Source organism: Helianthus annuus, chromosome 7, assembly GCF_002127325.2.
Source record: "Helianthus annuus cultivar XRQ/B chromosome 7, HanXRQr2.0-SUNRISE, whole genome shotgun sequence".
Taxonomy (NCBI): domain Eukaryota; kingdom Viridiplantae; phylum Streptophyta; class Magnoliopsida; order Asterales; family Asteraceae; genus Helianthus; species Helianthus annuus.
The window spans coordinates 26,787,635-26,859,723 of record NC_035439.2 but is presented as its reverse complement, the minus strand read 5'-3'; positions in this window follow the sequence as shown (position 1 = coordinate 26,859,723).

Here is a 72,089-nt window from a genome sequence, read left to right as displayed (position 1 = left end):
TAACTTGAGCTTGACATGACCTTGACATGTGTACCATTTCCTTTTGATCAGTTTTAAGAATAGTAATTTCACACAAAAATAAGGAAATTACATCCTGACCAGAGATGAACTTTTTACTATCAAAAATGAGTAAAAGTACAAAATATATTATTTATAAAAAATAATATATATGGTTTTATTCTGAGAAAAACTTTTGTAAAAATTTTGAAAATAACATCAAAGGATCTGGTAACTTTCCAAATAAGCTCATGATCATATCATTCTCAAGTTATTTTGACCATTGTTTAGGATCATTCTCTTGTCAATTGATTGTAAATTCTTCTTTTAAGGTCAATCACTGGAGATACCATTGTTACCTGAACAATTCCTGTATTTGATGAATGCACACAGTTGCATGATGACCATTGTTTACCTAACTTTGACCTCATAAGTGTTTGATGCTTATACTCTTTTTCTTTTGGCTTCAAAAGTTTTGAGATAAGCACTCTTTTGAGTTTTGTTCATTTTCTTCTTCCCTTTTTACCCTTCCTATTCGTAAGAAGAATCCTCAATCCAAAAACATTTTTAGCAATGTTTTGAGAGATCTGGTCACATTTGTACATGTTTTATTCCCAATTCTCACATTACGTATGATTTGGACTGTTTAGACTCCAGTTTTTCTTAATGTGTTTTGACAAGGTTGATTTGGTGCTTTTGAGGATTCTCAACCTGTTTTTTTTTTAAGTTTTATTTCCCTCTTTCTATGTTAACAAAACACTAATGTTTATATGAACATAGGTTTCGTTAATCTGAGGTTCATACTTTAGTATGAAATATGATGAAATCATCACAAATTTCATAACAACAGTTGAAATCAATTTTGAATGAAGATAGTCATACATAGTTGCCAGACATGTTGTCAGATCTGAAAACTATGAGTGATTTAAGCATGAAAACACTTGTTATTTGAAATTTGTGAATCTTATAACATCTTGGTTGTTTTACAGAGTATCAGATTCATCATTTTGAACATGATTTCTCGTTGCTCTGTTTTTCAACTAAATACAACCAGCCTTAGTATCAATGAATTTTGAGCTGAACTGTTACGTCAAATTGATTGTTAGATCAAATTTGACTGTCCTAGCTCTGATACCAATTGTTAGGATCGGAGGCTATCATGATTGTGCTTGTTTGTATAAATTTGACAAATCAATGAATATAAAATAAGATTAAGTGCAGCGGAAATGGAGAACAAACTTTGTAAACACAATCAAAGAAGAGAATAGTTTGATAAACACATGCTTCAATTTGAGTCGAATAATTATAATACAAATCAAAGGATTACAAGCATGCTTACAATACTAAACTCCCCCTCAGCCTGATACCCCAAGGTTGGTTGCACAAGATGAAAGGATTGAATTGAGGAGAAGAACTCACCCAAAACGATCAAATGTAACAATACACAGTACTGCTCCATTTATAGGCAAACCAAACCACTGAGGCATCAAGGCTGACGTAACCAAGAAAGTGACATCTAACAGACTAACAAACTTTATCTACTGATCTAAAGAACTACTGCCTTGCTAACTACTGATGTTGCACTACAATACACAAGATAAGTAAAACTGCTGTTGCATCCTTCCACTGCTGTGAACCCAGCAATACTTGTCATGATCAGCAGTGCTTGACTCAAGGCAGTAGATTGGGCAACAGGGCTTTAGTCTTCATCAGTCTTTATCTTGATCAGCAGTTGTAGGTCAGCAGTTGTTGGTAAAGGCAGTACTTTGGAGTATGTCAGATGTTAGAGCCACAATCAAGGGGTAAGTTTATAGTAAACAGCTGCTTATTGTGAATCCATTGTTGTGATCCGGTTTTTTGGCTTTCATTATCTGTTCCTCTGGTAGGGTTCAATCCCAACATCATTTCATCGAGAGACTCCCTCAAAGCATTCACGTATCTCACAAGAGTAGCCTCGAGAGAGAGTCTCCTCCCTCTTCGTTGATTCCTAGAGCTAGTTGATGAAGTCCCGCTTTCCTGGCTCGAAATTCTAGAAAAAATGACCAACTGTTAACAAGTTATGGGAGATCAAACTATTCAGCACGGCCCCGTGCCATTGTGACACGGCCCCATGCTGCTCCAACTAATCCGGATGCTTAGTGTTGGTGCATATTTGTGACAACAACTTTGATTTGGTCTTTGGATATCTTGTAATTAGTTAAACGATAAACAGTTAGCGGGTTTAGCTTTGTAATAGTTAGTTGTAATGTTTGGGCTAACCAAACCCATCGAATTGGGTTAATGGGGAATGAATTGGGCTTAGACCAATTCGCAGTCCATGAAGTTTTAACCTAGCCCAAGTTGCAAACCTTGTGTTATATAAACAAGGTTAGGCATTAGGGTTTAGGTTGATCAGCCAAAACAGAGTTTGTGAGGAATTTCGTGAGAGATATAAGTCTTGGACGAAATTGTGTGGGTTAGGGATCTTGATTGATTGTAACCAGTTTGATAGATAATCAATAAAGATATGGTTTGAATTGGAATTCTGTTTTTCTACTTGTTTATGTGATATTCTGATCAAGAGGATTCCGCACTCTTGATTGGATTAACAATTCTGTGAAGATCCATACGACAAGGGGACCTACACTTAGCTCAAGAAATTTTATTTTAAGTTAAATTTGTTTGATTTTTAATTTTCTGAACGTAAATAACTTAAAGTAATGTTTTGTTATAGTAGAATTGCAAAACTTTGAGCTAAGAATCAAGCTTTTGAACCTCCTATTGAAGCTTTTTAAGCTTGAAGCTTCAAGCTTCAATGGAGTTCATGGTGGAAGGAAGAAGGGGAAAGAACCAAAAGAAGTAAGGACAAGAAGGTCAAATGAGACCTTTTCAAGAACATACCTTTTAGGGTATGTGTGAGAAATCTAGAGGATCTTGCCTTTTTGGAATGGTTCCAAACATTATCCTCAAAGGCTGACTTTATAGACAGCGACAACACGCTGGCATGGCCCCGTGCCTGGGCAACACGGCCCCGTGTCATCTACATGTGTTAGAGAATGTTGTCCGTAAGTGAAACACGAGCCATGTCATCACTGACACGGCCCCGTGCCGGAAAAATACAAGGGGCACGGCCCCATGTTAGTCCAACAGGCCCCATGTTGAGGTTGAAGATTGGGCAAGGCCCCGTGTTCAAGGAACACGACCCCGTATTCAAGGAACACAGCCCCGTGTTCAGGGAATTTATGAAGTTTGTCTAGGGTTTTTAAGGAATTGTCCGTTATCGGGTGGTTCCTTACTGGTTGGAACAACACCGTATTGCAGGATATACCTTAGGCTTCGGCCGAGGTACGAAAATGCAAGAGGTTGTCGGAAAGGTAGAAGCCTACGTTAAAAATGGGAAAACGGAACCATCCCTTATTTACCTTATCCGGGCTCTTGTTAAAGAAGGTATGTGTCGACTAGCTCCTGTCCAACCGTTGGTGTGAAATTCACACACTGTAAAAGGGGACCGTCATCGCGAAATCGAAACAGGGACGTCTATCGCCTTCATCTTCGCAAGCATCTAGGGTAGGTTTGTTGGTCTTGGTGTTGTTTGTACCTGATTTTTCTTCCACCGATTCTTCTTCGATTGAAATCCTTGATGAATATCGTGCCTCCATCAAGGATTCTATTTCTTTGATTTTTTGTAGAAACCTATTTTCTATTTGACTTATATCTTCTAAGTATTCTAGGTGAGAGGGTTGATGGAGTTCAGGTGGATGGACTTCATTATCATTTTTACTCCCGCCCATCTTAAGGTGTTCATCGCAGGAAAACGATAGGGCTAAATAGTGGGGAGTAAAGTTTAGAACGCCACATCCCGATTCTCCATGCTCCTCCCCACAATAATCGCACCATGCACCGTAAGAGTGGCGGGGGTAAAAATAATCATAAAAATCCAAGTTTTCCAGAAAGTTTTTAACTGTCGAGATCAGGCGGTTACTATTCTCCTACAAACTATTAGTTTGACACGGCCCCGTGTTAGGGTAACACGGCCCGAGCTGCAGTCTATATATGGCAGAAAATAGATTTAAGGATACTGGAGCGTTGACACGGCCCCGTGTTGATCTCACACGATCCCGTGTCAATTCCGTAGAGAGTAAAAAATTGAAAGAAAAAGAAGAAAAACCTAAAAAGAAAGATAAAAATGATTAGCCTGTTAATTTTAAGCTTTCTTAAAATTCTTATGTACCCGGCAACGGTGCTAAAAACTTGACGTGCGTCGGAGTGTATATATTTTTTTTGTATATTTTAGCTCTTTTTACTCGCCGATTCAAGTTTAGATTTATAAAACACGATATTCAACTATCACTACACACACGTTAGGGCAAGTGCACGCACCGCGGATGTAGTATAGTGATGGCAAGATACCGAGGTCGTCCAAGGACACAAGTGCTTTTAATACCGGCTTATCGTTAACGTCTAATCTAACCAAACTTTGATAATAAGGTTTTTAAAGCTATAAAGAAAAACAAATAGACAAGAATCACTTGGTTCCAACTCCTCTTTTATGTATCCTTTTGATGATTTCCGCACTTTGGCATTTTAAGAGATTATCTTTAAGTTATTGTAGTAGGCCCCCTTCCAGGCAACGTTACCCTCAACCTATTGGTCTGATTCAGCAAGGATACAGTCCCGCAAGGTCGGATTATTGAAAGATAATTAAGTAAGTTATTAATGCGAAAAGTGGTAGGCCCCCTTCCAGGCAGCTTATACCCTCAACCCTTTGGTCTGAGTCAGCAGGGATACATTCCTCGTAGGGTTGGTTTAAAGTTTTAGTACTAGTTTATAGATAAGAGATTCAAGCGGTTTGCACTTCTCCCGCGGGGTTTAAGACCGTCCGCTCGTGAAGTGTTACTAAGCTTGAACCAGGTTCTTGCAGAATCTATACACTTAACGAGAAATAGAATTTACCCAACCACCCTTCTATCCGTCTTCCAGGCAATTAACACGCTTTATATAGACCGTAATGACACGAATATGTGAATCAACGACATATGAAGAATGATTAGATAAATTCGCCTTTAATATAAAAAAACTAGTTATTATTGTCATTAATACATACCCAATTTAAAAGTTGCCAAAGGTTGGAAATCAAAAAGTAATAAATAAAAGATTTGTCTTCACCAAGTGATGTAAGAGTTTAGCCAAGCATGGCCTTTGTTTGACAAAGACTCTTATGATCGATCTTGGATCCCGAGACTACTACACGCTCTAAATGATGGAAGATGGATGATGGTGGTGGATGATGGTGTTGTAGTGGTAGTGGAGTGGTGGCAAGTGAGAGAGAAGTTGTTTGCCAAGGGATGGTTTGGAATGGAACCAAGCACATCTATTTATAGTTGAAAGCAGGACGTTCACCATGGCCCGTGCCCGCCTGGCACAGCCCCGTGGCTATCTCTCTCTCCCTCTCTTCCTCATTAACTACAGTGTCAGGTCGTGTACTAACACGACCCCCTGTGTTAACGGCACGACCAGTGGTCAATGTACTTGTTGTACTATTGAAGATTCTGCAAATCTTAGAGTTGACACGCCCCGTGTCTGATGGACACGTCCCGTGTTGGTTGTCTGTTTTGTCCTTTGCTGTTGTCTTTTCTTCTGCAGAGATTCCAGTCATGGGCATGGCCCGTGTCTGATGGACACGGCCCCGTGTCAGGTCTTTTGATATTGCTATTCTCTTGGTTTGGACGTCGATTGGGGCTTGGCAAGTTGCGTCAATCCTTCTTTGTATTTATGTTGGTTTTTGCTGTTATTTTGCTCCTTTTGCACATTTAAGCTCTTTTGACCCTGTAAACCAAAAAGGAACAAAGAAACGAGCCTTTCCAACATTAGTACCGAAAAAGGGTTGATTTTACGCCGTATTTGACACAATTTATATGTTGTATTTTATGCACATCATATACACATCAAGATTCATCTAGACCAAAAAGATAGAAGAAGTTTAGTTATTAAGGGCCATTAAAAAGCTACCAACACTTAGTAGATTAACCATGGTGTGTTTCTAATAAACCAACCAAAGCCGATTATGGTTTATTACTCTTCTTAAATATCAAATCAACACCTCGTGATGATAGAATGCAGTAAAGAAGGGTAAGAACCTTGAAAGTCCTTCCCTAGATTTATGTATGATGGTTGGTCAATTGGAAGAATGCTCAAATGGGAAGGATGATACCTCTATTCATAGGGAAAAAACTTCCCAATGCACAATTAATCGTACCCTCCCGTACTTGTAATTTTATGAAACTTGGTCAACAAGGCCATGTGTTCTTCTTGGTACGGGCATGTCCATATTTTTTTTGGTTGGCACAAGGGTGTGTTAGTTGAAGTTGTGTTTTTGAGACTGACTTTGGGGTTACACGTTCGTGTAAGTCTTTGCACAAGGACGTGTTCCAACTAATCTTTGTCTTTTTTATCCAGTTTTCGCTTGTTTTCCAGAAATTAGTAGAAGACACGTCAAAGTTCACAAAAGAAAGATATAAGAACCAAATCATGTGAAAGCTTATCCAAAGTCCTTAGGGAAAATACACACATAAATTTAAACCTTTTTTTTTTGTAAAACACAAAGGCTGAAGATCTGAAAACTAAAAGAGTAGAAATTAGCGAAGGGCCGGTAATCTCCCGATTGCTCATTTTTCTACTCGTCAATATACCCCAAGTTCTAATGAATTCTCTTTGAAAAGTTTATAGCATTGGAGTTTTGAAGAAACACCATTAGACCTAACAAGAACAGAATCACGCTCTGTAGGATTTGAACCTACGACATCAGGTTTTGGAGAAATCTAGCCGGGAAGGTTAGACAAATGCTCAACTGGGTATGATGGGATCTTCACAAGCTCTATAACCATGACAAATCTGCAAAACTAACAACATCATGAGACTCGCTACAAGAGGGAGAGGTGGGGGGGCTTCTCCTCGTAAGCACCCTCCGACGTGAGAATAAGTATTGTTCTTAGAGAGAAAAACAAATGTAGGCAACAATGAGAGTCGAGAGTATGGAATGATTTCACCTTAATGGAGTGCGATATTTATAGCCGGAAGGATGCAAGAAGATTGAATGAGACGTCGTTATTAGGAATATCCATTTGGTTCCCTATTTACTGACAGTTAGTGTCCGTAGAGGTGGGAGTACAACCGTGGGATCTCATTGGCCACACATCGCATTTTGGATGTCCTTGTTGTCTCATTTGTGTCAACCGTAATTGGAGGTTTAGGAGGATGTGAATTCGCGGCGTGTGATTGGTTAGATGTCGCTTTCACTTATACCTCCTGTCTCCTCTGCAATAACTGCTAGTGAAGATGACCTAGTACAATGATTTAGTAGACTGGTTCGTGGGTTGGATACGGGTTTCGCCCGGGCTTTCTTCAAGCTTTTCTTTCAACAAAGGCATAGAAGTATATAATGTTTCCGAACACTTAAAATATTCTCATTAATGATAGTTTCAAGAGTAATAACATATTATGCTTACTCTGGTTGGGTTGAAAAGTGGATGTCTTAGGAACCACGTGTTTTCTTCTTCAAGTATCCATATCGAGCAAGTGAAGGCTCAAGTGATGTTAGCCTCACAACCTAATAGTCAAAATGAAGACGTAGTGAACGAGAAACTCATTTCTACCTTCCACTAACATACTTGCAAGTAAAATGATAAAGGAACAACTACACACCTTGACAGCCTTTTCAACTTTCAAGGCTTTTGAGAGGTATTCTCTCTTTATATCTATCATTGTAAACCGAGAGCAAATCCTCCAATAAAGTTATGTCTTTTTTCCAAGCTATGTTTGACTATACGCAGCTAAAGAAAGAAGAAAAAAGTATATTTACAATTTTAAGTAATTTGTAAGAACCTTGTGGAACACGTCATATCCCTTGTCAAAAGTTATCCACCACAAACTGTGTCATAAATTACATTGTTTTTAACTTAAGGTTGATATCAAATTGATATGCATGTATGAATTAGTTGTTACATTATCTTTATGAAAAAAAATCGGTTGAAATGTAATTGTTTTACAATTATGAATATTGTAGATGGCATGACATAAAATAGTGTAAAAACAAGATATGCGTGTATATACATAAGTGTTAGCACCTAGATTTTTCTCGTTATGGATCTGATATCCTGACGCATATTCTGAATAAAGTATCCTTGATGGGTATTGTGGGACCTTAGAGGATCAAGGATCCTTAATGTTTGTTATAGTTTCTAATAATTGTTCTCGGTATTTTATTAGGTAAACTGAGCGGTGGACTAAGTCTAAGCTGAAATCTCGCTAGAAATGGTTGAGAGGTTGCACGTGCTAATTCCACAGCGATAATGGAACAAAGACGTGGGTTTAGCATGATTATCGCACATTTTGTTATCTTTCTTTTAAAAGGGGTCGATCAAGTTATAACACATAAGACACACAACATACACAGCACACATCACTTCCCGTGGAACTCGGCTAACACATTGTATCAAGCTTGATCGATTTCCGAAGTTGTACTACACATTGTTGCTTAACAGAAATCGGTGGTAGATAGTTTTCACCACCCGAGGTTTTTATGCTGGCTATCTACTAGTGATCAATGGCTTTTCCTCGTATAAATCTCTGTGTTCAACATACATTTCTAACCTTGCAATTATTTTGTTCATACAAGCACTCTACCTCACAATACAAATTTGTTTACATTATCCTTAAACCAATTTTTGACCAAAACAATAAGGGTAGAATAACATACAAATGATATTAGTGTACGAAGTGAAGAAAAAAAGACGTGGTGAAAATATTGTAAATATATCAAATATGTTATAAGTAGCGTAATTGCTAGTATAACTAGAGTAAAAGTAAATATTATTTTAGTGTAATTACTTTAATTATAAGATGAGTATTTTTTTAAATGATACACTTCATTATATAAATGAAGAAACAAGCTAGCAAGACGCTAGAAACCGAAATACACCAAGTTACATCCACATTACACCATACTTACAACTTAGTAACAAAATTAAATTTACACCATGTATCTGAATTTAACAAAAACAAATTGGCTCTATTTTTAACTCAAAGAAGCGAGAGACTTTTGATTTATCCAAAAACGTCCCCTATGCTTAGGTATCTTTGGTGAAATACCAGATTATTCCTCGCGCCCCAAATACACCATGTAGTCCTGAATCAAATAGCCATTACCAGCCTAACTTGAGACTTCTTCTTGAAGATGATACCTTGAATCTCCATAATATTCTCAACATCACCATCAAGCCTTGCCGAAATTTTGCACCACATAGAAATCAAGCGCCACATTAATTAAGAAATTGGCAGTTCACAAAAGAGAAGTTGTTTCCTCATACAACCCCAAAGAGGACACAAAGAAGAAGGGGTAGCAACACCTTTTTTTAGCCAGATTGGTGAAGGTGGGGAGCCAGTTGTTTCAATTATAGCAGTTATGTAGGTGGTTGAACATTGAGTTTTCTATTAGAATATTAAGGAATGATGTTGGATCTGAGTTTGTTATACTTGTAATTTTAAACAATGAAGAACATACAATTTGTAAATTGTAATGCAAATAGGATAAACAAACAAGCACGTAGTTAAATTAAAACTATTTTCAGTTGAATTCTAAATGATTTAAGCTACAGTATAATGGTTTTACAAACTCCCCCTCAGACTGATCGCTAACTTTGTTGTTCGTACAAAAGGAATGTGTGTAATGAAATAGATCTCTAACACATGAGATCCATTTATACAAGTACAAAAGCTCTGTTTGTAATCAGCTGACGTCACCTTGATAGTGACATCTAACGTTCCTAACAGAAGAGATTCCATAGATCTTAGCAAATATTTGCAGGAATCTAACATCTAATCTATTACATTAAACATCTGTTCTATGCTAAGTACTGTTACATTGAGTAAACCGTTGTTCTACAAACTGCTGTTGGCTCGTATCAAACATTTGTTTGGCCACAACAGATGTTTGGTCTTCATGATCAGTATTTTGCTTCAATGTAGCATTATTTCCATGACAATATTTAAATAAATCCGAATTTCATTTCACTGATAAATTGTCAAATACAACATTGGAAATGAAAGTACAACAAGTTCATAAAACAAATACAACATAATACTTGAAACAAATACAACAACAAAACTAGGTTTCTAACATGTGTATCTAGTCAACCCTGCTAGATTTCATCATCCTTGTCCTCAATTTCCTGCAACCCATTGCAAAGTATAGTTCAATACAAAAATGTATTGGCGAGCATACAAGTTTGAATAATAGCATAAGTATAAAAGTGTTTAAGCAATCAACATAGCAAAACTTGTTATCTAAAATTAACATATGGCTGGCATGCAACTATAATTGTCAACCCAAAGATTAGCGCTAGTGTAATCTTATCGTAGCAATGATAGGACCGTTCAGTTTTAACTTTCATGACCTCAAGAATACGAGCGGTGCGTCACTCCTATAGCACTATACATGTTAAGGGGGCTTGTACGAAGTTAATGGCAAGTATACCACATAAGAATTTTCTAGCACGTATGAATTAAAGCATAATGTATTAAGCATGTATGAATGATTGTTTGTTTGTGTTTGAGCATAAAGTATGTGTGATTGTGTGAGTTTTATAGCATGAATGTGTTGCACCCAGAAAGTGTAAAAAGTAAAACGGGGTCGAGTATACTCACAGTTTTGCAAAGCTTCATTTGTTAATCTGCGAGTTGGCAATGTGGAGAGTTGAAACACCGAGGTTACCCTACATGGGGTAAACGAAGGTGTGAGTTACTTGGAGTTGAGTGACGGAGTCGAATTTGGAATTAAAGTATAAAAGTATATATATAAAAATATGAAAGTATATCTCGTCTAAGCACTCGTTGTGACACAAAGTTTATTGTGATTTCATGGGTCCTGATTTGCCCATTAGAATCGACAGACGAGGAACTTAGAACTAAGATAAATAATAACCGAACTAAATAACATTGTTCATGTGAACAGGGTCCTTTCATACGAAGGAGTTCCGTCCGTGCGAACAGAAGTTCTGTTGAACTTTTAACCATCGTCCGGTTAACGTTATGAATTCAGTTGGTGTATTTTATATTTATATTATGTTATATAGTTATAACAGTCCAGTAATGTCGGATAGTTCATAGAAGTCAAGCATGGAGGTACTAACGCCTCATTGTATGATTCACCAAAGCTCAAAGTTTATTAACATGGTTAACAAACCCGGTAAGTCATGAATAATGATTATAACAGAAATAAATAAATACACATATCCAAATAGCCGAATAAGGACAACCCGGGCATGTCATTCCCAACGTGGCAAGTGTTGGAGGCGAGGTGGGGTTAACTTAATCTAATTCTAGGAGACTATTTGGGTGTTCATTTGCAAAGTACAAGCGAGGCAGTGGAACTAGTTTGGAAAGCCAAGGCTCCCACGGTTCACGCTTTACCAGAACACAGGTTCATCCATATTGAGAATGGGGAATCCTGGATGGTGTCAACACTTGAAAGTTTGCATGAACAGAAATGTAACAGAAAGTCCATTGGCGCGAAGGGGTTCTTTCGTGCGAGCAGACTCCTTCGTGCGAGTGGGTTTTGTTGTACGAGTGGGTTCTGTTTTGTTTGAATAGACTCGTTTCTTGGCTGAAATTTACCTCAATACTAACCCATAGCTATAGGCTTAGTTGTGAGCTCGGTGGGTTCAATATTTCGCCAAGTTCCAGAACAGAAAGTATTTTATAAAAGTTTGAATAAAACTGAAATGTAAAGTCTTCATTTTTTGCCTTAAAGTGGTGAGTTTCATCATTAGACTGCCAAGGCAAGTCTGTGGAAACACCCAAGAGGTTATCCAAGTAATGAAGATTTGAAGAAATGTAGATGAAAATAGAAGAAATGTAGAAGAAATGATTAAGTTAGTGAGTTTAGACTCACTTAGCAGCTACTGATGTGTCTTGACTGAAGCATGTGCGTTTACGGAGTTTGAGAGAGTTTAGAGTGGCTAGAAGGTGTGAAATGAGGGTGAGGTCTCGTATTTATAGGGCGAAGGGGTGTTGGTGCGACTGAGGTTTGAGCCTCTTCACACGAATGGGAAGCCCATTCGCACGAAGGGAGCCCAGTCGCTTGAAGGGCCTGTGTTTGGTCGGTTTCACGTATTTTAGCCGGTTTTAAGTATTTTATGCATACAAGTGTAGTGTATATGTATATTGCATGTAAAATGGGTATTTCAAGTATTCCTAGTATGAGTTTGCGTGTATGAGCACGTATCAATGTTTGCAACGTATAACAAGTGTGTATAAAAATAATGCATAACACAATCGAGTTTTATTATGATCAAAGCCTCGGATTACAATGTTTGGAAAGGAAAGGCGAATATGATACAAGTACATGTTTCCAAGAATAGGAATACAAACATAATTTCTAAATAGTGAAAGTACAGAAATGCGAAGCATTATAGTTTCCCCTACTTTAGGAAATTTCGTCCTCGAAATTTATTCAAGAGGAAGACTCAATGAACAGATGCGGATACTTAGTCTTCATTTCACTTTCGAGTTCTCAAGTAAACTTAGTGCCACGTTTTCCTTCCCATCGTACCTTAACTATGGTAATTCGACTACGCCTTAGTTGCTTGACTCCTCGGTCCATGATTTCAACCGGTTTCTCCACGAAGTGTAAGGTCTAGATGATTTGGAAATCTTCGAGTGGAATTTGAAGTCCTTCTTCAGCTAAGCATTTCTTCAAGTTTGAGACATGAAACGTTGGGTGGGCATTGTTAAGTTCTTGAGGGAGGTCCAATCGATACGCTACCTTGCCAATCCTTTTGAGAATCTTGAAATGACCTAAATAGCGAGGAGCGAGTTGTCCTTTCTTACCAAAATGAACTACTCCTTTCCAACGGGATACCTTGAGAAGTACGGAGTCACAAACATTGAATTCCAAAGGCTTGTGTCGTTTGTCGGCATCTGGCTTTAGTAGATTGTTACGAATCTGCAGGATCTTGTCCGTTGTCTCTTGTATGAGCTCGGGACCGGTGATTTGAGCTTCTCCGATCTCGTGCCAACAAATAGACGAACGACACTTACGACCATACAATGCTTCGAATGGTGCCATTTGAATACTCGCGTGATAAATGTTGTTGTACGAGAATTCAATCAAAGGTAAGTACATATCCCAGTTGCCACCAAAATTGATTACGCAAGAACGAAGCATATCCTCAAGAGTTTGGATAGTGCGCTTGGTTTGACTGTCGAACTGAGGATGGAAAGCGGTGTTGAGATTAAGATGTGTATCAAGAGCGGTTTGAAAGGTTTGCCAAAAACGCGAGGTAAAACGACAATCACGGTTCGAGATGATGTCAATGGGGATACCATGACGATAAACGACTTCATTTGTGTAGATACGAGCCAATTTCTCGACTTTGTAGTCTTCACGAATGGGGAGAAAATGAGAAGATTTGGTCAACCTATCGATGATTACCCAAATGCTATCATAAACAGACGAAGTACAAGGGAGTTTGGTGATAAAGTCCATGGCAATACTCTCCCATTCCTTCTTCATGCCAGGCCACCAATAAGATGTACGAAGGTCGTGGTACATCTTGTCGGCTCCAGGATGAATAGAGTATCGAGACTTGTATGCTTCCTTCATTAACATATCTCGAAGGTCATCACGACTTGGTACCCAAATGCGATTGAGATGGTAAAGAATACCATCGGATTTGGTCATGAGTTGATCTTCAGCACCACACTTCATCTCGTTATATACGTTACCCTCGTTAACAGATGAGTATTGTACTTCACGAATGCAGTTTCGAAGATCGTCCATGAGTTGGAAACAACGGATACCCTTGACATGAGTTTTGCGACTAAGAGCGTCGGCCACGACATTCGCCTTACCTGGATAGTAATGAATCTCGCAATCGTACTCGTTGAGCAAATCCACCCATCGGCGTCGACGCATGTTGAGTTCCTTTTGGTTGAAGATGTACTGAAGGCTCTTATGGTCGGTGAAGACCACACACTTAGTACCATAAAGGTAGTGTCACCATATCTTCAACGAAAAAACAAATGCACCAAGTTCAAGGTCGTGGGTAGTTTAGTTCTTCTCGTGTATCTTGAATTGTCTCGACGTGTACGCTGTGACAACCCAAGATTCCAAGGTCTTCCCCATACACGTCATTGATTTGGTTTAGTGGTGTCGTACAGTTTTATCCAAATAATGAATGTCTTGTGTGGATTGTTTATTGTTATTTGGTGATTGAATGTTTGTGCATAATTGCTCATTGTAATTGATGAGTGTTAATCGTGGGGCATTAACTATAAGTAAGTGTAGTTTAGTCAGGATTTAATAATGATTTCTTCACCCACTAACCTCGACGAAACTCAAGTGTTTCGCCAACCCCATCACGACGAAACTCAGGTGTTTCGCCACCTGGGAGTTTCGTCAAAGAGAGGCCTTCGGCCTAGTGGTGCGAGGCCCAGTACGAGATAGGTTATAAACTTTCATAAACACAATTACCCTAGAACTCTTTCCTCATTCCTGGTGTGACGGCAGAAGGAAACTCCAAGGCATTCATTCCATCTCCATTGATCTAAACCACTTTGCATTATGGTTAGTGTTGGGATTGAACCCTGCCAAAGGAACAGATAATAAAAGCCAAAACTGGATCAGAGCAATGGATCCAGAATAAGCAGATGTTTGGTTGCAAGTCTCTCCCCTTGAAAGTGGTTTCAACATCTGCTGATCTCCTATCTGCTGATCATGCAAACTGCTGACTTACAACTGCTGATCAAGTCAAAGTCCGTTGAAGAACTAAAGCTCTGCTGTTCAATCTACTGCCTTGGTTCAAGCACTGCTGATCATGTCAAGTACTGCTGGGTTCACAGCAGTGGAAGGATGCAGCAGCAGTTTATGCTTACTTTATGTATTGAATTGTAATATCAGTAGTTAGCATAACAGTGTTTGTATAGATCAGAGGTTAGAGTTTGTTAGGAGGTTAGATGTCACTTTCATGGTGACGTCAGCTTAGATGCTCAGTGGTTTGCAAGTGCCTATAAATAGAACAGTACTCTGTACTGTTCTGTTTAGCTCTTTCACCATCTTCTTCCTGCACGAACAAATACTGAGCTCGGGCTGAGGGGGAGTTTGCATATCATACATGCATTGTAATCAGAGTTTAAAAATAAATTTAATCATTTGATTCTGTGTTGAAAATGTATGATTGAAAGCATTTCTTCTGTTTGATTGTGAAAAGTTTGCTTCCATTTAAATTCCGCTGCACTACTCTTTCATTTGTTCATCTAAATTCAAACGCAAATCACAATCAATCCAAACTCAGATCCTAACAATTGGTATCAGAGCTCGGACAGTCAAATTTGATTTAACAATCATTTTGACGTAAATAGTTCAGCTCGAAATTGATACTGATAGTTTGTTCGTTGTGTTGAAAAACAGAGCAAGGTTTAATCACCATCAAAAGTTGATTAATCAGTGCCTGTAAAACAACCGAGAAGATGTCTCAGTCACAAGATGATAAAAATAACATTGGCTCTTTATTTAAACCACCTATGCTTAAAAGAAATGAATACAACATCTGGGAGCGAAGGATGTGTCATATCCTTGCTCAACAAAACACTGGATGTTGGAGGTCTGTTGTTTTCGGTCCTCATGTTCCTATGGTGCAAGTGCTGAGAACACCAAAAAGTTCGTTCCTAAACCAACTGAAAATTACACTGAATCAGATTTTCAGAAGTTCGAACTTGATGCCAAAGCATTTAGCATCATAGCCTCTGCATTACCCAACGAAATCTATGCTGGGCTGTTACATTGTAACAGTGCCAAAGAATTGTGGGATGCATTGAAGGAACAATTCGGGGGAACGGAAGAGGTTATTGAAAACAACAGGGAAATTCTGAATCAGCCGTATGAAACATTTTGTCACATCAAAGGGGAATCACTAACCCAACAATTTGAATGTTTCAGTTGTCTCATCAGTGAACTAAGGCTTGTTAAGGTTACATTTCCAAATGCAACCCAAAATAGCAGGTTCCTTAGATCACTGCCAGAAAAATGGGACACAATTGCTTTTGTCACCAGAAATTCAGCTGAGTTCAAAGATCTGACCCTGACCCAACTCCATGGTAGACTCTTGACCTATTAAAGGGAGTTAAACCAGAAAAGGAAGTTTTAAGAGTCTGGGAAAGTTGCTGATGACTATTCATTTGGCAGCACAGCTCTGTTTGGTCAGGAAGAATCTGGTAGCAGCAGTAAGGATCAGAGTTATGATCACTTTATTGACATAACTGCTGGGGGTAATTTTAACAACTCTGATTCTCACTCTACAAATTATGCTTTCACTGCAAATACTGAAAACCAGATGTCAGACAATTTGTGCTTTGAGCTGAATGATTTGCAACATTTTGATCCCACTGACTTAGAAGAGATGGACATCTTGCATCAATTGGCTTTGCTTAGTGTTAGAACAAGCAAATTCTACAAAAGAACAGGGAGAGAATTCCCAGGACTTCATGGGAATTTAAGGGTGGGGTTAGATAAATCAAAAATCAAGTGCTTCAAGTGTAATAGGCTAGGTCATTTTGCTAGGGAATGTAGGAGTCAAACCACTGGTCCCATAATCACTCACCCTGGCTCAAACCCTAGACCACAACAACAAAACACTATGCACTATACCCAATATGCCCCTGCAACACATGTTAACACTGCTCATTATGCTGCTACCCCTGTGCCTGTGCATTATGTTCAAACCACTGTGCCACATATGTTCAAGCCCCAGTGCTAACCACTGTCCATGCATCTGCCTCCATCCCAGACACTGTTGAGACCCCATCCAAAGCCCTGTTGGCTTTGGAGACCTTTATGAACTAATCCTTTTACTTCATGTGCAGGGAGCTTCTGCATGCTTAGATAGTATTTGGTATGTAGATAGTGGAGGCTCCAGGCACATGACAGGATGTAAAGCCCTTCTTCAAGATTTCAAAATTCATGGAGGGGGTTATATATCCTTTGGTAATAATAGTAAAGAAAAAGTTCTGGGGTCTGGTACAGTAAAGTCTGGAAATGTAAAATTTGAAAATGTCAATCTTATTGACAATCTGAAATTCAACCTCCTGAGTGTATCTCAAATGAGTGATAAAGGGTTTGGCTCATTCTTCACAAAGGATTGTTGTAGGATTGTTGGACTAGAAATGGTTAGTAAGATTGAAGCAATAATCAAGAAAGGCTCAACAAAACTTGTTGCTCAAAGAAGTGGCAATGTTTATGTTGTTGACATGTCAAGAGAGTGTCCCAGAGCTGATGCCTGTCTGTTCTCAGCTGCCTCTAACAAAGAGACAGAGCTATGGCACAAAAGACTGGGACACACAAATCTCAAAACAATCAATGAAATTTCAAAAATGGCTTTGTGAGAGGCTTACCACAAAAAATGTTTTCATGTCCTGAATACTGTGTTTCCTGTTTAAAAGGAAAACATCATAAAAGCTCTTTTAAGCCCATTGAAGAGTCCAAAACAACCAAGTGTTTGCAAATGCGGCACATGGATTTGTTTGGCCCAGTGCAAATCATGAGTCTCAAAAAGAAGAAATATTGCTTGGTTATTGTTGATGACTTCTCTAGGTTTACATGGACCTTCTTTTTACACTCAAAAGATGAGACTGCTGGCATTTTGCAAGACTTTGTGACACAGGTTGAAAAGCAATTTGACCTTCCAGTAAAAGTCTTCAGAAGTGATAATGGCACATAATTCAAAAATAAGGAGTTGGATGCCATCTGTGTGAAGAAAGGGATTGTAAGGCAGCATAGCATCCCTAGAACACCAGAGCAAAATGGGGTTGTTGAAAGAAAGAACAGAACATTGATTGAGGCTGCCAGAACCATGCTTGCAGATTCAGGTTTGCCATTAACTTTTTGGGCAAAGGCAGTAAACACTGCTTGCTATGTCCAAAACAGAGTTTTGATCAACCCTAGGCACAAAAAGACTGCTTATGAAATTCTGTATAAAATAAAGCCATTAATCTCATATTTCAAAGTTTTTGGTTGCCCATGTTTCATTCTAAACTTAAAAGATTCTATCTCAAAGTTTGCAGCCAAAATTGATATGGGATATCACCTGAGATACTCAACCACTGCTAAGGCCTACAAAGTGTTTAATACACGGACCAAGGCAGTGGAGGAGACTTTGAATGTAAAGTTCAATGAACTTTCATCAATAAAAATCCCAGCAAACCCTGCAGAATTGTTTGATCTTGAAAAATTCACTTTTGAAAATACTGCTGTCAAGACTAACAATGCAGGTCCATCAGAAAATTCATCACCAGACTATGGGTATGAGATCATCATTCCCCAACAAAAGTCTGCCATAATGGGAAGAGCAACAGATGTTCAAAACAGCTGTCAAAGCTCAACCACTGCTACCTCAACAGTTGTTGACCAAAGTAGCCCACTAACCATTGTTTCCTCCTCATCAAACACTGCTGACAAAAGTCCTCAAACAGTGGATCAAAGTCAGCAGGTGTCCACACCTTTACCCCCTATGCCACCACCCTTCGAAGCCACTGTTGGGTCATCAAAGTCACCAGCAGTGGTTAGCTCAGATGATACATATCTGCAGCCTTCACCACTCAATGCCATTATTCCATACCAAGGAGAGCTAATCTTCTTGAAATCTCATCCACTAGATCAAATCATTGGCAACATCAATGAAGGGGTGCTCACAAGAAAGCAGTCCCAAAACATTTGTCTTTTTGCAGGCTTTCTATCACTCCATCAGCCAGTCAAGTACCAAGAGGCACTGAAAGACAACAACTGGGTAGAAGCGATGCAAGAGGAGCTCCAACAGTTTAGAAGACAACAAGTATGGGAGCTTGCTCCATTGCCAGAGGGTGTGAGTCCTATTGGCACAAAATGGGTCTTCAAAAATAAAACTGATGAAAGGGGTATTGTTGTCAAGAATAAAGCCAGGCTTGTGGTTCAAGGTTTCAGACAAGAAGAGGGCATTGATTATGATGAAACATTTGCCCCTGTAGCAAGACTTGAAGCTACCAGACTTTTTCTGGCCTTTGCTGTCAACCACAACATCAAGGTGTATCAAATGGATATCAAATGTGCATTCCTCTATGGTAAGATTCAAGAGGAGGTTTATGTTTGTCAACCTCCAGGTTTTGAGGATCCATTTAATCTAGATCATGTCTACAAGCTAAATAAAGCTTTGTATGGCTTGAAACAAGCACCAAGGGCCTGGTATGAAACTCTGTCCACCTTTTTACTTTCCATTGGTTTCACCAGAGGCAGGATTGATAAAACACTGTTTTTAAAATGGAGAGGGGAGGATTTGATGATTGTCCAAATTTATGTGGATGACATCATTTTTGGAAGCACATGTAATAAAATGTGTGAAGAGTTCAGGCAACTCATGATAGCTGAGTTTGAAATGAGTGCAATGGGTGAACTCCAGTGCTTTCTTGGTCTCCAAGTAAGGCAGCTGCAAAATGGTACTTTCATCCATCAAGGCAAATATGCCAAAGAACTTTTAAAGAAATTTGATATGGATGATTGTAAGCCATGTAGTACACCTATTGCAACAAATAAATTGGTCATGTCTGAAGAAAAGGATGATTTGGTTGATCAGACCTTATATAGAAGCATGATTGGGTCTTTATTGTACCTAACTGCATCTAGACCAGATATCATGTTTGCAACATGTGTCTGTGCAAGATCCCAATCAGCCCCTAGAAAGTCAAACCTTATTGCTGTAAAAAGGATATTCAGATACCTCAAAGGTGCTCCCACACTTGGTATCTGGTATCCAGCTGATGGTAAAATTGAGCTTTCAGGTTTTTCAGATAGTGACTTTGCTGGATGTGATAAAACAAGGAAGTCCACTTCAGGAGGGTGCCAATTTTTAGGCAATTGCTTAGTATCTTGGCAAAGCAAAAAGCAAGCAGTTGTTTCCACATCCACTGCTGAGGCAGAATATATAGCTGCTGCAAGCTGTACAGCCCAACTGCTCTGGCTTCAAAATCAGTTACTGGATTTTGGTATCATTGCCTTGAAGACACCACTCATGTTGGACAGCCAGGCAGCAGAAAATATCATCAAACATCCAGTTTCCCACTCAACCACCAAACACATCGACATCAGACATCACTTTGTGAGGGATTGCAATGAAAAAGGTTTGATTTCTCTGCATCCTGTTCCAACTAAAGATCAGCTGGCAGATGAGCTAACCAAAGCATTAGACACATCCACCTTTGAAAGCTTGATCTCTAGGATTGGAATGCTAAACATGGAATAGCAGGCAAAATCATGTTTTTCTATGACTAAAAGCATTAAAATATTTTCAGAAAATCAAAAATCCATCCTTAAAAATAGCTAAAAATGAATTTTTCATTGAAAATCCTAAAAGTCTGCCATAACCACTGATGGGTTCAAAAGACTGTTCTACCTCAAAAGTTTGTCCACTGCTGAAAGTCATCCCCTGCTCTCATTTTCCTTTGATAAACACTGATGTTCAAAATCAGTGTTGTATCCACTGCTGAGCTATCTACTGATTGTGAAAAGTATCCACTGTTCTCCATTACCATTACAACTACTGTCTTCACCAGTTGTTTTCACAAAATGTACTGTTCAAAAGTACTGTCCTTCATTTCACCAAGGGATGGCATGCGGACAGTACATAGTGGTCAGACCTTTTGTAACCGCTGCCACGTCAGCATTCACTTTTCCTCTATAAAACCCCCTTTTCAAAGCCCAAACAGGGTTTTACTGTCGAATTGAATTCTTAAAAATTCTCTTCTCAAAGCAGTTTCCAATCCATTCCATCAACTTTCTTCACAAACTCATTTTCGATCCTCATCTTCAAAATGACAAAATCGAAATCATCTGCAAAATCTTCCAAAGGGGCTTCTCAAAAGGCTACCTCCACCGAAATCCCACACAAACTGTCTCATAATCTTCTGGGTCTTCTCACAAAACCCGGCAACATCGACACATTTGATTCCATCCTCGATATGCTCAATGCATCAAAGTACAAAACATTGTTAACCGTTGATGCACCCATTTACCTGCAAACTCAGAGAGAGTTTTGGAAAAATTGTACCCTTGAAACACAAGGAGAAGATTTCATAGCCATTAACTCTACTCTGCAAAAGAAAGCAGTCCGAATCACACCACAATCCATATCAGAAGTCTTTCAGCTCGATGATCAGGAAGGTAAACTTTCTTTCCCTAAAAAAGAGTTAAAAATTGACTTCATCGAGCGAGGGTATGCAGACACATTGATGAAGAGGGATACCTTACAAAAAGGTTTCTTTCCTTCTACAACACGATTTTTATTCCATACCCTCATGTGTGTTTCAAATAAAACCACTTCTTTTAATGAAATACCAATGAAGATTCAAAACCTGGGATATGCTATTCTTCAAGAGGAAAACTTTAATTATTCCCAGGCAATCTTCAATGATTTGGTTAAAAATGTTGAAACAAAATCATTTTTACTGTTTCCAAGATTTTTGAGTTATTATTTTGAGAAAAAATTCAGTAAAGATGATCTTGCGGTAATAAACCAAGGTGACTCTTTTCAAATAAACAGCTTAACTGCTGAAACATTTACAAGAATGTCAACACCTTGCAAAACACAAGCAGAGGTGCCTGAGCAGATTTTAGCAGCACACACTGCTCCTCAGGTATCTGCTGTTGAGCCCACTGCTCAAGGTGATCAAGGTAGCCAAACAACTGCCTTGAAACCCACACCTAAAATCACCAAAAAGCCACAGAAAAAGAAAAATCAAAAACTCCCCAAACCCATCAAAAAGGCAACTCTGGAGGATGAGATACCAGAGCAACTGCCTGTGACAGCACAAAAGTCACAACAAACCATTGCTGCTACTTCCTCACAGCAGTTGGTAAAACTATCTCAAACCCTAGCCGAAACTCCTCCTGTCTCTTCGCAAAAAGAACAGGTTGTACAACAAGGGTCACCACATCATGATGCTCTGGAAGCACTCGTTTCCATCATCCACAGCCCAATACCCGGGGCAATTTCGCTTTCTAAACCTATCTTCACATCCCCAATTCCCCCAAACACCAAACTACTGTTGGATGCAATTGATTTGAACCTAGCACAAACCAGTCCTTCTGACTCACCTGTTCATGAGAAAATACCTCAACATGAGACTGGGCTTGATGTATCAATCTTTGCTAACCCACCAACACAACCTGAGGAGGTTACACCCCTTGAGTTACATGTAACTCTTGGTGTTATTCCAAGTGAAGCAGCCACTACAAGTGTTGAACCTACAGGTTTACACTTGGACAGTGGTTACATCCATAAGACTTCCTTGGAGGCAATTCCTTCCATAACACCTCTGTTATCTGCTAGTGAGTTTGTATTAACCACTGGTTCCATCAAAAGATTATCAACTGTTGAAGGAAGAAGACCCCAGTACCAAGAACAAGGGGCATCAGTGGTTGATGTTAGGAGTACACTCCCTATCTCAACCTCTGATACAACCACTGCTAGTGGGAAATCAGATGATCCCATTAAATTGGGTGATGATTTAAAGTACCAGGAATTGACGGAACGAGTTGAAAAACTGGATACATCTGTTGTAGAAATCAAAGAAATGCTGCAACAGTTGTTAACAGTTCAAATGGTACCATCCACTGCTGTTCCACCTCAAGCACCTGCTCCACCACCAGCAGATGTTACAAATGAGCTCTGGAATCTTTTTCAACTATTTCTCCACCAACACCACCAGATGGCTGAGCAGCAGCATGAAAAACATGTTCAAGAGCTCAAAAATACAATAGAGACTCGGTTCAAGGATACAAAAGATGACACCAAGGCTATCAAGGCCCATTTGTTGACAACCACTGGCACTGCTCCTCCGACTGTTCTTTTCATTGATGAAATCCCCTCAGATAATGCCAAAAAGGGGGAGAAAATTAAGGAGTGGATAAAGAAAGGGATTGATAATGGGCTATATCTTGATACAGAAAAAGATGCAATGCTCAGAGAAATTCCCTTGCCAGATGGAAGCAAGAAGGTTGATGTTACCCGGAATGCACTCAATGATAGTTTCATAAGTGTAAAAAGGGACAGAGCGGCAATGGATTTGTCAAGGTGGAATGAGGAGAAAAGTGCTTTCATGAAGCTGAATGAGTAGGGTTGTTCTGGTGAAAAAGGATGATCAAAATCCTGTTCTAAAAGGAAATCTTACTAGAAAAGTAAGGAAACCCAAGTCCACACCATCCAGTCTTCCAAAGCATACTCCAAAACCACCATCCAAAAGCCTCCATCATCAAACCTCCATCCAAACAGTTGCTGAAACTCCTGTTGTATCAACTTCTGCTGGTACCTCGGTTGTTACAACAACTGCTCTCACTTCAACACACACCACTTCAACACCCACCACTACCACTGCCTTACCACCACCAAAAACAATATCTCCACCATCAGTTCCTGCCTTAAAGCAGAAGACAGCAGATGTTAAAACATATGTTGTAATGACAACAATGGTTGAAACACCAGTTGTTTCAACATCTGTTAGTCAGTCACAAAACACCTCCACTGTTCCACCCAAAACATCATCTGCCTCTCCTAAAATAAAAGGGAGAAGGGTTATCATACCAGATGATGACTCTCCATCACCACCACCAACAGCTTAAAAATCCCAAGCACTTATCACAATTCCAAAGCCCATTCCTCTCTCTTCAGCTCAAATTTACAAGCCCTTACCTCCTGCAGGTGTCTAATTTCCTCTTGAACTCATAACAGTCAGAGAAGAAATTAAGTCCTTTTACTATGAGGATGACCCTGCTAAAAGGAGTTTGCCATCAGTTGAAGGATATCCAAGACCAAACAATATTGAAGAGTATTTGAAAGTCAAAGCTAAACAAGCAGAGAATATCTCAAAAAGAAATGCTCAAGGAAAATCTGATAGAGAAATTCAGTTGAATTACCAATTCTTGCTTACACAAGTCAGATCCTTAGAACAATTTGCAAAATATGTATGTCAACAAATTTCAGAAAGAGCAGATGAAACTCTTAGAAAAGACTACATTGAAAGCATCATGGCAACCAAGAAATACAAGGGGGAGAAACACATGTACAAAAACTGGACCATTCTTGAGCTTGAAAGTGAAGCAACCAGGATTCAAGAAATGATCAAAAATAAGGTCAAGCAGACTCCTCCTGTAAAATTCAAACAGTTTGAAGCTGACAAAGCCTTAGAGTTGAAGAGAATGAAAGAGGAGCTGATAGTTGCTGAATATGGGTCAAGGAATTCTGTGTCAAAGTGGGGAGAAGCTAGGGTCAGGCCACCTATAAAAGGTTGGAGGAACTAAGGAAGAAAGATCCAACAGCTCCACAAAAACCTGACTACTCCAAAGCAGAGGTCTCAAGACGACCACCAAAGCTGCAAGTCAAAAGAACCATTGCTCCTACTAGGGCTGCCATCTACAAAAGAAGGAGTCAAAATCTGTTGGGTGCTGAAACAGTTTAAGATCTAATTGCTGGAAATGCCATTGTAAAAAGGGGCATTATGTTAATGATGAAAGAAGAATCTGAACTGGAACAATCTGCAAGTACTGCTCAGCCAGTCATGAATAGGCCAGCATCACCAAACACCTCATCAAATAAAAATCTCCCAAGAAACCCATCAGGCTCAAAAGTACTAAAGTGGAAAACTGATAAACAGACCCACGTATTGACTATGTTCAGGTCAGATGGCGAAGTGAAGAAACTAACAAGGGAACAAGCTCTTGGCCTGAGTCTTGAAGATTTGCAGGATCTCCTTGATCTTCCACTTAGCAGGGATGATGATGATACAGATGCCTTAACCATTGAATTACAACTCAAAGGGCAAATAAGGGAACTGCTGATGAGACAATAAAGATCTACAATAATGAAGAGTTTTGCCATTATCTGTTCCAGGGGGAGATTGTTGGGATTGAACCATGCCAAAGGAACAGATAATAAAAGCCAAAACTGGATCAGAGCAATGGATCCAGAATAAGCAGATGTTTGGTTGCAAGTCTCTCCCCTTGAAAGTGGTTTCAACATCTGCTGATCTCTTCTGCTGATCATGCAAACTGCTGACTTACAACTGCTGATCAAGTCAAAGTCTGTTGAAGAACTAAAGCTCTGCTGTTCAATCTATTGCCTTGGTTCAAGCACTGCTGATCATGTCAAGTATTGCTGGGTTCACAGCAGTGGAAGGATGCAGCAGCAGTTTATGCTTACTTTATGTATTGAATTGTAATATCAGTAGTTAGCATAACAGTGTTTGTATAGATCAGAGGTTAGAGTTTGTTAGGAGGTTAGATGTCACTTTCATGGTGACGTCAGCTTAGATGCTCAGTGGTTTGCAAGTGCCTATAAATAGAATAGTACTCTGTACTGTTCTGTTTAGCTCTTTCACCATCGTCTTCCTGCACGAACAAATACTGAGCTCGGGCTGAGGGGGAGTTTGCATACCATACATGCATTGTAATCAAAGTTTAAAAATAAATTTAATTATTTGATTCTGTGTTGAAAATGTATGATTGAAAGCATTTCTTCTGTTTGATTGTGAAAAGTTTGCTTCCATTTAAATTCCGCTGCACTACTCTTTCATTTGTTCATCTAAATTCAAACACAAATCACAATCAATCCAAACTCAGATCCTAACAGTTAGTGTCTAAACGTCGTATTTGATGAGATGCTGATACTGTGATGTTGCTTTGATCTTGTGTGAAATCTGTGATTCAGTGATAGCATTGTGGCTAGGGTTTTGTGAAAACAGGATTACATGACTAATATGAAATCTAGGGTCTCGATCATAGGATGGAGTACTTAAAATATGTGATTGATTACAACATGAAATTATGATCAAACGGATGATGTTGTTGATGACTTAGGGTTAACGAAGAAACCTGCGATCTTGAATTGATAATGGACCTTGGTCAATGTTGTGACAACCCTCACAAATCCAGGTATCCGTACAAACTAATTAATATTTAATTAGTGCTTAATTGCTGTGCTTGATTACAATTTTGAATGAACTGCTTTCTGTTTTCTGATACATACATACTCATGCATCATACTTTATTACTGTCACTCCATTTATTACACACAAACAATAGTGACAAACTTGATGCATAAAAGCACAGTTAGCACAGTGAGCGGATAACCCAGTAAACATGCTGATATTGCCAACACTAGACAGACATTGTTTCTGAGGCCAGTATGAGCCGAGAATAGATTACTACACTAGTAGGGAGTGTAGGGAGGTGAGGATCATAAAACTGCGTCACTAGGTGATAGTTATAGTGACCGGAAGTGCCTAAAACATACTTTAAATGCATAATTCTGCACTAAACACCAAAATTCAGCTTTTAACAAAGCTAGTAAAGTGCAAAAACTTGGTAAAATAATTCTAGACACTTTCCTAAGTGTTGGTAATTTATTGTATCACTAAAAACAATATAAAGGACACTTAAAAGCTTTATTTAGCACTTTAACGGATCAATATCCAACCGAACAACCGGACTTTACCCGGAACATAAAATTTTTGCCAAACACATAGTTTTTACTTTTCTGAGCTAGTTAGGGTCCTCGAACATCCCAACACCCTTTATATTAATGAACACACTTAACATACTAACTAAAACCATTAGAATCCAACTAAGTAGTAACTTAACCATCACCACCCAACCCATAACCCCCCCCCATGTTGACGGTCACAAGGGGTGACCCACCCCTTGTCCTCCTTTGATTATTTTATTTCTAAATGTTGGGAGTTATGGAACACTTTGTATGTTGGATATTCATAAGATTGGTTTATAAATAAGTTCATAAGGTAACAACCTTCATTTCATCAACTCACCACAACAGCAAAGTTCTCTCTCTCCCTCCATAACCACCTCACGGCCGCCACCCTTCCAGCACACCACCACCACTTTCAAAACTTGTTCAACCATTTCTCATACATACATAGAAGCAAGGAGTCCTACAAACAAGCCTGGTGCTCTCGAAAGTTCAAGAACCGCTCTAGATTTCTTTTATCCACCACATTTACACCTTGCTTCTTCCATAGCCTTGTGCTAGTAGTAAGTGTTTCTAATCATCATCTTGATCTTGTTTATGGTGGTTGATAGTTGATTTAATGGTTAAAAATTTAGAAACACTAAAGAACATAACTGAAAGTCTTGAACATAAGATGAATAGGGTGGATAAAGAGAAGTTATGTGTGTAAATCATGTGAATCTTGTATAGTTGTGATTATTTGATGTTGTATGTTACTAAAAGTAGGATGGATCATCATCTAAACATACTAGATCATGTTCAAGAACATGAACTAGTAGTATGTTAGTGTTAGAAATATGAAAGATGATGAAACCATCCACCATGAACTTGAAACTCGAATAAACATAATTTTTCTTGTAAAATGAAGTTGTAAACTTGTGGATCTAAAGATCGACAAGTGGTTTTTCGGAAAAACCAAGCCGAAGATACTAGTTTCGTTAAAACCCGGATATTTTATGAACTAGAAGCATTTTTGGTAAATAAACAAGTGTGTAAACACTTGTGTAACAAGAAAGTTAACAAGAAAGTATTTTTGTAAATTATGACAAGAAGTTGTGAAACTTCAAGTTCTTTAAAAATAAAGATTACAAGAAACTAAACATGTTTTTAAAGTTAACAAGACCCACTAAATATGATGGTAATTTACTACATATTTTTACAAAACTCCCAAGTTCATGAGTTATGGTTTAGTCTTATTTTTGTCAAGTTTGATGAATAAATATTGTATGTCGTTGATTGGTAAATTGTTTGGTTGATTTTAACAAAAAGAAAATGATATGCTAAAAGCATGGACGCCTCCATTTACAGAGGAAACTCTCGCGAAATTTTTCTAAAAATATAACACTTGGAAATATTTTTCTAACAAATATTTACAAATGTATTTTTAAGTTGTTTTTCAAAAATAAACTTCGCCATGATTTTTATTACAAAATACCAAGAACCGGAGGTGGATTTTCGTAAATAAAACTTGGTAAATGTATATTTAGAATATATATATATATATATATATTTTATATTAAAACGCTTATGTGACTATGTGATTATTTTGTGAACTAGATATATTATTTTTAGGGTAAAAATAATATAACTTGGAAATACCGTGAAAATACTACTCCAAAATAATACCAACGCGCTCACAAAATAATTATTTAAGTTATAGAAGTATCGTAATACAACACGAACTCTAAAAATGTAACTTATGTATTTTTCAGAAAAATACTCTTATTAGTACATTTTTTTTTGTGAAAATATTATTTTGGAAAAATTTATGAAATAAAATATAATATTTTTGGAAAAAATATATATATTTTGCGATTTAAACATTTTAGACAAAGTGATTAAATATATTTTCAAGTGAGACTTAAAATATATTTTCGGAATTATAAAATACACATGTATTATTACCCCCATCCTTGGGAAGGAAAATACGAATATAAAATAATTTAGAAGTGTGAATACGAAATAGTTGTCTAACTATTTATCAAAAACGTTAAAACTTAAGCCAAGGCACGGCCATCCGTCTAATAGGCATTAGTACTGTAGGTCGTCACGCTGCAGATTGAGTTGGAGTTTAACGTTTCCCGAGACGCACTTCTGTGAGTTCATGTCCCCCTTTTCTCTTAACTGTTTTCGGTTTTATACTTCGGGGGTGAAATACATGCAAAATTTATTACAAATATTTATTACGTGGTATGGTTAGTGTAGGGAGGATTTATACTACTAGATCATGTGAGGGGTGGGCAATAACACTTGAGGCCATTAATCCTCTTTGTTAGGACCGAGGGACACATGAGTGATAGATCTATTTGGGTGTAGCGAGCCCACACCCGTGAGGCCAAGGAGGCCCATAGAGGTGACTGTGTCTTACAGCCGAAGCCCGGTACAAATTTGCTAGGTTTGAGTTTCCCTGCACTTTCTCACACATACCAGTGGCTTTGCAACCCATTGGTGATCTCTTTTTCCTTACTGCTACATACCAGGGACTTTTTATACATACTTCAAAGGTTTATTCATGCTCACTTTTACATGAACTCGCTCAACTTTTTGTTGATTTTTCAAATTACATGTATTTCAGGAAATTAGAGATTTGGTAAGGTATGCTATGTTGTCAAGCTGCGTAGGAGAAATGATGTCATCCGAGTTTAGGGATTGTAATTTTTGCCTGGACGAGTCACAAGTCTTAAACTGTGTTTATTTCATGTCTTATGGTTGTGTAGTATGAACAATATTTTATTATGTCATGTTGTAATCTGTTGCATGTGTCGACTTTTGAAAAAAATGTTGTCGTGTTTTATTTTTAAAACTTGAATTAATGGATGAACAACATGGTTTTACTTTCATATAGCTTTGTTGTGATTAAGCTATGGTATTAAGAAGTCACACCAAATAAACCCACGCTTCCGCAAAGCCAGGGTGTGACAGCTTGGTATCAGAGCATTGATCATAGCGAACTAGGATTCTTTCTCGAGTCTAGACTATGATCACTAGGGTTCTCACGAAAACATTTTTACATTGCATACATTACGTCCAGATCCAAGACATAAAACATTTTTACAAACAAAAAGTATGAGCACTTTTTCAAACCTATGATTCGGTCTTGGTGACTGAGGGAGTTCAGCCCTAAAGGCTGGGGAGGTTCAGTCATGTAGACTGAGGGGCCAATCTTTGAGATTGGGGAGGTTTTGGTCTGTGAGGCCAGGGAGTTAGTCTGAGAGACTAGGAGGTTCAGTCTGAGAGGCTGGGAGGGTAGTCTAGTAAGACTAGGAGAATTACTTGTTTGCTTTATGATGACTAACATGTTAATTTGATTATATGTTGATTATTTGTGCATGTGTGTAGTTATGTTACAGACATCATGCCATCATCCTCAGACACAGGAGTTTCGGACACCTTAGATCCTATGGCGATAGTATCAGATGACAGAGTTTCGTCAGAGCGAGAGGTCTACACTTCCGATACCACCAGTACCGATGACGACGATTTCCAGCCCTTTGCACTGCCTGACGTCGGAGCTGAGCCTGCTGATGGCCTTCCCATCGGGGACTTACCACTTGCGGTGATCCCTGCTCCTAATACCGCTTGCTTCTTATCCAGTCATAGATATGCCACTCGATGTTGTTTCTGACGACGACATCGATCTGTTTGAGGAGGACCCACCTGAGGCTGACCATGAGGGTGGGGCCCCTATTGCTGCTGATGTTATCTTACCCATTGCTGATGCTCCTGCAGAGGAGGCTCCTGTTGATTCACCTGTCCCAGATTCCTTTGAGTCTGTGGCGTCTGCATCTTTGCACACTCAGGGAGTGCAGCATCACTCTCACGACGCCGACCCTGACATGGCGTCATCAGCTGCACCTGCTCCCGCACATGATCTTGAGTTTGATCACGAGGTTGACGATGATTTTGATCATGTCTTTCCCCCTGGTTTTGATCCTGACTAGGATATCGAGTTCATTCACTTAGACCAGCCCCTAGAGGAGCCTGTAGCCCCTGTCGATCCTTTGTTTGATGATCCCGCTGATTGTGATATGGATTTTGTTGACCCGGAGCCTATCGTGGCCCCCCTGAGCCAGTCGTTGCTCCTGATCCCACATTAGAGAATGACCCTATTCATGATGATGCACCAGCCATTGCACCCTTTGTTGATGATATACCCATAGCTGATCATCCTGTAGTTGCCCCACCATTGGTGGATGACCATGTTGTTGACACTCCTGTTGACGCTCCACTCTTGATAGAGGATCCTGTTGTTCCACCATTTCCTGATCCTATGCCGGTGCTATTCGACCGTGCACCTTTTGCTACCTATATAGATCCACGTTACGCCGACACCCGTAATGGGTGGATCGATGACGATGACGATTACCCACCATTCATGTTACCTGTTACACCCCCAGCAGCCCCCGTTTTAGCACCCGTTTCAGCACCCATTTCAGCACCCACTGATATCCCACTATTTCCCCCACACATCACAGATGCTCATCGCACAGATCTTCCCGTTACGTTCCTTCAGGACATACCGCCACCGCGTCCTGGAGAGGGGTCATCTAGGCAGCCGCCTGTTCCTATTCCTCCCATGCTGTCATCACCTTTTCCATTCACATCACAGTTTCCCCATGTTGCATCATCTACTGCACCATCCTTCACCCCATCGAGCGAGCCATTTCTATGGGCTACGCCCCCTACCATGCTACTGTCTGATCCGTATCATCCATACCATGTTGGGTATTCTACGGAGGACATACTCACATCTTTGTGATACAGCAGGAGGCACTGACCCGTCGTATACAGGAGTTGGAGAGAGCTCAGCGACCACCTTGTCATTGTCAGACCCAATTTTCAACACCACACACACCACGTCCACTTTCACCCGACTCAGACGTTCGCTTCATGACCTCTGAGCAGCAGATAGCATATTTGCTGCGCGTCTGTCGCGCTTTAGAGCAGGATTGGTTACATATGCGTCGCCTGTATTACTCTCATTTTCCTCCTCCTCCTCCGCCACCAGCATAGGCGTTTTGATTCGATGCAGGTAGACTTTTGGTGAGTGGACCGCGATTGTGCAGACTATACAGCTTTTTGAAGACCGCATTTTGATGACATTACTTTTGATGTTTAGTTGTTGATGGTTGTTGTAGTTGACTAGACAGATCAGACAAGGGCGATGTGGCCCTTAGTCACTTTTGATGTACGATACAGTTACAAAGCTTGTAAACAATATTGTGGTCTTGATTTATGATAGCGCAATCGCAGTATTCTCATTATATGTGATGTTGGATTTATCATTTTAATTTTTATAACATGAAATGTTACGTGCTTGATTTATTTGTAACATGAGATGTTATGTGCTTGATATTGTTGTTGCGTACCTATACCGTTTACTCATTATGACCTGACCAACGTGAAAAATCTTTTAGAAGATGCCACCAAGACGTGATCCGCGCATGCCCACTAATGAGGCAGAACTTCAAGGAATCATTGCTGACGGTATCGCGCAGTATGCTGCTTCTCATGCAGAAACAAGTGGAAATATCTCTCAAAACCACGGCAATAACAATCCACCTAATGGTAATGTTAAGTCGTTTGAGATATATTATGATACATTTGGATATTTTTAGCACGTTCGCTAATACCATTTGTAAATTCAAACGTATGTGCAGGGTGCACTTACAAGCAATTTCTTGATTGCAAGCCTGTAAATTTCGACGGCACAGGAGGTGTTGTTGCGTTTGTAAGATGGGCTGAGAAGACAGAGTCTGTTCTTAGAATGAGCAAGTGTGCTCCCGAGCAACAAGTGACCTACATCTCAGGGCTATTTCTAGATGGAGCCCTATCTTGGTGGAATTTGCAAGTGCAAACTCTTGGTGAAGCTGATGCTTATGCGATGTCATGGAATGAGCTGAAGGAGCTCATGAGAAGAAAGTACTGCTCACGTGCTGAGATTCAGAAGCTGAAGACTGAATTCTGGCACTTAAAAATGGAAGGTCCCAAGATTGCGGAGTATGTTCAGAGATTCCACGATTTGTCCCATGTAGTGCCATACATGGTCACACCGGAGTTCAAATGAATTGAGCGCTTTATCTGGGGATTGGCACCTCAGATCATGAGTATGGTTACCACATCCAAGCCCGCAACAATCACAGAAGCCATCGATCTCAGTGTGGCTCTTACTGGGGAAGCTATTCGGTTGAACAAGTTCTCGAATTCTGAGCAGAAGAAGAAAGAGACTCACGTGGAGTCATCTGGGGATAACAAAAGGAAATTCTCGAACTTCAAGCAGGGTACAAGCAATGTGAACAAGAAAGGTGAAGCAAGCACACCGGCCAGAGCTGCAACTGGTGCTGAAAATAAAGGGAAGGGTTATATGGGTACTCTGCCCAAGTGTAATACGTGCCAGCGCCATCATTCTGGACCGTGCAGATTGAGGAAGTGTGAATCATGTGGAAGGAACGGCCACATGAAGGATACGTGTTGGGCCGGAACTGGTGCTGGGCGTACTGAGAATCGAGGTTATGGGAATGGTAACGGAAACCGCCAGTAAGGAGGAAACGGCGGAAATAGAAACCGTGGGAACAATGCAAATCAAGTTGGGAATGTAAATCGCAACCAAAACAACGCTCAAGCTGGGAACGGAGGTGGTAATGGTCACAGACCAGGCTGTTTTAATTGTGGAGAAGTTGGGCACTTTAAGAAGGAATGCCCAAAGCTGAACCAAGCCTGTGGAAGAGTGTTTAACATCAGAGTGAGGGAAGCATGCAAGGATCCCAACGTTGTCAGTGGTACGTTCCCTATAAATCAACGCTTTGCATCTGTTCTGTTTGATACTGGTGCCGACTATAGCTTTGTGTCGTTAGAATTTAAGAGTATGCTTGGGTTAGCTGCTAGTAAATTAGATATTCCATACCCAATTAAACTAGATAATGGAAAGCTAGTTGAAGCAAATGAAGTTATCAGAGGTTGTGTAATTGAGCTGGGAGAACGCGAGTTCACTTTGGATCTACTGCCAGTCAAGTTGGGAAGCTTCGACGTGGTAGTAGGGATGGATTGGTTGTCGAGCAACAAGGCTGTGATTATTTGTCACGAAAAGATCATTCGCATCCCAACAGAAGATGGAGAGACGATCGTGGTTCACGGAGAGAAGCGTGATACGCCTCTAAGAATCATCAGCTGCCTGAAAGCTCGAAAGTGTTTACAGAAGGGATGTGTTGCCTTCTTGGCACACATCATGGATAAAGAAGCTGCCGAGCTGAAGATTGAAGACATCCCGGTAGTGAAAGAATATCCTGAGGTCTTTCTAGAAGACTTGCCAGGATTGCCACCTCAAAGGCAAGTGGAGTTCCACATTGACTTAGTTCCAGGCGCCGCGCCTGTGGCTAAAGCACCTTATCGACTTGCCCCGTCAGAGATGCAGGAATTGTCGACACAACTTCAAGAGTTGCTAGACAAGGGATTCATCAGACCAAGCTTCTCACCTTGGGGAGCTCCAGTTCTATTTGTCAAGAAGAAAGACCGTAGTTTCCGCATGTGTATTGACTACCGAGAGTTGAACAAGTTGACGATCAAGAATAGATATCCTCTGCCAAGAATTGATGACCTATTCGATCAGCTGCAAGGCTCAAGTTACTACTCAAAGATCGATCTGCGATCAGGTTATCATCAGTTGAGAATTCAAGAGGAAAGTATTCCCAAGACTGCTTTTAGAACTAGATATGGATATTACGAGTTCCTGGTTATGCCGTTTGGATTGACAAACGCGCCAGCTGTTTTTATGGATTTGATGAACAGAGTTTGTAAGCCGTACCTTGACAAGTTCATGATTGTGTTCATAGACGATATTTTGATCTATTCAAAGACGAAGGCTGAGCACGAGCAACATTTAAGAGCCATTTTGGAGCTACTTAAAAAGGAAAATTTGCATGCCAAGTTCTCGAAGTGCGAGTTCTGGTTACGTGAGGTCCAATTTCTTGGACATGTGGTTAATTGTTGGTGCACTACATCTGTTGATTTCGTCTTGGAACAAGTCTTACACTGAAATGTATAGATTAGGGATCGAATTACAAGAAAATTGGAGTTTGTATAGAAATTGGGCTTAGGTTCGCTCGTTTGGCCCAATTAACCTTAGGTCCGCTCGAACGGACATGTAACTGGTCCGCTCGAATGGTTAAGCGTTTGGTCCGCTCTTAGGACATGTGTGTGGGTCCGCTCGAGTGGCATGTAACAGGTTCGCTTATTGGGCCTGCCCTATAAGCGAACCGAACAGCCTATATATAGCTGCTGTTCGAGCGATCCAGTAAGTAGTTGTTGTGATTTCCACGCCGAAGCTCTGCCGGTGTGAGATTTGGACTGTACAACTTGTCAAATCAATACGAAAGGTGATTAAGTGAACTGTGTGCTATTTTCTACCTTGTTTTCTTGTTATTCCGCACCTGAATTCAAGGAGAAACCTCTGAACGACTCGTTTAGGTCAGATCTACGATCCTACAAGTGGTATCAGAGCTTGGGAGGAGGTTTTCTGCAGATTATAGCCGGATTTCATCGATTTTTCTCACTTCTAGACCTTCTTTTCTTCGTTCGGAAAGTTTTAGTCGTCGGAATCGTCTCAAAATTTCAAGGATTGTACGCATCAGTATAACGACAAACCCTGGAAAGTTTCGTGTCAAAATTCGAAGTTTAAGTGGGTCAAAAATGTGTTCGAATTCAGTTCGCTCGAACGAACAGCGTATGGTCCGCTCGATCGGACATTGATTCGGTCCGCTTATTTGACATTGATTCGGTCCGCTTATTTGACATTGATTCGGTCTGCTTATTTGACATTGATTCGGTCCGCTTATTTGGTTTTGATCCGGTCCGCTTATAGGGTTTTGTCCGATTCGCTTATACGGTCACAAGACAGATTCGCTCCAAGTGATTTGGTTGGATCGCTTATTGTACCATATTCGCTTATCAGTCATTTGTCTTGAAATTTGTGCCATTTGATCATGGATTCCGAGTTCTACAACGCTTTTGCTACATCGACTACTCCAGCCGCAATTGCTCAAGCAATGAATTTAGAAAATGAGACGGGAACGACTCAAAAGCCCCCTAGATTGATGAGCATTGAGGAGTATTATGGGTGGAAGGATCGGTTTGAAAACTGGGTTCAGGCCAATCATCTCAGATCATGGGAATGCATATTGAAGAAGTACACTTTGCCTCGAACAGATTTGCAAGTTATTAAAGAGATATCCGAATTCACTGATCAAGAACGAGCGATGTATAGAGCCGAGAAAATGATGATCAGTTTGTTGCAGCAGGCGATAAAGGAAGATATATTCATCTTGTTACAGCATGACAAAACTGCTAAGTCAATATGGGATGCTCTTAGAGTTAAATTCGAGGGAAGTGAAAACATGATCAAGAGCAAGAAAGCTTTATTAAAGAAAGAGTTCGATCTGTTTAGCAGTTTGCCGGGAGAGGATACTAAAAAGCTAATCGAGAGATACTGTCACTTGGTACGATCACTATCGATGTTGGGAGTTGAAAAAGGTCGTGAGGAATGGGTGGATAAATTGGCTGACGCGTTACCTCAGAAAGAGTGGGGAACATATTTGATGATTTTAAAGAATACTGGTGTGTATGACGGGCTGACTATTTCACAGTTTATTGAGAAAATCGAGAGTCAGGATCTTGAGCAGCAAAAGATCGTGAGAATGAACAGTCCGAGTGGTCAACAGGACGTGAAGATGTACTACCAGGGTAGTGTTCCAGTAGCTGAGTCTGACAGAAGTCCGAAGATTCAAACTGCGTTCAGTGCTGGTAATTCATCTGAAAAAGCTGATCAGGGTTCGAACAAGAGTAGCAGCGGGTTTTCATCGTTTCCGAGTGTGAATCCAAAAGAGACTAACACGAGTTTTCAGTCTCAGAGTACAAAAACCGGAAATGGATACATAATTAAATGTAACATAGCTCTTAATCTTCCAGAAGGTCAAAGCTTCTCTGAAGACACTGCTAAAGACCACATGGCACTTCTGGGTTCAGTTCTGTTATCCTATGAGGGTCTTGTTGATGGTCGGATCGGAAATCCTATGCTTACCAAAGAGGATTACAATCAGATAGACGCCGAAGAAATGGAACTCATGGATATTAAATGGTGTCTTGCTAGTGTTCTTCGACGAGCTGAGAAGTTCAAAACCATTACTGGGAGAAATGACTTTCTTGATGCACCTGTTTCTACTTTAGGTTTTGATAAATCTAAAGTTACTTGTTTTCGATGCAGGGAGAAAGGCCATTTCAAGCGGGAGTGCAAAGGAAGAGAAGCTAGCGGAGCACAGAATCCATTCGGGAAAGATGATTATTATCGCAAAGCTATCTATCAGCAAGTTGGTCAATCCCAAGAACCGCAGACAGCTCACGGAAGAAAGATTGAAGATCCCAAGAGAGCATGTTTGGTAGATTTCAGCTGGAGTAATTACATATCATCTGAAGCCACAGCAGCACGCTTTATCGATCAAGATGATGAGAAACTACCAGAAGGTTTCAGCTGGGATATGTTTGTGGATGAGAAGGGAGAGTTTAAAGCTTTCATTGCCAAGATCGTCCGAGAGCCAGATCTGTTTGCTACTTGGATGAAATCTATTGGAGAGACTGTGAAAAGTGAAGATGAAAAATCTGTGTCATCTGATGAAAGTTCAGATGAAGGTTTACAGGGTTCAGATGAAGATTTACAGAATTCTGACAAAAGTGTACAAAATGAAAATGTTCAAGAAAAAGAAGTTGTTTTTGATAAAACACCGTCTGATTCTGATGTATCAGATGGTGATTCTGATAAGTCTGTACAGTTTGATCAATCACCTGATCACAGCAGCAGTGATGATGAGGAAGAAAAACATATAAATATTGCAAAAACTCATCTATCTCCTGAAAGTTTTCATTTCTATTTTGCAGAAAGAATGGAGAAACTGAAGGAGACACGAGCTGCTAAAGAACAACAATTTGAATCTGAAGGTGACATTCAAAACGCTGAGAATGTTGCTGAGAAGATTACTGAGGTTGTGAAAGAAGAAGAAAAGGTCATTGAAGTAGAAAAGGTGGTAGAAGTTGTTAAAACAGTTGAAATTGAAAAAATTGTTGAGGTCGTCAAGCCGTGTGAGAAGTGCTTGGAAGCATGCAAGGATTGTGCTGCTAAAGACGACATCATAGCTGAGTACGAGAAGAAGAAGGAGCAGTTACTGTTCAACCTCAACTATGTGAAAGAATCTTACGATGTTTTGAATAAAACAGTAACTAGCCTCCAAAAGACTAACTCAGAGAGAGAACAAGCACTGACGATGTTGAATGCAGTTTTAATGACGAAGCAAAAAGCAATCAATTTTTACATCGAAGAGAGTGCTAAGTGGAAGCAAGAGTTGGAGATGGAAAAAATAGAGAATGAGAGAATTAGACGTTTGTTACAAAGCTATTCTAGTTCTGATTATCTCATTGACCGTATTTACCCAACTGTTGCAGGTATGGAAGCTTTCAAAGATGAGAAGCTAAAAGACAAGAAAGATTGTGGTAAGAAATCGACTGTTAGTTATAACAAATGTCCGCCTCCGATTTGGGATGGTTATTCACCTAGGAGACCAAATGAGGAGCAATTGGAAAAAGCAGTCAATATAAAGCTTAAAACCGACACAACTGACACTTTACCAGATAATATTTGTGACATCTGTGCCTCCAAGACCATCGAACAAATACCAAAACAATGAAATATTGTATTTCATACTTGGAAATTTTATAAATATGTGTATCGTTTGCACATATCAATTCTCGTTCGATTTCAAGCTCTAAATCGCTTTCTGGAAAGTTATACGCAAACTGGTGTGTAAACGCAGTCAGTTTAATGCGACAAACACTCTGGAATAGTGAAATAGGCTTAACATACCTTAAATAACCTTTACATAACTTAGAAATAAGTTGTGGATGGTTTGGTATGCCGAAATCAAGTTTATTCGATCGCAGGGACTATTTGCGTCAAACTGCGAAACTATACCGATTCGTATGGTGTCGAACAGTCCGGAACTTGATCATAAGTTAAACATACCATATATAACCTAAAAATGGCTTAGAAATAAGCTTTGATAGGTTCGGTGTGCGAAAACATGCTTATATGATCTTACAGGGACTAAAAGTGTCAAAAACGGCGTAAGTTTGCATTTTCGCGCATATCTTACGTTCTGGACACATCTGGACATCCAAAATTTTTGTACACACTAAAATATTTTTATTTTAGTGATCGCCATGCAAAAATTCCATTCGTCGCTTAATTTGGGTCGATTTTTGCGTTCGTTACGACTTCCGTCGTAATTAACCGAACAACGCGATCGTACGACCAAACGAACTGACATCCGAGATGTTTTCGAGCATATTTCAGGTCCCCTATGCTTTAACTTCATTTTAGAGCCTTGAAATGAGGTTAACGGGGTTTAAACGCATCGAAAAAGGCTTTAAACACGTGCAGGGACCATTCCTGTCAATTTTGAAACTTTGCTGAACCTGATACATGCTAGCGTAGCGCGAGCCCTAAGGCCTATGCCCTAGCGCTACGCGAGCGCCTCATCTGGGCAGAATGTGTGTTTTCAGCAACAGTTTGTAATGTCAGGGGCCAAACTTGCAATTTCTTTGTGTGGTAACCAAGTTACCACCTCTCCAAGGCTTTGCACCTGCTCCTAACACTTGTATGGATGAGATTTATTGCTTAATGGCTAAACAATCCACTTGTGATGATCTTGTTCATCACCAACAAGTATAAATAGCCAAGCCATCCATTGTTTCATTTGCTCATTCCTCATTTCCTCCCTTCTTATCTGCTTTGGAAGCTCTCTCAACTGATTTGGGACTTGTCTTCTTTGTAGAAAAGATAGCAAGGACTATTGTGAGTCTTCTTTTATTCTTTTTCTTGCTTTTTCCTTATGTAGTGCAGAAAGTCAAACAGTTTGGCCAACAGTTTGACTTTCGGTTTTGACCATCAATTGGTCAAGTCAAAGTTCAATTGAACTTTGACACGTGATTGTAATCACGATAGTTATAATCCTTCGCGATTATAACCGCTGATTACCACGTTATCTAGATGTAGTGTCGCGTCAAAGTTTCGGTCAAAATGCGTTTTAGCACGCATTTTGCAACGGAACTACTTTAGGGTATCAAAACACTTTGTTTTGATACCAAATCAGTAGGTTAGACATGTTTTGACATGTCTAACTCGACACTATTAGTTTGTGCTTGTTTAGGGTCGTAAGATAAGCGGTCTAAACAACCGCTTATACTTCCGAACCCGACCCGTCTGGTCGATCTTTGGATCCGACCAAGCTTAGTTAGTGATCATAATTCCATAGGGAATAACCACTGAGGTTATACCTTATGATCACGTAGGATCGGTTAGTCATTTGCTGGTTAGCTTGTATGCCCATAGGAAATGACCAAAATGCCCTTTTGAAGCTAAAATCCGTAATTTGACTATGTGAACATATTTTTGACTTGTAATCTGATTTAGTAACATGTTTAGGGATAATTGGGCATGTAAGACTTGGCATAGCACATAGATTACCGTCCGAACATAGTTTTACGCTAACGACGCATTATAGTGGCTTATGTTACCATAATGGGTCGAAACGGGTCAAAAGCACTTAGGTAGGCTTTCCAATCAGAATGTTGGGACTATTAAATCATACCATATGAGTTTAATTACTCATTTGATTTATAGAACCTCATTCCATCCTATCTCCCGATTTAGGTGTCGATTTTATTTATCTAGCGATCCGATACTAGGTACCACTTGATTCCTTGATTGCCCGTGCATCGATAGTTCACAAAATCAAGGATACCCTACAATCTCAAGTGAGTACATAGTTCCCCTATTTTATTGTTTTCAATTGTTTTGGGGTGAAACATATGTGCAAAACGATTTTCAAGGTTTAAACGATGATTTCAAAAACGATTAAGATGGTTTATACTAAACTAATAACGATTTCAATAAGGTGAACAAGACTTGTTGGTTGTTATTACATAACAAATGACATTCATTAGCTCTGATCAAGCCGACCAGTATTAGGTTATGGTACCATAGGATCTGACAAATCCCGTTATCAGACTACACCCATGGTTATGTGTGGGGGTTATGTAGGTAACGACCGAACCTGATGATTGTTAACTTACCCTTTGGTGGTTTGTTAATACGAAACGAGAAACGAGTTAAACGAGTCACGAAGGTTTGAATGTTGTTAACGAGACGACCAAAAGTATTTTTCACTATTAAAACGAATACGATTTTGGGTCGAGTTAAACGATTTGAAACGAGATACACGATTTGAAACGAGATAAACGAATTAAACGATTGGCTTTGGGTAGTGATTAAATAATGGGATGGGTGTAGTATGATAGAATCATGGTAGATACGCCGCTGGTACTTCTTATATATAAGTGATTCTATCATATTACATTGCGTGTCATTATTTAGTGCACTTGGGAAAACGATTTGAAACGATATCACACAACGAGGTTTTCAAAACGATATAAACCATACGAGTTTTATTAACGAGCTTTTACGAGGTGTTTCCAAATTATTTTACTAAAACAAATGTTTTTGGGTTAAGACTCATGGCTACGAGATTTTATAAACTATAACCAATTTGATTTGAGTTGGTTAATTATGTTGCAATACACTTTTCAAAACGAGGTTTGTATTTTTGACTTTTGTAGTCTAACGAGGTACTACAACATATAAACGAGCCATGAATCCAATACTCCCACAAAACCTATGTACTCGCCAGCAATTTCTTTGCTGACTTTACTTTTTACATATGTTTCAGGTGATATTGCTTGATGATGCTTGCTAGGAAGTTTGTGTCACATAGGACCTGGACGAGGCCTTAGTGACTTAAAAACAGTCATAACAATATGTAGTTTGTTTGTTTTGATTTAAAGACAATGTACATTACATAATAATTCAATAAAACAAAACATTTGGTTACCATGGTTGTGAAACAATAATTCTGTTGCAACACTCCCCGACGTTTCCGCCACGGTTTGTTGTTTTAACGTGGTCGGGGTGTGACAGAAGAGTTGGTATCAGAGCCAATGGTTATAGGGAATTAGGTTATTAGCATTGCTTTGACCTAGACTATAACTTTAGGACCCTAACACAAGTTTACTTGTGTTTAGAAATTTTAAAACAATACCGTCACCTATCCTTAGGTGATAACCACAACAAGAACACAATAACGAATCCGCTTCGAAAATTAATCATCTATCCTTAGATGATTGATTACTAGGTTTTGAACCTTCTATTATAAGGTTTTGAACCCTTCCAGTCTGATTCATCTTTGGCTTTGTGCCTTTCGAGTTTTCAAAATCTCGTCAAAGTTTGGGTTTAAATAATGTGAACACGTGCAAACTGGAAGAGTGAATGCCTGTACCCTGAGTTTTCTGTCTAAGGCTAGAGTGTTCGTACAAATCCGCATTATCGGACCAGTCACTCTTACCTGGGAACTCTTGGGGTGAGTGTTCACTTATAGGCGAGCATGTCTTCGCGATACATTATTTTGACCTATTTACTTTGATTTGTCACTGCGTGTCGTTTGTTTGTTCAAGGTAACGAACAAATGATCGCCTTCCTTGTGTGGTGTCGATATTTTCAATACCTCTTTTGTTCCTCAAATTGTCAACCTCACACGTTTCCCATGTTTCCTTTTTAGACAATGCCTCCACGACGCAATACTCAACCCGATGCTCGAACTTATACTGCTGAGGAACTCGCAGCCCTTGTCTCTCAACAAATGGCTGCTGTGCTTCCAGGCATTGTGACCCAAATCCACGAGCTATACAATAACAATAATAACAACAACAATGCACCGTGTAATTTCAAGAATTTCAATTCTGCGAAGCCGCTTAAGTTTTCTGGGTCACAAGGAGCAACCGCACTCCTGCAATGGTTTGAGAGTATCGAGAGCACATTCAGACATGTGCAGTGTCCGAATGCGCGCAAAGTTGAGTTTGCTTCAAGCGTATTTGAAAAGCGAGCTCTTACATGGTGGAACGGAGTAATGCGTGATAGGGGTGCTGAAGTGGCACTAGCACAAACTTGGGATGAGCTCCGAGCTCTCATGATGAGAGAGTTCTGTCCCCGACACGAGATTCGAGTGTTGGAACGAAAATTTGACGATTTGAAACAAATCGGGGGAGAACACCGTGCTTATACGGATCGATTTGAGGAGCTTAGTTTGTTGTGTCCCACGATGGTTACCCCGTTGGATAAGGCAATTGAGAGGTATATCGATGGTTTACCCGACTCCATTCAGGACATCCTGACTGGCGTTAATCCTACTACCGTTCGTCAAGCGATCGAGTTGTCTGCTACCCTGACTGAATCTCAAGTCAGGAAGGGTAAACTCACCCGCAAGGGTGATAAAAAGAAGTTAACCGATTCTGAAAAGGGTAAGGGTGAGAAGCAGGATGAGGCATCGAAGAAGTCAAGGAAGCGCAAGGCTTCCCAAAACTTTGCTGTCACCAATCAAACTGCTCAGAACCCTCAGAACCCACCGACTCAACCTCCTGCAAAGAAAGCATATGCTGGTACCGCACCTCACTGCACTCGATGTAATGGTCACCATGTTGCCCAACAGGCCTGTAAACAGTGTGCTACGTGTGGTAGGCTTGGGCATTTGGCCAATACTTGTCGTTTTGGTCAAAATCAGGCTGCCCAGGTTCCAGCACAAGCTCAAGGGAATGCTGTGAGATTCCCACCTGGTTCATGTTTCAATTGCGGAGAAATGGGTCATTTTCGCAACAATTGCCCGAGATTGGTAAACGCGAATGCGAATGTTAACCCAAATCCGAACGCGAACGTGAATGTGAATCCCGCTCGTGGACGAGTGTTTAACATCAACGAGGCGATCGATGATGCAGCTTTAAACAATTAGTATTTTGTATTTCTTCTGGTTGTTATCTTTTAAACATTTAACAGACAATGCGGTTGTTATATAAATAAAATTTGTGGTTTTATTTTAAACTACTGCAATTGCATGAATGTTTGAAGCAACCTTGTAATGTCAACACAAAGACAAACTGCTCGTGTGGTTCTGTCAATCCCATGATCACTTGTGATCTCCCCTAGAACCTTAAACGCTCATTTCTTTTAAAAACCCATTGTTATTCGAGAAAAGGATTCATCTGTCCGAGCTTTTTCACCTTGGGGAGCTCCTGCCCTCTTTGTGAAAAGGAAAGATGGATCTTTTTGTATATGTATCTATTATCGTAAGCTTGATAAGCTTATCATCAAGAACCGAATTCCTATTAAGATGTGACACCCCAGGAAAACCAGTGAACGATGTAACTTACCCAGCTTCCTCAGTGAGTGCGTACCAAATTTCGGGACGAAATTTCTTTTAAGTTGGGGATAATGTGACAACTCAAATTTCCAAAATTTCTATTTCGTATTTATTGCACGATCATGTATTGATTACCATGAAGTTATTTATGGTTTGATTGTTTGGTTGTATTTGTGAAACTTGTCAGATGTGTGAACTTGTTAGTGTGAAACACAAAGATCCTTCGAAGGATAGGTCCAACCTTCGAAGGATCACGAAACATGACTTACAGATCGAAGGATCACGAAACATAACCTTCGATTCGAAGGATCAACTTTCGGTTCGAAGGATCACGAAACATATCCTTCGACCAAGGACTCTATCCTTCGAACAAAGATAGGATCCTTCGACATCTTTCGGCCCAGTCTTTCTAATGGGCTTGGCCCATTCCTGCGATACGTTTTATATACGTGAATGCATGTAAGTCGACAGTTATTTCAAAAACCCTAGTTCCATTGTGTGTGTGTGACGGCATAGCAGACCCATTCTCTGTTCGAAGATCTCGTTCCGTAATCCAGATTTTTCCGGTTAGTGTGTGATGTTGTTTATGTTAATAGTTGATGCTTTGAGTGTATATGATTTCATGATTTATCAATTGTCTTGCAATATGTTGTTTGTATGTTAACCGGATATGTATGTTAATCGGATATGGATGTTAATCGGATATGTATGTTAATCGGATATGGATGTTAATCGGATGTGTATGTTAATCGGATCTGTTGTGATGATGTTTAATGAAAATGTTTTGTGGATCGGCTGTGATATTATGCAATTCGGAATTTTATTGTTCATGGAACCGGAACATAATATGATTGAGTGTTATTATTGTTCATGTGGTTAAATTAGGGTTCATGAGGTTTAATATGAAACTCCCTGTTTGATCGATTCTGAGGTAACCGAATACTTGAATTTGTGTTAATTGATAATCACGGATAAACTTGGAAACTTTGAGTAAACGTAACTGATATTTACCGAAAGATACTTGTTAGTCGAAACATAGTTGTTGTGACCGAAAGATACTTGTTAGTCGAAACATAGTTGTTGTGACCGAAAGATACTTGTCCTTCGAACCATAGTAGTGTTGACCGAAGGATAGCATTGACCGAACCATAGTAGTGTTGACCGAAGGATAGCATTGACCGAAACATAGTTATGTTGACCGAAAGATAACAGCGTGGTCGAAAGATGACATTTGGTTCGAAACATAACAATTGGTCCGAAAGATAACTGTGATAACTAATATGTCGAAAGATAACAGTTGGGTCGAAAGATAATGGGGGTTTATAAACATACTTTGAATGATGGAATGTATGCTTGATTTATTTGGCATGCCATGCTTGGTGATGAATGTTAACATTTGTATTCGTGTACACTAGCTGATGATTAAATGTGAAATGATACGTGTTGTGCCGATATGCAAACTGACTATTATGTGATACATGATTGATGCATGGTATTGGCTATCAAGCACTATGTGACATTAGAGTGCATGCGTATCATTGCGAACATGAACTGATTTGTTATACGTGCATACAATAGGACGTGATTAATTACTTGTGAGTGCATAACCTAGCATACCGAGCAAACCAAGGTGAGTTCACACTCCTACTAAGGCATGGGATTCCCGGGTCGTGGGAATGGGTTAAAGGTTATCATTGACTAAGAACGTATATATGCTTTTTCCTAGACTATCACCTATCATGGTCCTCGGATGTCAGGACGGTTCCGTAGGTTGGGATAACACCTACGTGGTCACATGCCAATTACTGCCTCGGATGTCAGGCACGCACGTAAAACCTACGTGTACGCATTACTTACTTCTATCCTCGGTTATGAAGGATACGTGCGTAAAACCTACGCACACCCCATACGCGCTACTGTTCTCGGACGAAGAACAGGGATAATACGAATAGTCTAGTGGTCACATAACATGGGAAGCCCCCACCTGTATAACTTACTATTGGCCCTGTAGAGCCACCCGTTACTTACTGTTACGCATTTACTTACTGTGAACTCGCTCAACTAGTTTGTTGATCATTCTGTTACATGCCTTGCAGATCGTTAGGTACTTGGAGCTTGCACTGGAGAAGCGGGTCGTTGTGGGCAAGGATCGTGGTTTCTACGTTGAACTATTATGACATTTAAAACTATTAACTATTGTTGGTTTATTTACTATGCTTCCGCTACACTTTGAAACTATGGTTATGTTTTGAACACCTATCGTATTGAATGGATGGTTTACATTTATTTTACTTAATATTAATTACATGTTCAATATGATTGGTGGCTTGATCCTGGTCAGTCACGCTCCCAAGCGGTGATACTCCGCGTGTGGATTTTGGGGGTGTGACAGATTGGTATCAGAGCCATTGGTTATAGAGAACTTGGTTTTAATATGGAAAAACGTTTTTATTAAAACCAGACTATAACCAGAACAGTGCTCTCAACGATCCACAACGACGCTTCGCTCCACGTGCAAGACTCAACTTCCTAGGTAATAAGGTTTATGTTTATTGCCTACATGCTAGAATTTGCATAGAACTTTGCTCGTAGTATGCTTACATTACCTTGCTCACAACTTGTCATTGCATGAGAATACTTATATGCTTACACTCTTCTGTCATCGCACTATTCGCGAACCTTTCTCACTTATGTTGCCTTTGATGTGAAGATCAATGGCCGCACGAATTAACATGACTCAAGCCCAGCTAGAGGCTCTCGTTGCTGCGGCAGTTGCAGCCGCCCAAGCAGGTAGTATACCCTGCAGTATAGACACTAGGATCTTTAGATCCTACATTAATTCTCGTACTTAACTTTGCCCTATTCGTACACAATAGGTCAACCCGCTCAGCAACAACCTGGGTGCACCTTCAAGAATTTCATGGATTGTCGTCCTAGCTCGTTCAGTGGCACGGAGGGAGCAGTTGGACTCCTCCACTGGTTTGAAAAGCTCGAGTCGGTTTTCGAGATGTGTGAATGCCCTGAGGCTCGCAGGGTGAAGTTCGCCACTGGCACACTTGAAGGGATTGCGCTCACTTGGTGGAACGCACAAGTGCAGATCTTAGGGTTGGCAGCTGCTAACGCCACACCCTGGAATGATTTCAAAGAACTGATCAAGAGGGAATACTGCACTAGAGAAGACATTCACAAGTTGGAGGACGAGTTGTATAACTTGAAAATGGTTGGTTCGGAAATCGAAGCTTACACCAAGAGATCAAATGAGTTGGCTGTGTTATGTCCAACTATGGTGGACCCTCCATACAAGCGTATTGAGTTGTATCTCAAAGGTTTGGCACCAGAAATACAGAGCCACGTTACCTCGGCTAACCTCAACAACATCCAGGAAATCCAGCGTCTCGCTCATCGCATCACCGATCAGGCAGTGGATCAGAATAAACTGCCTAAGCGCGTCGGCGCTACTGCTACAGTCACTCCTTCAGCTACTCCCGTTACCCTCAGTGACAACAAGAGGAAATGGGAGGGGGATTCAAGCAAAGCATCAGTTTCGGTTCAGTCCCAGAATCAGCAGCGAAAGACTGGCAACTATCAAAGCCCTAACCAGCAGTCGTCAGGTAGCCACAGGCAGGGTGGATATCGCGGAAACCTTCCAAAGTGTAACAACTGCAACAGGCACCACAACGGCCAGTGTAACAAGGGCCGTTGTCAAAGATGCCTCAAGATGGGTCACGAGGCCAAAGACTGTAGAAGCCCTCGTCCTGCGAATCAGGATCAGCAGCAGCCACCGGCACAGCAGAATCAGCAACAGGGCAACAAGGGGTGCTATAATTGTGGTGCTGAAGGTCACATCAAGAGACACTGCCCTCAGCTAAACAGGAACCAGAACAACAACAATCAGGGCAACGGGAACAATAACAACAATAACGGGGGAAACAACAACAACAATGGCAACGAAGCTCGGGGTCGTGCTTTTGTGCTAGGTCGGGGTGACGCAGTGAATGATCCCAATGTGGTTATGGGTAAGTTTCTTCTCGACGATATTTATGTTACTGTCTTATTTGATTCGGGTGCTGATACAAGCTATATGTCATTGAAAATGAGTAAATTATTAAAACGTACACCAACACCCCTAGACACCAAACACGTCGTAGAACTAGCCAATGGTAAAAGTGTAGAAGCCGCGCAGGTAGTCAAGGGTTGTAGTATTGTTCTAGCGGGTCAGACTTTCTCGATTGATCTCATACCCATAGTTTTGGGCAGTTTCGACGTCGTCATCGGTATGGATTGGTTATCCCAACATCACGCGGAGATCTTATGCAAAGAAAAAGTTATTCGTATTCGTCGCTCCAGTCAAGAACCTCTCGAAGTACAAGGCGACAAGAGTGGTGCTGTGGTTGGCATCATCTCTTTCTTAAAGGCGCAGAAATGTTTATGAAAGGGACATACTGCCATTCTGGCACTTGTCACTGACGCATCAGCAAAGGAAAAGAAGCTGGAGGATATACCAGTTGTGCGTGATTTTCCTCAAGTGTTTCCTGAAGATTTACCTGGTTTACCTCCTCATCGTCAAGTCGAGTTTCAGATTGAGTTAGCTCCTGGAGCAGCACCAATAGCCCGCGCACCGTATCGTTTAGCTCCAACCGAACTGGAAGAACTGTCGAAGCAGCTACAAGAGCTCTTGGAAAAGGGCTTTATTCGTCCAAGCTCTTCGCCTTGGGGAGCTCCAGTGTTTTTTGTGAAGAAGAAAGACGGTACGTTCAGGATGTGCATCGACTACCGCGAACTCAATAAGGTGACGGTGAAGAACCGTTATCCTCTTCCGCGCATAGATGACCTATTCGACCAGTTGCAAGGGTCGTGTTACTATTCCAAGATTGATTTAAGGTCAGGGTATCATCAGCTGAGAGTCCGGGATGAGGACGTCTCCAAAACCGCTTTCAGAACTCGCTACGGTCATTACGAGTTTCTTGTCATGCCATTCGGGCTTACGAACGCGCCTGCAGTCTTCATGGATCTTATGAACAGGGTGTGCAAACCTTATCTTGATAAGTTTGTTATCGTTTTCATCGACGACATTTTGATTTACTCCAAGAGTCAGGAGGAGCACGAGCAGCACTTACGTCTTATCTTGGAACTTCTTCGAAAAGAGCAATTGTACGCAAAGTTTTCAAAATGCGACTTCTGGCTTCGTGAAGTCCACTTCTTAGGCCATGTGGTGAACAAGGATGGGATTCATGTCGATCCATCCAAGGTTGATTCAATCAGAAACTGGCCAGCACCACGTACACCGACAGAAATACGCCAATTCTTGGGTTTGGCGGGTTACTACAGGCGATTTATAAAAGACTTCTCAAAGATCGCGCAACCACTTACTATGCTAACACAGAAAGGTGTCGTTTACAGATGGGGTAATACGCAAGAGACCGCTTTTCAGTACTTAAAGGATAGGCTTTGCAGCGCACCTATTCTCTCATTGCCAGAGGGCACGGATGACTTCGTGGTTTATTGTGACGCATCGATACAGGGGCTTGGTTGTGTATTGATGCAGCGGGATAAAGTTATTGCCTACGCTTCGCGGCAACTCAAGGTTCATGAACGGAACTACACGACGCACGATTTAGAGCTGGGAGCTGTTGTTTTCGCGCTTAAGATATGGCGACACTACCTGTACGGTACCAAGTGCACGATTTACACCGATCACAGGAGTCTCGAGCATATTCTTAAGCAAAAGGATTTGAATATGCGTCAACGGAGATGGGTTGAACTTCTAAACGACTATGAATGCGCCATCAAGTATCATCCAGGCAAGGCCAATGTTGTGGCTGATGCCCTCAGTCGGAAAGACACTCTACCTAAGCGCGTGCGAGCGCTACAGCTTACTATTCAGTCCAGTCTTCCTGCACAGATACGAGCTGCTCAGTTAGAAGCACTGAAACCCGAAAACGTCAAAGCTGAAGCCTTACGCGGCTCAAGGCAACGCATGGAACAAAAGGAAGACGGCGCCTACTATGTAACGGGGCGTATTTGGGTCCCACTTTATGGCGGTTTACGCGAACTTGTAATGGATGAAGCTCACAAGTCTCGCTATTCGGTACATCCAGGGTTGGATAAAATGTACCACGACATCAGCACTACTTATTGGTGGCCTAGTATGAAGGCTCACATCGCTACGTACGTTGGAAAATGCTTAACCTGTGCGAGAGTCAAGGTTGAATATCAGAAACCAGCTGGTCTACTTCAGCAGCCTAAGATACCGCAATGGAAATGGGAAGAAATTTCCATGGATTTTGTTACAGGTCTACCTAGATCTCAGCGTGGGAACGATACAATATGGGTCATAGTTGATCGACTCACCAAGTCCGCACACTTCCTGCCGATCAAGGAAACGGACAAGTTCTCCACTCTCGCAGACGTCTATCTTAAAGAAGTTGTTTCGAGGCACGGAGTGCCCACCTCTATTATTTCGGATCGCGATGCACGATTCACGTCAGAGCTTTGGCAAGCGATGCACAAATCCTTCGGCTCACGATTAGACATGAGCACAGCATATCATCCTCAGACGGATGGGCAGTCTGAGCGAACTATCCAAACTCTAGAAGACATGCTTCGAGCGTGTGTCATCGATTTCGGCAACGGCTGGGAAAGGCACCTCCCTTTAGTGGAGTTTTCATACAATAACAGCTATCATACCAGCATTCAAGCCGCTCCATTCGAGGCATTGTACGGACGTAAATGCCGGTCACCTCTCTGTTGGGCAGAGGTGGGGGATAGTCAAATTACGGGTCCAGAGATTGTAGTGGACGCCACAGAAAAGATTGCGCAGATACGACAACGCATGGCGGCAGCACGCGACCGTCAGAAAGCCTACGCGGACAAGCGTAGAAAGCCATTGGAATTTGAGGTCGGGGACCGGGTTTTATTGAAAGTTTCACCCTGGAAGGGTGTGGTTCGATTTGGTAAACGAGGCAAACTGAATCCGCGGTACGTCGGACCGTTCGAAATCTTAGAAAAGATTGGCAAAGTAGCCTACAGATTAAACCTACCAGCTGAACTCGGTGGAGTTCACAATGTATTTCACGTGTCGAATCTGAAGAAATGCCTATCAGATGAGACCCTTATAGTTCCTTTTAAGGAACTCACTATCGACGAGCGGTTGCAGTTCGTCGAGGAACCAGTTGAAATCACGGACCGGGATGTTAAGGTCCTCAAACACAAGAGAATCCCTCTTGTTCGAGTTCGTTGGAACTCCCAGCGTGGCCCAGAGTATACCTGGGAACGCGAAGACCAGATGAAAGAAAAGTACCCCCAGCTATTCGAAACCAATGCATCCACTTCTGAGGCTGAAGCTACTACTACTGAATTTCGGGACGAAATTCCAAATCAACGGGGGGATGATGTGACACCCCAGGAAAACCAGTGAACGATGTAACTTACCCAGCTTCCTCAGTGAGTGCGTACCAAATTTCGGGACGAAATTTCTTTTAAGTTGGGGATAATGTGACAACTCAAATTTCCAAAATTTCTATTTCGTATTTATTGCACGATCATGTATTGATTACCATGAAGTTATTTATGGTTTGATTGTTTGGTTGTATTTGTGAAACTTGTCAGATGTGTGAACTTGTTAGTGTGAAACACAAAGATCCTTCGAAGGATAGGTCCAACCTTCGAAGGATCACGAAACATGACTTACAGATCGAAGGATCACGAAACATAACCTTCGATTCGAAGGATCAACTTTCGGTTCGAAGGATCACGAAACATATCCTTCGACCAAGGACTCTATCCTTCGAACAAAGATAGGATCCTTCGACATCTTTCGGCCCAGTCTTTCTAATGGGCTTGGCCCATTCCTGCGATACGTTTTATATACGTGAATGCATGTAAGTCGACAGTTATTTCAAAAACCCTAGTTCCATTGTGTGTGTGTGACGGCATAGCAGACCCATTCTCTGTTCGAAGATCTCGTTCCGTAATCCAGATTTTTCCGGTTAGTGTGTGATGTTGTTTATGTTAATAGTTGATGCTTTGAGTGTATATGATTTCATGATTTATCAATTGTCTTGCAATATGTTGTTTGTATGTTAACCGGATATGTATGTTAATCGGATATGGATGTTAATCGGATATGTATGTTAATCGGATATGGATGTTAATCGGATGTGTATGTTAATCGGATCTGTTGTGATGATGTTTAATGAAAATGTTTTGTGGATCGGCTGTGATATTATGCAATTCGGAATTTTATTGTTCATGGAACCGGAACATAATATGATTGAGTGTTATTATTGTTCATGTGGTTAAATTAGGGTTCATGAGGTTTAATATGAAACTCCCTGTTTGATCGATTCTGAGGTAACCGAATACTTGAATTTGTGTTAATTGATAATCACGGATAAACTTGGAAACTTTGAGTAAACGTAACTGATATTTACCGAAAGATACTTGTTAGTCGAAACATAGTTGTTGTGACCGAAAGATACTTGTTAGTCGAAACATAGTTGTTGTGACCGAAAGATACTTGTCCTTCGAACCATAGTAGTGTTGACCGAAGGATAGCATTGACCGAACCATAGTAGTGTTGACCGAAGGATAGCATTGACCGAAACATAGTTATGTTGACCGAAAGATAACAGCGTGGTCGAAAGATGACATTTGGTTCGAAACATAACAATTGGTCCGAAAGATAACTGTGATAACTAATATGTCGAAAGATAACAGTTGGGTCGAAAGATAATGGGGGTTTATAAACATACTTTGAATGATGGAATGTATGCTTGATTTATTTGGCATGCCATGCTTGGTGATGAATGTTAACATTTGTATTCGTGTACACTAGCTGATGATTAAATGTGAAATGATACGTGTTGTGCCGATATGCAAACTGACTATTATGTGATACATGATTGATGCATGGTATTGGCTATCAAGCACTATGTGACATTAGAGTGCATGCGTATCATTGCGAACATGAACTGATTTGTTATACGTGCATACAATAGGACGTGATTAATTACTTGTGAGTGCATAACCTAGCATACCGAGCAAACCAAGGTGAGTTCACACTCCTACTAAGGCATGGGATTCCCGGGTCGTGGGAATGGGTTAAAGGTTATCATTGACTAAGAACGTATATATGCTTTTTCCTAGACTATCACCTATCATGGTCCTCGGATGTCAGGACGGTTCCGTAGGTTGGGATAACACCTACGTGGTCACATGCCAATTACTGCCTCGGATGTCAGGCACGCACGTAAAACCTACGTGTACGCATTACTTACTTCTATCCTCGGTTATGAAGGATACGTGCGTAAAACCTACGCACACCCCATACGCGCTACTGTTCTCGGACGAAGAACAGGGATAATACGAATAGTCTAGTGGTCACATAACATGGGAAGCCCCCACCTGTATAACTTACTATTGGCCCTGTAGAGCCACCCGTTACTTACTGTTACGCATTTACTTACTGTGAACTCGCTCAACTAGTTTGTTGATCATTCTGTTACATGCCTTGCAGATCGTTAGGTACTTGGAGCTTGCACTGGAGAAGCGGGTCGTTGTGGGCAAGGATCGTGGTTTCTACGTTGAACTATTATGACATTGAAAACTATTAACTATTGTTGGTTTATTTACTATGCTTCCGCTACACTTTGAAACTATGGTTATGTTTTGAACACCTATCGTATTGAATGGATGGTTTACATTTATTTTACTTAATATTAATTACATGTTCAATATGATTGGTGGCTTGATCCTGGTCAGTCACGCTCCCAAGCGGTGATACTCCGCGTGTGGATTTTGGGGGTGTGACATAAGATCTTCCTATCTTCATGGTTAGACTCTTGGAAATATTTAAAGTGCCAAATGAAATCCACGGATTGGATTCCTGGCGTACTTTAAATACCCTGGTCCAAAGATAACAAATTAAAGGTCGAATTAATCAATTTTGCGATTTTGTGATTATGTCTTTATGTATTCTCCTTTGTGTTTTGTGCGATCCGATTTGTTTTTGAAATCCTCATAGAATCTCCCATATCTTTATATGAGGGATTCATAGTAGGATATTCAGAGGTACTACCTTAAATCCTTAATGGGCTTCTACGTGGTAGTTAAGACCCTTGGATTATATAAGTGCCATTTCATATTTCGAAAAAGACCCCTTGAGTGGTCTATTTAAAGATTGATTCAACATCTGGTCAGGAATGAAATGTGATATAGCTGGAAAGACTTCTAGGTAGTCTGTTTTAAAAGATCATTTATTGATCTACAGGACTCAATGATGGTCTAGTCACGCTCATCACAGGTTCATTCATTTGGTTCTTCCCTACACATTATCAAATACACTACGGGGACTATGCAAGGAATTACGTAATTATGGACGCGTACATAATTATGGAATTCAGTGCACAGAAACCACAGTAAGATTTATCATGTGTAAGAACTGATAGTGGCAAAAATAACGGAATGTGAACAATGTAATGGAGGTACGGTGGACGCACCAATGACACTTCATATACTTGTATATAAGTGTCCCTCTTACATTGCAAGCATAATGTTATTAAAGTTACTAGAAGTTCAAGAACCCAACCAGTATTATCTTATCTTTCCGACCTCATGTTTCGAGCTCTCACAAGTTTCCTCTGATTAAATTTCGGGACGAAATTTCCTGAAGTAGGGGAGACTGTGACATCTGTGCCTCCAAGACCATCGAACAAATACCAAAACAATGAAATATTGTATTTCATACTTGGAAATTTTATAAATATGTGTATCGTTTGCACATATCAATTCTCGTTCGATTTCAAGCTCTAAATCGCTTTCTGGAAAGTTATACGCAAACTGGTGTGTAAACGCAGTCAGTTTAATGCGACAAACACTCTGGAATAGTGAAATAGGCTTAACATACCTTAAATAACCTTTACATAACTTAGAAATAAGTTGTGGATGGTTTGGTATGCCGAAATCAAGTTTATTCGATCGCAGGGACTATTTGCGTCAAACTGCGAAACTATACCGATTCGTATGGTGTCGAACAGTCCGGAACTTGATCATAAGTTAAACATACCATATATAACCTAAAAATGGCTTAGAAATAAGCTTTGATAGGTTCGGTGTGCGAAAACATGCTTATATGATCTTACAGGGACTAAAAGTGTCAAAAACGGCGTAAGTTTGCATTTTCGCGCATATCTTACGTTCTGGACACATCTGGACATCCAAAATTTTTGTACACACTAAAATATTTTTATTTTAGTGATCGCCATGCAAAAATTCCATTCGTCGCTTAATTTGGGTCGATTTTTGCGTTCGTTACGACTTCCGTCGTAATTAACCGAACAACGCGATCGTACGACCAAACGAACTGACATCCGAGATGTTTTCGAGCATATTTCAGGTCCCCTATGCTTTAACTTCATTTTAGAGCCTTGAAATGAGGTTAACGGGGTTTAAACGCATCGAAAAAGGCTTTAAACACGTGAAGGGACCATTCCTGTCAATTTTGAAACTTTGCTGAACCTGATACATGCTAGCGTAGCGCGAGCCCTAAGGCCTATGCCCTAGCGCTACGCGAGCGCCTCATCTAGGCAGAATGTGTGTTTTCAGCAACAGTTTGTAATGTCAGGGGCCAAACTTGCAATTTCTTTGTGTGGTAACCAAGTTACCACCTCTCCAAGGCTTTGCACCTGCTCCTAACACTTGTATGGATGAGATTTATTGCTTAATGGCTAAACAATCCACTTGTGATGATCTTGTTCATCACCAACAAGTATAAATAGCCAAGCCATCCATTGTTTCATTTGCTCATTCCTCATTTCCTCCCTTCTTATCTGCTTTGGAAGCTCTCTCAACTGATTTGGGACTTGTCTTCTTTGTAGAAAAGATAGCAAGGACTATTGTGAGTCTTCTTTTATTCTTTTTCTTGCTTTTTCCTTATGTAGTGCAGAAAGTCAAACAGTTTGGCCAACAGTTTGACTTTCGGTTTTGACCATCAATTGGTCAAGTCAAAGTTCAATTGAACTTTGACACGTGATTGTAATCACGATAGTTATAATCCTTCGCGATTATAACCGCTGATTACCACGTTATCTAGATGTAGTGTCGCGTCAAAGTTTCGGTCAAAATGCGTTTTAGCACGCATTTTGCAACGGAACTACTTTAGGGTATCAAAACACTTTGTTTTGATACCAAATCAGTAGGTTAGACATGTTTTGACATGTCTAACTCGACACTATTAGTTTGTGCTTGTTTAGGGTCGTAAGATAAGCGGTCTAAACAACCGCTTATACTTCCGAACCCGACCCGTCTGGTCGATCTTTGGATCCGACCAAGCTTAGTTAGTGATCATAATTCCATAGGGAATAACCACTGAGGTTATACCTTATGATCACGTAGGATCGGTTAGTCATTTGCTGGTTAGCTTGTATGCCCATAGGAAATGACCAAAATGCCCTTTTGAAGCTAAAATCCGTAATTTGACTATGTGAACATATTTTTGACTTGTAATCTGATTTAGTAACATGTTTAGGGATAATTGGGCATGTAAGACTTGGCATAGCACATAGATTACCGTCCGAACATAGTTTTACGCTAACGACGCATTATAGTGGCTTATGTTACCATAATGGGTCGAAACGGGTCAAAAGCACTTAGGTAGGCTTTCCAATCAGAATGTTGGGACTATTAAATCATACCATATGAGTTTAATTACTCATTTGATTTATAGAACCTCATTCCATCCTATCTCCCGATTTAGGTGTCGATTTTATTTATCTAGCGATCCGATACTAGGTACCACTTGATTCCTTGATTGCCCGTGCATCGATAGTTCACAAAATCAAGGATACCCTACAATCTCAAGTGAGTACATAGTTCCCCTATTTTATTGTTTTCAATTGTTTTGGGGTGAAACATATGTGCAAAACGATTTTCAAGGTTTAAACGATGATTTCAAAAACGATTAAGATGGTTTATACTAAACTAATAACGATTTCAATAAGGTGAACAAGATTTGTTGGTTGTTATTACATAACAAATGACATTCATTAGCTCTGATCAAGCCGACCAGTATTAGGTTATGGTACCATAGGATCTGACAAATCCCGTTATCAGACTACACCCATGGTTATGTGTGGGGGTTATGTAGGTAACGACCGAACCTGATGATTGTTAACTTACCCTTTGGTGGTTTGTTAATACGAAACGAGAAACGAGTTAAACGAGTCACGAAGGTTTGAATGTTGTTAACGAGACGACCAAAAGTATTTTTCACTATTAAAACGAATACGATTTTGGGTCGACTTAAACGATTTGAAACGAGATACACGATTTGAAACGAGATAAACGAATTAAACGATTGGCTTTGGGTAGTGATTAAATAATGGGATGGGTGTAGTATGATAGAATCATGGTAGATACGCCGCTGGTACTTCTTATATATAAGTGATTCTATCATATTACATTGCGTGTCATTATTTAGTGCACTTGGGAAAACGATTTGAAACGATATCACACAACGAGGTTTTCAAAACGATATAAACCATACGAGTTTTATTAACGAGCTTTTACGAGGTGTTTCCAAATTATTTTACTAAAACAAATGTTTTTGGGTTAAGACTCATGGCTACGAGATTTTATAAACTATAACCAATTTGATTTGAGTTGGTTAATTATGTTGCAATACACTTTTCAAAACGAGGTTTGTATTTTTGACTTTTGTAGTCTAACGAGGTACTACAACATATAAACGAGCCATGAATCCAATACTCCCACAAAACCTATGTACTCGCCAGCAATTTCTTTGCTGACTTTACTTTTTACATATGTTTCAGGTGATATTGCTTGATGATGCTTGCTAGGAAGTTTGTGTCACATAGGACCTGGACGAGGCCTTAGTGACTTAAAAACAGTCATAACAATATGTAGTTTGTTTGTTTTGATTTAAAGACAATGTACATTACATAATAATTCAATAAAACAAAACATTTGGTTACCATGGTTGTGAAACAATAATTCTGTTGCAACACTCCCCGACGTTTCCGCCACGGTTTGTTGTTTTAACGTGGTCGGGGTGTGACAATATTGATGTTACGTATACCTCGTCCGATACTGATCATGAGTCTGAATTAATCAAAAAGGTGGTCGATCAGGTGTTGGATACTGATGAGGAGTCTGAGTCGAAATCTGGGTCTGGAAAGTCAAAGTCGTCAGTCAACAATCAAAATTCGTCGGATAAATGGTCTTATAGTAAAGAATTTTTATTGTCAAAGGCAGATTTGAATGATGAAACATTCGAAGTTGTGTATACTTTGAATGGTTCGGACAAATTATATTACAATAAAGAGTTCCCAATAATGAGTATTAAAACGGAACTAATAAACAAAACGTTCAAACTAATAGAGATTAATATTCCAGAATTAAAAGTATTGAAAAGTTTTGAAAAATCTAAAAAATATACTTCTAGAGATCAACAACGTTTAAATAAGAAAAAAGGCAACAATTCTGGTTCTGGTTTTCAAAAGAAATCTAACCAGAATCGTAGCTACAAAAAGAAAGGTCTTGGTTTTGTTCCACCAGAAAATGATAAAAATATGAAAAATTCTAAAACAAAATTTGAATTTGTGTCAGGTGGAAGTGCTGAGGAGGAACAGCATAAACTGTTCTGGAGACAGTCAAACCAAGAGTTTCTTGCTGAGAGAAAGAAGAATGGAGCTGATATATGTTATCAAAGAGAGACTAGAACCTGTTATAGATGCAATGAAGCTGGTCACATTGCATGGAATTGCTCGAATAGTGCCAAATCAATACAGGGAGTTTCTCAGAAGTTGAAAGAGAAAGTTGTTGATGTTGAAACACCAACCAATAGACCTAAAATTTTTGAGAATTCAAAATTTGAGGTTGGTGAGTGTTCAAAAAAGAACAAATATGAGAAGAAAGGAAAAGACAACCAGGTGTGGGTTGCGAAGAAAAGTGAAGTGATTGTTGGCAATGAATCTGGTTCCACAAAGCCAGAAGAGCCACAGGTTGAGGAGAAAATTTCAGTGAATGATGAAGAGTTTCCATCACTGAAGTTTGAGGAAGTTAAAAAGAAAGTTGGAAAAACTGAGATTTCAAATCAGTTTTACAATGAGAAAAAAGATTTTGATGTCGAGAAAACATTCAACGGGAATGTTAAAAAGATATTTGGGAAAATGTTAAGTGGAAGGGCTAAGGGGGTTAAAGATTTTTATGCAACTAAAAAGGCGACATATAACCCTACTGCTCAAGAGTTGAAATCCATCAAGTCTGAAAAGACTTGGATGGAAGTTTGTTTTCCATGATAGTCAAAGGACTATGCCGGAGATCCCAAGTTTATATCGTGGATCAGGAAACTGCATCTTTCTAGTGTTTGAAAAGTTTGTTTGTAAGATTTTGAAATGTGTTTAATGTTTGCAGGATGAAGGACTACGCCGGAGCTTCCAGGTTGGTAAGTGCGAAGCAGGAATCGGCATCCTGATTGGTAATATGGTGATGTAGACGTAATATTCCTACAAGGGGTATTGTGTTTTTACAAGTGGTTATTTTTTTTACAATTGGTTTTGGAGATTGTTTGATTGCAAATGGTAAATCAGGGACATTAAGTTGTACTTGATTTACTACTTATGGGTAAAAGATAGACAAGATGATGAACCACATCCCCGTTTTTAAAATGAAAGACCTACAAGTGCTTTTTATCAACACAAATTCATTTTCCGGAAAAATCATTTTGATTAAAACAAACTTAAGTGTTTTGAGATCTAAAATGAGAAAATGGTTTGTGATAGGGGGAGTTCAGATTGTTTATGCCTAGTGAATGGCGATTTGATGTGATTCGATGTCAGTTGTCAAGTTTCTGTACAGTTTGTTTTGCATTTTATGTTTCTTTTTGAGTCCAGAGTCTTTTTATTTTCAAATTTCCTTTGAAATGTGTTTGCATTTTAAGGGGAGTAAGAAATTGTTAGAAAATCCAAAAACATTTGAAAATTTGAAAAAGCCAAAAACATGATAAAATTCAAAAAAGAGTTTTGTTGATAAGATATTGTTAGAAAATCCAAAAACATTTGAAAATTTGAAAAAGCCAAAAACATGATAAAATTCAAAAAAGAGTTTTGTTGCGAAAAAGAGGAAATGATAGTACATCAGTGGACTATCACGGCACGCTAAAGAAATGTAAAGTTAAAATGTGATAAACAATCTTACTGCGGATGTGTCAGTAGATTTTCGCACATTTAGTAAATTGAAACGAGATATAAACCTAAATTCAAACTTGCTTGATTCGTGGGTAACTATTCTTGAATATATGGGTAACCCCCGAAATCTTGTTTGAAAGGTCCCGTATTCTGAGATACTAGGTCTTTATGCTCAGTGATATCTGGGGTATTATCCCGGGACTTCTGCTGAATGGAAGTTCTGACCTAGTCCCCGGATAATACTTTCTGCTAAAGCTTTGAAACATAAGCTTCGCCCTCAGCATGCTGATGAAACAATAAAATTGATAGTCGCTGCTGTTGAAATTTAAAAGATCCTCTAAAGGGGACCAACCAAAAGTCGAGCCGTCATCTCTCTGCTGAACGGAAGTTCTGACCTGAGCTCTCACGGTTTCGCACCTAACCCCTTTACAGATATCAGCTGTGGTATACTCACCTGTAAGACTGAATATTTGGGATCTGGATACAGGAGTATATTCAAGTGGAGTGATACACAATTAAGTTCAAGTCTCTAAAACATTAATACCGTATCTCGAATGGATTGAAATCTGTGTGAGAATTTAAGAGGACAAACATACTGACAATCTAGGTAAATTGTTTAAAGCTTAAAATGAAATCAAGCTTAACGGTGTTGGTGATAGGTCTCATAAGCTGATATGATCCTCTTGCACGAACTCACAAAAAATATTGTTTGTAAATGTTACATTTCTGTATGTTTTTGTTTACGAGTAGTGTCAGGTTCGTTTTCTCTGAAAATCCAAAAAGATTTTGTGTGTGTTTTAGCATAAATTTTGAAAAAGTCAAAAAGATTTTCGACAGCTGATGTTGGAGAACTGATTTTCAAAATTCCGAGTGCTAAACATGATGAGCAGAATTTGAGGGGGAGTGTTTGTGTAAAATTAATTGTTTTCGTTAAATCTAATCTTCTTCAAGTGGTTCATCATAGATATTTGAGAGAGAGCCTGAGTTGTTGCGATTATATGTTTGTTTAGTGCATATGAGAGTCAAATGTTGATGCATAGTTATTTGAAATATTTGTGAAAGAAATTTATTTCGGGGTTGAGATTGTGCAGGTAGCCAGGTTTTGATATCTAAAGATTTCTGATGGAAGAGAGTCAAGTTTCTATTCTGGAAATCAATCCTGAAAGAATGAGTAGAGTCAGATTCTGATCCTGAAGATCACGTCTATCGTTGATGCTGATGAACTTAAGGAATCAAGAGATCTGATCAAGAGAATTAGAGTGTTTTAAAGCCAGACAACGATCCTGAAGATGTTACTGAAGAACAAAGGAATACCAGTAAATCGAGAAGGGGAGTCTGAAGAAAGAGAAAAAGAAAAGCCCAGAGACTGATCAGGACTGAAGATGTGAAGACACGGAGACGGTGCTCGATAGTCGACTCCATCAACATCTGAGGGGGAGTCTGTTGGTGCACTACATCTGTTGATTTCGTCTTGGAACAAGTCTTACACTGAAATGTATAGATTAGGGATCGAATTACAAGAAAATTGGAGTTTGTATAGAAATTGGGCTTAAGTTCGCTCGTTTGGCCCAATTAACCTTAGGTCCGCTCGAACGGACATGTAACTGGTCCGCTCGAATGGTTAAGTGTTTGGTCCGCTCTTAGGACATGTGTGTGGGTCCGCTCGAGTGGCATGTAACAGGTTCGCTTATTGGGCCTGCCCTATAAGCGAACCGAACAGCCTATATATGGCTGTTGTTCGAGCGATCCAGTAAGTAGTTGTTGTGATTTCCACGCCGAAGCTCTGTCGGTGTGAGATTTGGACTGTACAACTTGTCAAATCAATACGAAAGGTGATTAAGTGAACTGTGTGCTATTTTCTACCTTGTTTTCTTGTTATTCCGCACCTGAATTCAAGGAGAAACCTCTGAACGACTCGTTTAGGTCAGATCTACGATCCTACATTAATGGAGATGGAATCCATGTGGATCCCACCAAGATCGAAGCAATAAAGAATTGGGAGACTCCAAAGACGCCAACCGAGATTCGGCAATTCTTAGGTTTGGCTGGCTACTATCGAAGGTTCATTGAGGATTTCTCAAAAATCGCTCAACCTTTAACTTCCCTCACCCAGAAGGACAATAAGTTTGATTGGGGAATCAAACAAGAAGAAGCATTTCAGTTGTTTAAGGACAAGCTTTGTAATGCACCGATTTTATCGCTACCAGAGGGAACAGATGATTCTGTGGTATATTGTGACACCTCGCGTCAAGGTTTGGGTTGTGTGTTAATGCAGCGACAGAAGGTTATAGCTTACGCATCACGCCAATTGAAGGTCCATGAAAAGAATTATACCACGCACGATTTGGAGCTAGGCGCAGTGGTATTCGCGTTGAAAAATTGGAGACATTATTTATATGCTACGAAGTGTACAATATTCACGGATCATAAGAGTCTGCAACTCATATTCGACCAGAAGGAGCTAAACATGAGACAAAGACGCTGGGTCGAATTGTTGAACGACTACGACTGCGAGATCAAGTATCATCCAGGGAAGGCGAATGTGGTCGCCGATGCCCTAAGTCGTAAAGAAAGGATCAAGCCCATAAGGGTTAGGGCTTTGGAGATGATTATCCAGACAGATCTTTTATTGCGCATCCGTGCCGCACAGAAAGAAGCCCTTAAAGAAAGGAACATTGAGGAGGAATATCTCCGTGGAATGGAGAAACAGTTGGTACCAAATGAGGAAGGAACGTTATGTTTCATGAAGCGGATTTGGGTTCCTCTGTTTGGTGGTTTGAGAAAGGTTATTTTCAATGAAGCTCACAAGTCGCGGTACTCTATCCACCCAGGAGCGGATAAGATGTATCAAGATCTTAAGGACTTCTATTAGTGGCCTAGGATGAAAGGCGATGTAGTAGTATATGTTAGCAAGTGCTTAACATGCGCCAAGGTGAAAGCCGAATACCAGAAGCCTTCAGGACTTCTGCAGCAACCTGAAATACCCAAATGGAAATGGGAACAGATTTCAATGGATTTCATAACAAAACTGCCAAGAACGCCAAAAGGTCACGATACTATTTGGTAATACTAGACCGGTTAACGAAATCTGCACATTTCTTGCCAATCAGAGAAAAAGATAACACGAGCAAGTTGGCTGAGATATACATGAAAGAGATCGTTGCACGTCACAGAGTGCCTCTCTCGATCATCTCTGATAGAGATGGAAGGTTTGTGTCAAGAATTTGGCAATCCTTCCAAGAAGCACTCGGATCTCAGTTGAACCTAAGTACAACTTTTCACCCACAAACCGATGGACAAAGCGAACGAGCGATCCAGACATTGGAAGATATGCTGCGAGCTTGCGTAATGGATTTAGTTGGGATACTCACCTACCATTGGTCGAATTTTCGTACAACAATAGTTATCACGCAAGTATTCAAGCCGCACCGTTCGAAGCTCTTTACGGATGCAAATGTCGATCACCGATTTGTTGGTCTGACGCAGGTGATAAACAGTTAGTTGGTCCAGAAGTGGTCCAGGAAACTACGGACAAGATTGCACAGATCCGAGAGTGCATCAAGGCGGCTCGCGATCGTCAAAAGTGTTATGCAGACAGAAGAAGGAAACCTCTGGAGTTTGAGGTAGGAGACATGGTATGGTTGAAGGTATCACCCTGGAAGGGTGTGGCACGCTTCGGAAAGCGTGGAAAGTTGAATCCGCGCTACATTGGTCCATTCAAGGTTCTGGAGAGGATTGGTTTAGTAGCATACAAGTTGGACTTACCTGCCGAACTCAATGGTGTTCACGATACATTCCATGTATCAAACCTGAAGAAGAGTCCAACACAAGAAACAGTTGTCATTCCCGCAGACGAGATTCATATTGACGACACGCTCCACTTTGTCGCAGAACCAGTTGAGGTTACTGAATGGAAGATAAACAAAACACGCAGGAGTAGTGTCAAGCTCGTCAAAGTTCGTTGGAATGCAAGACATGGCCGAGAATTCAAATGGGAACGTGAGGATCGTATGAAAGAGAAATACCCCCATTTATTTCCTAAGACCCCTGCAACTAGAAGCAGAGCCTAAAATTTCGGGACGAAATTTTCTTAACGGGGGGATAATGTGACAACCCTCACAAATCCAGGTATCCGTACAAATTAATTAATATTTAACTAGTGCTTAATTGTTGTGCTTGATTACAATTTTGAATGAACTGCTTTCTATTTTCTGATACATACATACTCATACATCATACTTTATTACTGTCACTCCATTTATTACACACAAACAATAGTGACAAACTTGATGCACAAAAGCACAGTTAGCACAGTGAGCGGATAACCCAGTAAACATGCTGACATTGCCAGCACTAGACAAACATTGTTTCTGAGGCCAGTATGAGCCGCGAATAGATTACTACACTAGTAGGGAGTGTAGGGAGGTGAGGATCATAAAACTGCGTCACTTGGTGATAGTTATAGTGACCGGATGTGCCTAAAACATACTTTAAATGCAGAATTCTGCACTAAACACCAAAATTCAGCTTTTAACAAAGCTAGTAAAGTGCAAAAACTTGGTAAAATAATTATGGACACTTTCCAAAGTGTTGGTAATTTATTGTATCACTAAAAACAATATAAAGGACACTTAAAAGCTTTATTTAGCACTTTAACGGATCAATATCCAACCAAACAACCGGACTTTACCCGGAACATAAAAATTTTGCCAAACACATAGTTTTTACTTTTCTGAGCTAGTTAGGGTCCCCGAACATCCCAACACCCTTTATATTAATGAACACACTTAACATACTAACTAAAACCATTAGAATCCAACTAAGTAGTAACTTAACCATCACCACCCAACCCATACCCCCCCCCCCATGTTGAAGGTCACAAGGGGTGACCCACCCCTTGTCCTCCTTTGATTATTTTATTTCTAAATGTTGGGAGTTATGGAACACTTTGTATGTTGGATATTCATAAGATTGGGTTATAAATAAGTTCATAAGGTAACAACCTTCATTTTATCAACTCACCACAACAACAAAGTTCTCTCTCTCCCTCCATAACCACCTCACGGCCGCCACCCTTCCACCACACCACCACCACTTTCAAACCTTGTTCAACCATTTCTCATACATACATAGAAGCAAGGAGTCCTACAAACAAGCCCGGTGCTCTCGAAAGTTCAAGAACCGCTCTAGATTTCTTTTATCCACCACATTTACACCTTGTTTCTTCCCTAGCCTTGTGCTAGTAGTAAGTGTTTCTAATCATCATCTTGATCTTGTTTATGGTGGTTAATAGTTGATTTAATGGTTAAAAATTTAGAAACACTAAAGAACATAACTTAAAGTCTTGAACATAAGATGAATAGGGTGGATAAAGAGAAGTTATGTGTGTAAATCATGTGAATCTTGTATAGTTGTGATTATTTGATGTTGTATGTTACTAAAAGTAGGATGGATCATCATCTAAACATACTAGATCATGTTCAAGAACATGAACTAGTAGGATGTTAGTGTTAGAAATATGAAAGATGATGAAACCATCCACCATGAACTTGAAACTCGAATAAACATAATTTTTCTTGTAAAATGAAGTTGTAAACTTGTGGATCTAAAGATCTACAAGTGGTTTTTCGGAAGAACCAAGCGGAAGATACTAGTTTCATTAAAACCCGGATATTTTATGAACTAGAAGCATTTTTGGTAAATAAACAAGTGTCTAAACACTTGTGTAACAAGAAAGTTAACAAGAAAGTATTTTTGTAAATTATGACAAGAAGTTGTGAAACTTCAAGTTCTTTAAAAATAAAGATTACAAGAAAGTAAACAAGTTTTTAAAGTTAACAAGACCCACTAAATATGATGGTAATTTACTACATATTTTTACGAAACTCTCAAGTTCATGAGTTATGGTTTAGTCTTATTTTTGTCAAGTTTGATGAATAAATATTGTATGTCGTTGATTGGTAAATTGTTTGGTTGATTTTAACAAAAAGAAAATGATATGCTAAAAGCATGGACGCCTCCATTTACAGAGGAAACTCTGGCGAAATTTTTCTAAAAATATAACACTTGGAAATACTTTTCTAACAAATATTTACAAATGTATTTTTAACTTGTTTTTCAAAAATAAACTTCGCCATGATTTTTATTACAAAATACCAAGTACCGGAGGTGGATTTTCGTAAATAAAACTTGGTAAATGTATATTTAGAATATATATTTTATAGTAAAACGCTTATGTGACTATGTGATTATTTTGTGAACTAGATATATTATTTTTAAGGTAAAAATAATATAACTTGGAAATACCGTGAAAATACTACTCCAAAATAATACCAACGCGCTCACAAAATAAATATTTAAGTTATAGAAGTATCGTAATACAACGCGAACTCTAAAAATGTAACTTATGTATTTTTCAGAAAAATACTCTTATTAGTACATTTTTTTGTGAAAATATTATTTTGGAAAAATTTATGAAATAAAATATAATATTTTTGGGAAAAATATATATATTTTGGGATTAAAACATTTTAGACAAAGTGATTAAATATATTTTCAAGTGAGACTTAAAATATATTTTCGGAATTATAAAACACACATGTATTATTACCCCCATCCTTGGGAAGGAAAATACGAATATAAAGTAATTTAGAAGTGTGAATACGAAATAGTTGTCTAACTATTTCTCAAAAACGTTAAACCTTAAGCCAAGGCACGGCCGTCCGTCTAATAGGCATTAGTACGTGTAGGTCGTCACGCTGCAGATTGAGTTGGAGTTTGACGTTTCCCGAGACGCACTTCTGTGAGTTCATGTCCCCCTTTTCTCTTAACTGTTTTCGGTTTTATACTTCGGGGGTGAAATACATGCAAAATTTATTACGAATATTTATTACGTGGTATGGTTAGCGTAGGGAGGGTTTATACTACTAGATCATGTGAGGGGTGGGAAATAACACTTGAGGCCATTAATCCTCTTTGTTAGGACCGAGGGACACATGAGTGATAGATCTATATGGGTGTAGCAAGCCCACACCCGTGAGGCCGGGGAGGCCCATAGAGGTGACTGTGTCTTACAGCCGAAGCTCGGTACAAATTTGCTAGGTTTGAGTTTCCCTGCACTTTCTCACACATACCAGTGGCTTTGCAACCCATTGGTGATCTCTTTTTCCTTACTGCTACATACCAAGGACTTTTTATACATACTACAAAGGTTTATTCATGCTCACTTTTACATGAACTAGCTCAACTTTTTGTTGATTTTTCAAATTGCATGTATTTCAGGAAATTAGAGATCTGGCAAGGTATGCTATGTTGTCAAGCTGCGTAGGTGAAATAATGTCATCCGAGTTTAGGGATTGTGACTTTTGCCTGGACGAGTCATAAGTCTTAAACTGTGTTTATTTCATGTCTTATGGTTGTCTCGTATGAACAATATTTTATTATGTCATGTTGTAATCTGTTGCATGTGTCGACTTTTGAAAACAATGTTGTCGTGTTTTATTTTTAAAACTTGAATTAATGAATGAACATCATGGTTTTACTTTCATATAGCTTTGTTGTGATTAAGCTATGGTATTAAGAAGTCACACCAAATAAACCCACGCTTCCGCAAAGCCAGGGTGTGACAAATGTTTGTTCTTATGTGTAATCCATGTTAATGTTAATATTGAGAATTGTTATCTGTAGTTTAGATTTCGTTGAATATGATGATATAACCGTCGTTTGATCGATAGTTTTGTTAAAGAAATGCACAACAGATGTTCTGTAACTGAATCTCCGGCGAAACCTGTGAGGTTTCATCACTCTTGTAGCCCGACGAAACATGTGATGTTTCGTCACATATGTAACCCACGAAACATGCAAGTGTTTCGTCGCAGTAGTCTATGACAAAACGTGGGGGGTTTCGTCGACACACCTTCTGACGAAACATGGGGGTTTCGTCGCGGGGACATTTCATCGCTTGGGTGTTCATCGGTCATATTGGGCAGTTTGTGTGTATGAACTGATGTGTACCTTGTTTTTACAGTAAGGAAATTGCATGATAACTATACTCTCTAATGTTAAGTGACATGTGTAAAATGTGGACTGTTATGATACCTCCGCATGTACGTTATGATCATGAAGATTGTAATGCTAGTTGCAAACTGTGTAACCATACGTGACTTAGTGTATGCAAGCTTGTGATTTGAATGAGTATGAAACTGATACTGTTTGGTAACCACGGTAGGGTTTGGGTTGACCGACTGGACGGGTAATTAAAACATACCGGGCAAATCAAAGGTGAGTTCACTACTCTTGAGCATGTGTCCCGGTGGTTGGGACAGTCAGTGGGTATCACGGGGAGGGATAGGTCTTTTGGGTAAAACTGGGATGTTGGATAATATTCTCACTCTATCATTTTTAAGTCCCATCTTTTTGTTACCGGAGAGGTAGCGGGGTATTAGTTGGTAGCGCTACTTAGGTTTGGCACCCTCACCCCATACCGGAGAGGACGGGTGTGAACTAACGACCCAGTCATGCCCAGTGCTTGATAGGAGCATTGGGGAACGGGCAAAACATACATCAGGAGCTGTCTTGTTCAGTATCGAGATATTATCAGCATTACTTTCGGATTTGTTAACAAACTGGATTAAAACACTTGGTAACTAACGTTTTCTTAAAGCTGTGAACTCACCAGCGTTGTCTGACACACTTGTTACATGCTCGCAGGTCGTTAGGTACTTTGGATGGGAACTTGCTATCTGGATGGCTGGAGTGGTCATGGTCATGTCACTGAGGATTACTTGCTTGTTATTTAAACACTATTACATTTGGTTTTGAGAATACATTAAACATTGTTATGTCATTTGCTTCCGCTAAATCTGATAACTCTTGTTTGACAATTACGATTGCTTAATTTTAATAAACATAAACTTGGTATTGATTTATTATTGGTTCAATGTGATTGGTGGCTTGGATCCTGGTACGTCACACGTCCCGCGATGTATTCGCATGTGGTTTTTGGGGGTGTGACAGTTTGGAATCAGAGCCACTGGTTATAGTGAACTAGGTTTTAAAACGTTTTTATAAAACCAGACTATAACCGAACAACTTCGAAAATCGACCATGACACTCAGCTCCAAATTGCAAGGTTTGTCTCTTGTTTACTTATGCATTACTTGCTTAGTAGTTACACACACATGACTTGCATGAAACAACAAATCTGGTACCTTGATGTGATTAACTGTGCTGCATGTCTTAGTAGGGCTAGATAGTGCGGCACTACCTTTCGACTCTAGTGACTATGAATTCTATGATGCCTTTCGCTTTATTATTTGAATGTGGGGGAAACTTTGAGCGCAAGTTAAGAGGCACTGAGATAAGCATGCAAATTGCCTTATTATTATGGGTGCACACATAATAATAACGTGAGGTGCATGTAAGTCCCAGTGACGCTTAACAAGTGCGAGAAGGGTTCTGCCCTATTGTTTGGTGTAAACTTTGTAGTTTGTAGATGTCAACGTGAGGTTTGACTCCTACCTTGTTTCGATTCTTAAATTTGTTCCCTCATCTTATATAGAATCATGAGCGGACGAGGTCACGGACGTGGTCACATTGCGATGACCCAGGCTGAGCTGACAAACTTGATTAACACATGTGTGGCTGAGGCTTTGGCAGGCTACCAAGCTGGTATGATATGTGCCAATTACCTTTCGTTCTTGTGTCGCGTACACAACTCTTACCTCTGTAATGTGTTTTCTGTCGTCCATTAGGTCAGCAAGCGCAGAACCAAAACAATCCGCCTGCTTGTACGTTCAAGATGTTTATGGATTGTAAGCCATAGACCTTCAGTGGGACTGAAGGGGCTGTAGGACTCCTGCGATGGTTTGAGAAGGCAGAGTCAGTGTTTGCGATGTGCAACTGTCCTGCTGGGAACAGAGTGAAGTATGCTACGGGCACACTCGAGGATGGTGCCCTGACATGGTGGAATGCCCAGGTTCAGATGTTGGGCATCGAGGTGGCAAATGCCACTACTTGGGACAATTTTAAGGAGTTGATAAGGGAGGAGTATTGTCCTCGGGATGAGATTCAGAAACTGAAGAATGAGTATTATGATCTGAAGATGGTGGGATCCGAGATTGAGGTATACGTGAAACGGTCTCATGAGTTGGCTATCATGTGCCCAAATTTGTCCCGACCTCCGCACCGGAGAATAGAACTGTTCATCAAGGGATTAGCTCCAGGAGTGAAGGTTTTGGTTACTGCTGCGGACCTCAACAACTTACCTCAGATTGTCCGTTTGGCTCACAAGATCACCGATCAGGAGGTGGAGAGTGGTTCGCTACAACCACGCGTTTCTGCCACTACTGCTGCTGCAACTACAGCTACTACACCCGCTACTGATAGCAAGCGGAAATGGAATGATGTAGATAAGGAGACGAACTCAAATCAGTCACAAAAGCGGCCAGGCAATAACATCAATCACAGCTTCAGTCAGTCCTCTATTAATCAAAGCCAGGGCAACAGTTCGGGTCAAGGTTCTTACGTAGGGAAACTACCAAAGTGCAATAAGCGCAACTATCACCATCGGGGACAGTGTACCTGAGTATGTCACAGGTGTAATAAGGTGGGGCATATGGCCAAGGATTGTAGGGTTTCACTTCCGAATCAGCAGCAACAACACATCCCGCAACAGCAACAGTCCCAGCAGCAGGAAAGCCAACAACCCCAGCAAAACCGTGGAAATCGTAAGGGATGTTTTCAATGTGGAGCCGAGGGTCACATCAGGCAAGACTGCCCTCAGCTAAATCAGAATGCTGGTGGTAACAACAATGGGAATAACAACAACGGAAACAACAACAATGGGGGCAATGGTGGAAATGGCGCGCATGGGCGAGTGTTCACAATTGGAGCTGGGGTAGCTCGCAACGATGGCAATGTTGTGACTGGTACGTTTTCTGTGAACAATTTGATTGCTTCTGTTTTATTCGACTCTGGTGCTGATTGGAGTTATGTCTCTTTGGGGTTCAGTCGTCAGTTAGGATTGACTCCCACACCTCTTGTAAATAAGAATGCAGTAGAACTAGTTGATGGTAAATCAATAGAAGCTTCTCATGTTTTGTTTGGTTGTAAACTTGATCTCATGGGTCAAGTGTTTGATATTGACTTACTCCCTGTTACTCTTGGAAATTTTGATGTGGTCGTTGGCATGGACTGGTTGTCTAAACATCAAGCGGAGATTCTCTGCAAAGAGAAAATCGTGTGTATCCCTCTCCCCAGTGGGGAATCTTTATCGGTTCAGGTCATCGTAGTGGTGCCATGGTTGGCATCATCTCAGTTATGAAAGCCCAGAAGTGTCTGCAAAAGGGTTGCCCTGCTATTCTAGCTCTTGTTACCGATTTGCAACCTGAAGAAAGGAAGATCGAGGACCTCCCAATTGTTCGTGAGTTTTCTGACGTGTTTCCCGAGGAGCTACCTGGGTTACTGTTGGACCGTCGTGTGACCCTAAACAGTCAGTATGAGTAGTTCATCATCATTTACAAAGGTGGAATCAATGCAAACAATGTCAAACAGCTTGTTCCTTTTCAATTCTTTTCTATTACTGATTTCCTGAGCTTTTACACGTTCAAATGACAAACGGACAGCACCTCGGCTCAGAACTATTGATCTGATTCCGCTCCAAATGACAACAGCACACACCTATATATAGTGTTCCCGATTCCGCTTGAACATGACATGTTCATTTCAAGCGGAATAACATGTTGTTGATTTCACTTGAATTGGTCAGAGACACTTTCAAGCGGAATCACATGTTACTGATTTCGCTTGAACTGAACATAGTCACTTTCAAGCGGAATCTCCCACTTTTACATGTAAGACCCTAATTTCAACCCTGTTGTGTGCTTGATTATCCTATCTAGACATAAGACTCGATTAAGACGAAGTTAACAGACACTAGATGCACCAACAGACTCCCCCTTGGACGATGACGA